The sequence below is a fragment of the Hemibagrus wyckioides genome, linkage group LG05 (assembly GCF_019097595.1).
Source record: "Hemibagrus wyckioides isolate EC202008001 linkage group LG05, SWU_Hwy_1.0, whole genome shotgun sequence".
Taxonomy (NCBI): domain Eukaryota; kingdom Metazoa; phylum Chordata; class Actinopteri; order Siluriformes; family Bagridae; genus Hemibagrus; species Hemibagrus wyckioides.
Genome location: NC_080714.1, coordinates 25,421,765 through 25,493,670, shown reverse-complemented (window position 1 = coordinate 25,493,670; position 71,906 = coordinate 25,421,765). Strand labels below are relative to the sequence as shown.

Here is a 71,906-nt window from a genome sequence, read left to right as displayed (position 1 = left end):
TTCAGAAGAAAATGTGGCAGTGATGATAATCAGCACAATCTGAATGTTAACAGCTGAATATCGGGTCAAATACATACAGTATATAGGTAGCTGTTGTTTAAATCTTTTTGTTTTAGCTTTGATTGGTCAGACGTCGTTATCTGTATTCTGATTGGTCAGACGTCGTTATCTGTATTGTGACTGGTCAGACGTCGTTATCTGTATTCTGATTGGTCAGACGTCGTTATCTGTATTGTGACTGGTCAGACGTCGTTATCTGTATTGTGACTGGTCAGACGTCGTTATCTGTATTGTGACTGGTCAGACGTCGTTATCTGTATTGTGACTGGTCAGACGTCGTTATCTGTATTGTGACTGGTCAGACGTCGTTATCTGTATTCTGATTGGTCAGACGTCATTATCTGTAACAGCAACTCTGAACGTCATTCAAGCTACAAGGCGGCAACACATTCATTCTAATACGTTCCTGTTTCCATAGTAACAGCCGGCACAGGGTTTTGTACGGTGGTCTCTCACCGTTTGCTTCAAGGAGACGTTCAATTTGCATTCATGAAGGTTTTCTTCATCGTCAGCTTTTACTAAGAGTCAGAGATAAAGATGTAACAAAGATTTCCGACACGCAAGTCGTCAGGAGAGTGGAAAAATGAGAGGCTGGGGGGTTTATACTTCCTGTAATGAGAGCGATAACAGGAACTAACTTGTTCAGCATTTAATTGTTAACTCTTTAACTGTGGTATAAGAGGAATTTACACACCTCAGGACATGCTGTTATAGGAAAATAATCAACTTCTGGGTGTAACAGTGACTCTGCTCACACAGAAGCGTTTAGTTCCTTACTTATTCAATAACAAGATTTCATGATGAGGAATTAATAATAATAATAATAATGTCATCCATGCATACATAGAAATACACCGATCCAGCATAACATTATGACCTTATAATGCCTTATACCTTTCGCTGCCCTGACCCGTCACGGCCTGGACAACACTAAATCCCTGAAGGTGTGCTGAAGATGTTAGCAGCAGATCCTTTAAGACTTACAGGACTTAAAGGATACTTTTGATAGATACTGACCACTGCAGACCGGGAACACCCCACAAGAGCTGTGGTCTAGCCATCACAATTCGGCCCTTCGTCAAGCTCGCTCAAATCCTTACTCTTGCCCATTTTTCCTGCTTCTAACACATCAACTTTGAGGACAAAATGTTGACTTGCTGCCTAATATATCCCACCCACTAACAGGTGCCATGATGAGGAAATCATCAGTCTTATTCACTTCATCTCTCAGTGCTCATAATGTTATGCATGTGGTGTTGATCTTATTCATCAATAAGTGTGTAGTTTTAAAAGTCTGTCGGCTAGATTATCGAAACAGGATAAAGTTTGTGTTTTCCAGTGCTTCTGGATCTAAAGGCCCAGCTGTGTCAGTGGTGTTCTCTGCAGCGCTGGCTTTAATGGTGATGTACGTGTGGTGTTTTGCAGGCGTTTGAGTTGGCCACCGGAGACTATCTGTTTGAGCCTCATTCAGGGGAAGACTACACTCGGGATGAAGGTCAGCGCTCCCTTTCCCTTTTTTTTTTTTCCCAGTATAGTGAACTGTTTTTGGATTGGTTCTGATGTATTGCGTGCCTTTTGTTTTCGTTTGTTCATAGATCACTTAGCTCATGTCATTGAGCTCTTGGGTGCCATCCCTACTCATTTCGCTCTCTCAGGCAGATATTCACGAGAATACTTCAACCACAGAGGTAAGATAACAATAAAGAAAACTCTCGAATTTTCTCTCGAACACAGCGTCTTTCGGTTCGTCATTGGCTTCGTGCATTTCATCACTTTGTTGCTTCTGAACTCGCTCGCGAACCGCATTACGGGGGAGGAAAAGAGAGACTTTGGGCTCCAGTGACTTGAAGTGTAATCTTTTGCCTGTCACATTTATCACAATTTATTCTGCAGTCGAAGTCGGAGTCGCGGTGTGGTACGATCCGGTCCTGGGAGCCGACCGGCTAAATTTCTCTGGAGCTCAGCGAACGAGCTTATCCAATAAATGCGGCCTGCTCCTGAGTGACCGCTCTATATCGCTCCAATTTCGGTCATATCACAAGCCGGTCATGTGCGCTCCCTGATCCAGGCAGTGTGCAGCCATCATAAATCTGTGATTCTTATACTTTTTAACAATAGTAACATGACAAACTGCATTACTTTAGGTATAGCTGCTCTAACTTAAGTGAAAACAGGAAATTATTTCACTAGAAACATATAAAAGTAAGGAAAATAAGGAATAAATCATGCACCACTATAGTAAAATAATCAACTTCCTGCTCCTGGGACGTGGCCTAACATGGTATTATTACTAACCATGCTATGGTATTATTTATTAAATATACAGGGAGGCTTTAGAAAGCAGGAGAAAACGCGACTAGATTTTATAAAATCATATTCCGCACGGCAAAAAATAAATAAATAAATAAAATAAGAGGCCGTGTAACCAGGTTACGGCTCCTCTGGATATTATTAGCTCCAATACGAGTGCGGGAAAGATCCCTGATTAGAGAAGCTCTGATTGCGTACAGTTACGAGAGCAGTAAAGGATGTGGATGTGAAGCTCTGGTTTCTAACTACAGCTTCTTCTCGGAGCAGCTTGCCGCTGTCTGAGGTTTAGTGTGTCTGTAACTGGAGCGCTCACCTGTCGCGTCGGCCATAAACCACACGCAAACTCGCCCGAGCTTGTATCATCTGAGCATCACCCATTCATCTGGATTAATCCTGTTAGAGAGGAAGGAACATGGCCACTTGCCTCCTGACTGGACGTGTGAATACCCGCATGCTGTTTCTCACACTTTTCGAGCATGATGTTCAGGATCACTATTATTGTTACACAGATTTACTTTAATTCCATTACTAGAACTGAGTGGAGTTCTCTAGAACTAAACCTGGAGCTTTTTCCATACAGTAAAATAACAGATGAGCGACTCGACACGTCAAGCTGAAATTATTTGTACTGGGCTTTAATTTCCTGGAAGCTCCGCCCCTTTCACACAATTTCACTGGCTCTTGACTCACACCGGTGTCCTCGATTTCTGTTATCATTAATTTTTCTTTCTGTCTGTCTGTTACTTTCCATCTTTCTTTCTTGCTTGCTTGCTTTCTGTTTCTTTGTCTAACTTTATCTTTCTTTCTGGCTCTTTTTCTGTCTTCCTTTGTTTTTGTCTGTCTTGCCTTTCTTTGTCGTTTTCTTTCTTCTTTCTTTTTCTGTGTCTCTTTCTTTGTTTCTGTCTGTCTTACCTTTCTTTGTCTTTTTCTCTCTGTTACTTTGTCTTTCTTGCTTGCTTGCTTTCTTTTTTCTTTCTGTTTTTCTGTCTTTCTTTGCTTCTGTCTGTCTTCTTGCCTTTCTTTCTTTCTGTCTGTCTGGCTTATGGTTCTGCAGGATCAGTATTTTTACACAACCCCAGCCATCGAGTATAAATAACACGTCTAGAGCTGGAGTGTCGAACTAATTTGATGTAATTACGCTTAATGTGAAATAAATGTAGGCTTTAATGTTTAGTAGACCAATAAAATATCACAAAAACTATTTTTTGTTATAAATCATTTAAGGTACATTCAGAATGCAGAAATGGATTAAAATTCAGATGACGGCAATCCACCTCTCTCTCTCTCTCTCTCTCTCTCTCACAAATTTCTACCCAGTACAAGTATTTACCCCCTGAGCGTTTGTCCAGGATAAAGCGCTTAGTGAAGATAATCTTTTATGACCGTGAGTTTATCGCTCTATTTGCCCACATGTGCAATAACCGATACGAGCACGGGTTGTTGTATTCTGTTATGGATCGCAAATAAGATCCATCGATTAATTTGCAGGCCACGTTTAGATGGATAAGAAGCACTGGATTGCTGTATATCCCTGCTCTCTCTCTTTTCTGTCTCATGGTGTTGGTGTAGTAGGTGTGAGCTGCACTCCATGCTTGTCCCTTTTTGTCGCCCGTGTGTGTGTGCAGGTGAGCTGCGGCACATCAGTAACCTGAAGCCGTGGGGTTTGTTCGAGGTGCTGCTGGAGAAGTACGAGTGGCCGCTGGAGCAGGCGGCGCAGTTCAGCGACTTCCTCCTCACCATGCTGGAATTTATACCAGAGAAACGAGCTACAGCAGCAGAATGCCTGCAGCACCCCTGGTTAAGCTCTTAACACACACACACACACACTCTCTCTCACACACAAAGTCCGTGCAGTTTGGTAAGCGGTGCACGGATATAAACAAGTACGTTCTGTCGGTATTAGAGGCTAGAAACCAGAAGGAACAGTATCATGAGCACACAGTTTTCTTAGCTAGAACCTCAAACCCTATCATTTTTATAAATATTTAAAGGAGCTTTGATCTTTCTACATGGTGCAGATGAAGTCCGATGTGCGTGCTGTCCACGATTTTCATCATCCGGTCATCTCGATGTGTAGGACGGTCATACGGTTTATATGTTACAATAGTGCCTTGACGCTCTAAGCTTCAAACAAAAAAAAAAAAATGTTTAAAAATAAATAAATAAATAAATATACAAACAAATACGACTTCACCTTTTTATATCCGTTCGCCGCGTGAGGAATGCTTGTGGTTTTGTGAACATGCAGCGCTATAGGTGAAGACTAAATAAAAGACATGAACTCTCGAACTCGTGTTCTGCTGATAAATAAAGCTTTACACTTTAGGAGTGACGCGGTTGGAACGAGGACATCAGAGGGACAGCTCACGCTGGACAGAGTTAGGGAGGACAGATTAAGATGGTTTGGACACGTTCAGAGGAGGGAGAGGTAGGAGAATGTTGGACATGGAGCTGCCAGGCAGGAGGCAAAGAGGAGGTGTATGGGTGTAATAAATGAGGATATGAAGCTAGAGGGTGCAAGTGTTGAGGATGGAGAAGATAGGGATAGGTGGAGAGATGATTCGCTGTGGAGACAAAGCTGAAAGATGATGATTGTGTACAGTTTAGTAAAAAATAAGCACGAGAAAAATTGTAAGCTGACCACAGCCTTGAGCAGACAGTTACTAAAGGATGAATGAATAAGTGCACTGTTCATGTAATGTTCATGTTTATCTAAGTATTTGGCCACAAGGGGAAGTGAAACTGCAATTTATTGCAAAAACATCAAAGGTTTATCAGTTCATTTTAAAATAACATAAGCCCACCTTGCTGTTTTTTTAATCCTTCAAACAGCTTCTGAATTCTACACATGACCGTCGTAAAATCTTCCTACTCAGACAGAGAAGTCTAAACCAGATGATGTGATCATTTCCTGTAAAGCAAAACAAACGAATAGTGTATTTTTGTATAATGGTGTATTTTATGCCTACAACCTTAGACAAAAAAATGGTGTAGGGATGATGCAGTACAGTGGAACTATTCCTGTTACTCTCTCTCTCACACACAGGTGCATTATATAGAATACAATACATCCTGCAATAAGAACATCTGAAAGGCCAAAAAAGCTAGAAGCAATTCCCCCCCCCCGTGTGAAAAAATGTAAATATTTGGATTTAATATCCTTTTAGTACATCCTGAAAGCTGAGTGTTATACTGTTCATTATTTATACTGTATCCTCGGTATACAGTACACAACAGATATAAATCACTATTATAAACATTTTAAAGGATGAAGTGATGCGAGACTCCCTGAAGAGCGTGTCTCTCTACCTGTCTCACACACACTCACACACAGTCCTGCAGTGCCCAGTGTGTCCACACGAGGGCATGACAAGATGTAATGAAAGCACCAACACATGAACTGTGAAATGATGGGAGTTTACGCAACCTTACACAGGGCTCTGGGAAATCAGTGAAGCATCCAGGAAAACTGGAGCGTCTTATATTAAAAGAAAACAGTTTTGGTAAACATCTGCACCAACAGTTCTGATGATTTTTACCACCAGGTAGCACAGCAGTATATAAAGTCTCATCTTCACCACTCCCTCAAGCTTGGGTTTTGCAAGTTCGTTCTGACGGCATTTCTGGTACTCCAAAGGTCACTTTTTCTTGCGCACCACCGTCCAGCCATCATCATCATCATCCTCCTCCTCCTCTTTAGGTGCAGATGAAGACACCTGCTGCTGCTTCACTGCAGCTCCCACTCCTGCCTCGTCACACTCCATAGACTACACAGAGAACACATTTATTTACATATATATTTATTCTCTTTTATGTTAAAATTTCAACTCAAGAGAGCAGCTTTACAAAAAATCAATCAATTCAGGATGGAAATGATGCATTTATCCCCATCAAGCAAGCCAGAGCTGATTTTCCTATAACAATATCTCAAAGATTTTTAATCCTCTTCTACTAAAGCAATTTGCCAACTTTAATGTTTTATTTATTAGTTACTTCCTGCTATAAGAGCCATAAACTATAACCCAGGCTCTTGTTTCCTTCTCAAACAATACAACACACAGTTTACATCGTCCCGGTCACGAGAAACTAGAAATCCTGAACGCTCTCACGTCTGAAAATCACACTGGAGACTCCTTCCATAAATATTCAAATAAAGTCTCCTTAAAGAAAACTTCCAGCTACCATATTAACAATTATACGTTTTTCCTGTATTAAATATCGTTTTAATCCATTAGTCTTAGATTATCCAGAGGGTCCGTCGTTCAAGTTGCTGGAAATGAGGTGTTACTATAGAAACGAACCTGGACTTGGTGCTATTATGCAAGCCAAAGTTTCAGAATATTAGAACTGAGGGCATGAAGCCTTTATCATCAACACACATACAGTGGAATTCTTTTCTTCGCATATCCCAGCTGAAGAAGTTGGGGTCAGGGCACAGGGGCAGCTATGATACAGCGCCCCTGGAGCAGAGAGGGTTAAGGGCCTTGCTCAATTAGCCCAACAGGGGCAGCTTGGTGGTGCTGGGGCTTGAACCCCGATCCTTCAATCAACAACCCAGAGCCTTAACCACTTGAGCCACTGCCTTAATCTGTGGATGTTGTAGCTTAGAGTTTAAGGTGTTGGACTACTGATCAGAAGGTTGTGAGTTTGAATCCCAGGTCCACCAAGCTGCCACTGCTGGGCCCCTGAGCAAGGCCCTTAACCCTCAATTGCTCAGTTGTATAAAATGAGATAAATTGTAAGTCGCTCTGGATAAGGACGTCTGCCTAATGCCAGAAATGTAAACGTAATCAAAACCTTCTGACCAATCAGAATCGAGAATTTAATGATGCTGACTTAATAGGAAGGAATTAATAGCTTACGATCATGTGTCTTGTGCCTTATAAAGAGCACATGAGAATTTTTCTTAACCCTTTCTCAGGTCTGTAGGTACAAAAGATTTACTGGAGAAATCCGTAAGATTTGTCACTGTACAGCACCGTAAATAACTGCAATAAGATCGAATAAATATTCAGCACTTTTCAAGGCTCACCTCTTCACCATCGTCTTCGTCGCTACCCCCTGCATCCTCTGTAGGGGATTTAACAGGTGTGACCTTCGCTCTCCCGCTGGCCTTTTTCTGTGCCAAATGGCTGATCTGCTGTTTGACCTCAGACAGTTTCCCCTGCTTACACTGCTGGAACATCACACACACCTTCTGTGCCACCTGAACACAAAACAAAGAGAAACCACCTGATTTTAAACACACACTGAACACACTGTTGAATATGTTAATGATACTATATTGCCAAAAGTTTTGGGACACTCCTCCAAATCATTGAATTCAGATATCTTTTTTCAGGGGTTGGGTTCGGCCCCTTAGTTCCAGTGAAAGGAACTCTTAATGCTTCACCTTACCAAGACATTTTGGACGACATTGTGATTCCTGTTCCAACATGACTGCACACCAGTCCTGACCTCAAACTGATATATAGTGTATTACAGTCACTGTGCAAAAGTATAAAGAAAGTTTCACGTTATTCATTATGAAAATGAATGAGAGTCATACCTGTGGCAGGCTTCCATCATCCACCATGGTGTCAAACTCGTTGTTCATCAGCTCAGACAGGAAGTCCTCCACTTCATCCTGCTCGAGATCGCCTGCGCGTGAACACGTCCGGTTGTTTTTAATCACAGAGCACGTGGTTATTCAGCCTTTAAGGTTATAATGAACTTTAAAAAATAAGCTCAGAACACTTACTGTTGTCGTGAAAATATTGCTGGACCGCATCCACCATCCAGTCGGCCTTTTGCTGGCTGTAAACCCCACCAAAGCCATTATCGACCGCTATCTAACAAAATAAAACACAGTCCATTTTCATTCCCAGTTAGTGCTGAGTGATGTGATAATAGCCATATTGTGATCAAATACAACAAGCCTTCATCCATCCATCCATTTATTCCTAATACGGGGGTCAGCTGGAGCCTATCCCAGCACACATTGGGAGAAAGGCAGGGGTACACCCTGGACAGGTCACCAGTCCATCACAGGACTACACACATCACACAACCACACTCACTCCTATGGGCAATTTAGAATTACCAAATCAACCTAATGTACATGTTTTTGGACTGTGGGAGGAAACTGGAGTACCCGGAGTAAACCCACATAGGAACGGGGAGAACATGCAAACTCCACACAGAAAGGCCCCTGCCTGTTCGAACCCAGGACAACAGTGCTAACCACTAAGCCACCCTTCTGCCCACAAGCCTTCAGTAATAGTAGAAGTTATGCTAAGCAGACTGAACTGCCTTGCTGCAGCAGTTGCTATGGAGATGAGTATCGATACGCCATCAACAAAGGTTAACATTAAACTTTAACACACCGTGTAATCATCGTCAACACCGAGGATTCGGTAAATGACCATTACATCACTACTAAAACATCTGAGTAATGAACTTAACGTCCACATGTCAGTCTGCAGCTAGCCGGTTAGCATTCAGTTGTGCACGCGCACATTCGCTGTATCCATATTTATCGCGACTCTTTAAATATCGTATCGATACGATGAAATATACGTTTTTTAAAAGACAGCAGTAATCGACGGTACCTGTAAAACCGGCCACGTTTCTAAGACCGCTCTCACTGCTTCCGAAAACACTTCACGTGGAGAGGACACGAGCGCCGCCATTTTAAACACCGACAGACCAAAACAATCAATCACAGAGTAGAAGCTGTGTAGCGGGCCAGGCCAAAGAGTCGATACTAGACTGATTGTGAGATAACAATTAGAGAGAGAGAGAAAAAGAGAGTGAGACAGACAGACAGATAGAGAGAGAGAGAGAGAGAGAGAGAGAGAGAGAGGTGAGGTGGGGGAAGAGAGAGAGACAGAAAAACATAGAGTGAGACAGATAGAGATAGATAGATAGATAGATAGATAGATAGATAGATAGATAGATAGATAGATAGATAGATAGATAGATAGATAGATAGATAGATAGATGACATCTGACCATCACACCCATAACATAACCTTGCCACAAAGGTGGAGAACCAAAATTGTATAGAATGTACGCTGTAGCATTACAATTTCCCTTCACTGGAACCAGGAGGCCCAAACCTGTTCCTGCATGACGAAAAGATGACATGATGGTGTCCGTGAAGACTTACAGGTGAAGAACTCGAGTGTCCGGCTCAGAGCCCTGACTCTCACTCAACCCCACCTTTGGGTTAAACTGGAAACCAATGCTCTTGTAGCTGAATAAACATCTAGTGGAAAGCCTTCACAGAAGAGTGGAGTTTATTATAAGAGTAATAATGAGGGAATAAATCTGGAATGGAATGTTCAATAAGCACATGGTGAGGTGTATAGTATAGTATAGTGTATATAGATAGATAGATGGATAGATAGATAGATAGATAGATAGATAGATAGATAGATAGATAGATAGATAGATAGATAGATAGATAGATAGATAGATAGATAGATAGATAGAGGATGTTTTGTCGGTCTATTAAAACACAGACAGAGTGAATACTTAGAATATATAACACACAATTTTAAATGTGAGTTGTGTATGTTAACACTGCCCCTGAATTACACACACATTTGTATAGGTGCACAGGGGTCAGCATGGGCACCCTGACTGGTCTGAGGCTATGCAGCCCCATACACAAACACTGTGTATTCTGACACCTTTCTATCAGAACCAGCATTAACTTCTTCAGCAATTTGAGCAACAGTAGCTCGTCTGTTGGATCGGCTCACACGGGCCAGCCTTCGCTCCCCATGTGCATCAATGAGCCTTGGCCACCCATGACCCTGTCGCCGGTTCACCACTGTTCCTTCCTTGGACCACTTTTGATAAATACTGACCACTGCAGACCGGGAACACCCCACAAGAGCTGCAGTTTTGGAGATGCTCTGATCCAGTGGTCTAGCCATCAATTTGGCTCTTCATCAGACTCGCTCAAATCCTTACACTTGCCCATTTTTCCTGCTTCTAACATCAACTTTGAGGACAAAATGTTCACTTGCTGCCTAATGTATCTCACCCACTAACAGGTGCCATGATGAGATCATCAGTGTTATTCACTTCACCTGACACTGTTCATAATGTTATGCCTGATTGGTGTGTATATGTACATATACATATATATATTAATTGCACTTGACTTCTTCATTAAAATGGTGAGTTTTACGAGTTAAAAACCAGACTACAATGCTATTATGGAAAGGTTACTGCTAGAACATCACCTTATACTAATTTGCATATCAGTCATGATTGGTTTAAAGTCATTGAGCCCATTTTGTGACCTCACAGCACTCACTACGCTCCATTATCAGAGAATAAATGTCACATTTGACACGAGTCGATTGGAAACTTTATGGAAATTATGGAACTACTATCAATAAAAGGTTCATGACTCCGAATGAATTGGTGCAGATGGTGCTGTAAGTGTAAGGAACCTTATAATCCTCAGAAAAGAATGTACTTTTATTTAACTATATATATTTATATATTTCTATATTTTTGATACAGTGAATAAACATAAAATGTACAACATTGATCAAAGATATCTCTTCAATATATCTGCGGCTTCGTGGTTTCACCGGAACAGCAAACAGTGTTGTCGTAGAGAAACCAGAGTAACAAAATAGAAACACAAACAATCAGCAGTTTGGTTATCTTGGAAGATTTCAAAAACCAACCCATGCAAGGTCTCATATCACTTTGGTATTGACCGAGAGGATAAGCAAAAGGCAGTGGACAAACCAAGCAGCTGCACGAAAAACACACCAAGGCGCAAAGAGTTATAACTCATTATCTGAGCAATGACTTATAATCTTATAGCAATAAACACAGAGCAGGTTATTACACCCTCCTGAACAGAGAGGCAGACTTACTTTTAGATGCGGGATGAATGACGATGAGGTGGAATTAAAGACGGGATGTGTGGAAGGCGATGTGTGTGTGTGTGTGTGTGTTGCCTCTGGAGATTTAGAAAATAGAAATATTAGAAAAATCTTTAAAAAGTCATGCTTGGAAGAATTTCCGTTGTGAGTTGAGGAATAATGGAGAGTTTGTTCAGAAATGTGAAGCATAAATAGTTTCCAATTAGAGAGAGAGAGAGAGAGAGAGAGAGAGAGAGAGATGTGAAGCATAAAGAAAAAGAGAGAGAACAAGATAGATAGATAGATAGATAGATAGATAGATAGATAGATAGATAGATAGATAGATAGATAATGTGAAGCATAAAGAGAAAAAGAGAGATAGATAGATAGAAAAAGAAAAAGAGAGAGAAAAAGACAGATAGATGTTTTTTCGGTCTATTAAGACACACAATAAATACAGACAGAGAGTGACAGAAATGTGAAGCATAAAGAAAAAGATAGATAGATAGATAGATAGATAGATAGATAGATAGATAGATAGATAGATAGATAGATAGATAATGTGAAGCATAAAGAGAGAGAAAAAGATAGATAGATAGATAGATAGATAGATAGATAGATAGATAGATAGATAGATAGATAGATAGATAGATAGATAGATAGATAATGTGAAGCATAGAGAGAAAAAGATAGATAGATAGATAGATAGATAGATAGATAGATAGATAGATAGATAGATAGATAGATAGATAATGTGAAGCATAGAGAGAAAAAGATAGATAGATAGATAGATAGATAGATAGATAGATAGATAGATAGATAGATAGATAGATAGATAGATAGATAGATAGATAGATAGATAGATAGATAATGTGAAGCATAAAGAGAGAGAGAAAAAGATAGATAGATAGATAGATAGATAGATAGATAGATAGATAGATAGATAGATAGATAGATAGATAGATAGATAGATAGATAGATAGATAATGTGAAGCATAAAGAGAGAGAAAAAGATAGATAGATATGTGAAGCATAAAGAGAGAGATAGATAGATAGATAGATAGATAGATAGATAGATAGATAGATAGATAGATAGATAGATAGATAATGTGAAGCATAGAGAGAGAAAAAGATAGATAGATAGATAGATAGATAGATAGATAGATAGATAGATAGATAGATAGATAGATAATGTGAAGCATAAAGAGAGAGAGAAAAAGATAGATATGTGAAGCATAAAGATAGATAGATAGATAGATAGATAGATAGATAGATAGATAGATAGAGATAGATACGTGAAGCATAACTAGTTTCCTATAATCATATCTCTAAGAACTAATGGATTCAAATTGTTGATTGTTGATCACTTAATTGAGTGCAAAAGTTTGTACCCCCTACAAAACAGACGTGTGGATTTCCAGCAGTGTTAAAAGTTTCACATGGCCAAATATTAGTTAAGATATCGACGATAAAAAGTTAATAATTCAGTTAAATTTAGTCTTTTAAAACGTTAACAAACTCCATTTGGAGTCTGGTTCCTCTTCAGGTTTCTTCCTCATACCATCTAAGGGGTTTTTCCTCACCAGTCGCCTCAGGCTCGCTCACTAGGGATGATTTTGTCCAACATCTAGGACTTTTTGCACCGCGTTTCCCGTTTCTTACGTTCTGTGAAGCTGCTTCGAGACGCTGTTCATGGTTAAAAGCGCTATACAGATAAAACTGAATTGAATTCTATTGTATAACTGCCACTAACCTCTTCTTTTTAATACCCGTGTTTTCTTCTTTCACCTTTTTGCACTTTTTCTACATGCAGGTCATTTAGATATAAAATACGCTCCATTCCTAAAAGACAAAATGATTTAAAAAAAAGATTAGATTGTAATAAAGTGCAGAATTTTGGGATCTTCTCAATATTAAGAGTCACTAGAGATCAGGAATGGAGCAGCCAGAGGATGTGCTTCTGCCGCCGTGTCGATCGATCGCAGTGACTTTAGTCAGTATTGGGGGCGTCAGGTATGTGGAAGAGGGCAGACTTCCTCCGAGCGTTACCCTGTATGATCTAGGACACAGTCGACTCGGAGAAAGCCTTCACAGATCTAGCTTTACATAGCTGTTATGTGATGGTGGTGGTGATGATGATGGCAAGTGGGCGGAGCTTGGCAGATGACATTTTGACGTGAGGTGGAAGAATTTTTTCTGGGCACTGATTTTCAGCTTCAGGCATAAATTCATCAAGTTTTTGTGTGTGACATCGTGAAACAGGATTAAACGATGGGTTGGAGATACAAACCGAACGTCCTAGTCTGAGGGAAATGAAAATGGATGTGGTGATGTGAACGTCGGCGAGGAAACACTGACCATACAGCAGCGTTCTGTACAAATCAAAGCGTGTAGAAGTGACCAGACATTTACATTCACATCCGGAAATCCTAAACCTGCAGTGAGGAAGTCATACAGAAGTTAATAAATAAATACATAAAAAAAAAGGAACAAGCATCGAGTTTGGGCTAATGATTGTATTGCCTGAAAAACAGAATTCACATTTTATTTTCCCGTCCTCCTGCACGAAAACGCGTTCCAGTCTGTGTGTCCTGCGTCCGAGTCTTTGAACTTCCCGCTTCGGCATGGGCGGCAGGGTTCGGAGAAAATGTCCCGGAAGTGTGCGTGGTCTCCCACACCGAAGGGAGAGAGGAGGGTCGGTCCAAGTTTGCAGAGATTTTGGTGAAAACATGCAAACTATTGCAAGAGCGAGAACACAGAGTCTGTGTGTCAGAACATCTTCAGGTGTGTGTGTGTGTGTGTGTTCATGATGTTTGTCCATGATGTTTACACATCCATGGCATCAGATTTGTGAAATTACTGAGTGCATAAATCTTTCTCGGAGCTGAATGAGAGACGTAGAGCGGGTATTGCTTTCTCATCAGCGGGGTGTGTAACAGGTCCCCACCTTCACCCCCGAACACACACACACACACACACACACACACACACACACACACACACACACACACGAAGAAACACATACAGAGAGACTTTTCTAAAACAGCTCCATGTTAAACGGGAGCAGAACCTGGGCTCTTTAATCCATACTGAATAGTAAATAAAAACAAAAACAAAGAGAGTAATACTGATCACGTTTCAGCGTGAAAACACGACCCCGAAAACGGTCCACGTGTAAAAAAGAAAAAAAAGGAACATTAAAAGAACGTCACACTGAGTGTGTTGTTGGCTCAGATCACACCGGTGTGTACGGCGGGGACGTTATAAACACACTCAGAACCAGAGAGAGAGAGAGAGAGAGAGAGAGGGAGAGAGAGGGAGAGAGAGAGAGAGAGAGAGAGAGAGAGAGAGAGAGAGAGAGAGAGAGGGAGGGAGAGAGAGGGAGGGAGGGAGAGAGAGGGAGGGAGAGGGAGAGAGAGGGAGGGAGGGAAAGAGGGAGGGGGAGGGAAGGAGGGAGAGAGAGGGAGGGAGGGAGAGAGGGAGGGAGAGAGGGGGAGGGAAGAAGAGGGAGGGGGAAGAAGAGGGAGGGAGAGGGAGGGAGGGAGAGGGAGAGAGAGAGGGAGAGAGAGAGAGAGGGAGAGAGAGAGACAGAGCAGTGAAGGGGGACACACAATAGACAGCAAGCAGGGAGAGTTAAAAGAATGAGACGAGACCGAGAGGAACCAAATATCGGACATCACACACACACACACACACACACACACACAGTACTTAGTGCACTAATTCAGGAGTCTTGCAACTATTTCCTCTCCTGCAATCTTACAGCATGTGTAATATCCTCCCTATCCCCTACACACTACAGCATGCATCACAGCTGTGTTTAATCCCTAGATTTAGGTATTTAGACACCAGGGTACTGCAATGCATTGTGGGATTAACACCTCCATATAGGAGGAAACTTAAAAAATAATTTTATATCCAGCTTCATGGATATCTGAACACAACAGAACTCTGACTAGCGCACTATCGAGTGAAGACACACACACACACACACACACACACACACATTGCTCTGCAGTGGGTTCTTATCCCAGCAATGAACCCTAGTACTTATAGAATACAATAAAAGCACTTGGTGTTGGTAGGGAACAGGGAGCGGGGGCTCTGTTTAGAGTCACAGCCAGAGGAGACGGAGCGAGCATGAGCATGATAAACGTGCACTTCTGTTTTATCAGACATGTTTAACAAAAAAAAAAGAAAAAAAAAGGTGAATTTGGAGAGAAAACGAATGGGTTATTGCGCTCTGGATCACTTATTGCAACGTGCGAGGAGGTTCCACCCGCTCCAGCTCTTCCCCACCACGCTGAAATGGAAGAGAGGCATTCATTTTGTTCCACGTTAGGGAAAAGTAGCCAAACTATAACAAGATACGCCAGCTAGAACTACTGCACTTACCATATATTCTTTGTTTAAAAAAATATATGAACACATAGTAATAATAATTATTAGAATAATAATAATAATAATAATAGATAACTATAACCATGTTGCTCTAAAAATCCACTTCTCATTGCACTGTCCTCTGCTCTTATCTTATTTACACTGTACCACAGACTTCCACCACGTCTCACACACCGGTCATCTAAACCACACACACAAAGATACACAAAATAATCTTCACAGGTGAAAGGGAATGACGAACTAAAGCTCTGAGAACACTTAACATTAATAATAATAATAATAATAATAATAACATTAATAATAATAAACAACTCAACCATCACCTTCAGACCCATCGGTGTTGTGTGTTCTGTTCACAAACACACACCTTTCTATACTATTGAATAAAAAGGTTCAGGTCCTGAGCTCCGCACCACAGTACACACTCGCTGTAACACACTGATGCTTCAGCGGCAGAGCTGGACTCCACACACACACACACACACACACACACACACACACACACACACACACACACCCCTTTCCAGTAGGGAGGCACTGGCTTTCTGTTCATTTTCACCTACAATGGTTTTGTCCTACAATTTCGAGTGTCTTGTAAATCATCATCATCTTCTACACGACATGGACTGAAGTTTAAAGCAGCAGTTTGTCATATTTAGAGCCTCTCATTAGTGTAGAGTGGATGTCAGGCTCCACCCTCTCTGAGGAAACTACACTCATAGGAAAAGGGTTCCTCCTTTAATCCTGTGTAATAGGAAACACTGTATTATTAGGTTCTACACAGTTCATTGGTATTCTAGATTACAGACTAAGAAATTAAGTAAGGCTCATAAAAGGGGCATGGCTAAACAGCTCTATTCCAGCAGAGGGGGCGGGGCAAATCTCCACACTGGGAAAATGTAAACAGAGTGATTTCTGAATCCACTGGAAACCTTGCAGAGGAGTTTTCTTGGTTAGTGGATTGAACTCAAACATAACAAACTGCACCTTTAACAAGGAATAATTCTGTATATAATGGCCAATTTTCTTTAAAAGAAGCTGTGTCCCTACTGTGAAGGCTGCGAGCTGAAATGTCAGGACTGAGATGTTTCAGAAAGCCACATCTGAGGCTCCACGAGAAACCTGTAAACTGCTCAGGATTGGATTCTGCCTCGCCGATAAACGTGAACAAACGTTTCGGTTCTCATTTCAGGGGAAAAACAACAAGTAAGACAAAGTAGCAGAGGGCAAAACTACAGAGAGGCTTGGGGGGGCATCTGGGGAAAGTGGAAGCTCAAATGATTTCAAGGAGGGAGAAATCTTTGGTAAAATCATGCCATGGTTTTGTAGTCAGTGTGTGTGTGTGTGTGTGTGTGTGTGTGTGTGTGTGTGTGATGCGTGAGTGTGTGTGAGGGGCAGATTGAGAACGCTGAGGAGGAAGACTAAAACAAAGGCTTGAATGCATAACAGTATTCAATACTGTTCAACAGTCAGTTCTGAAGCCAAGGATATTATTATTATTAACCGTTCGCTTCATCATTAGTGGTTCTGGTAACGGATTCAAAATAAACTACAAAAAAAAAACCAATAAATCACTTACAGTGAAGTCCAATTCGACCTGACGTGCAGTCGCTCCGTGTTTTTTGTTTTGTCATACGATTGAAAGTGAGCGGGAAGGGAACATGGCTTATAGGTACATGCAAACAGAGTGCATTATCAGGACACAAACGCTATAAATACAAAAAAACACAAACAAACATGATTCTCATCTTCCCATGTAAACATCTAGTAACCCCAACCCCCCTTTTTTTTGTCCTCCTAAAAACAAATGACACATGACAGCAATGATTCAGAGAAGTGAGGAAAAGAAAACAGACAAACAGGGATCCCTTCATCGTAATCGCACACTGAAACATCTCTCCGTTCCTCATCCTTTCTTCTTTCTTTTGGCATAGTCGCGCCTCCAGCCGATCAGAAGAGCAGACTCTGCCGCTGAGATATGCTGTTCACTGAGAGAGAGAGAGAGAGAGAGAGATATTAGACAGGCAGGATGATGATGATGATGATGATGATACGCGACACAGTCTGCACATCAAACCATCAGTAAAGGAGCACGAGAGGAGCAACATGGAGAAAAGTTCACACTGTGAACTAAAAGTTTGCACAGACACATGCAGTCCTACACGCAGATCCTCACCTGCGGTACATAAACTTCATTCAGAGCAACGTTGTGTAACGCTGCCTCGCAATATTGACTTGTTCAAAAGCTAAATAAATAGAGAAATAAATCCCAAATCTACTTTTAGCTGTGTAACTTTTTGGATTCCTGACCTTCAAGTTAAAAGCAGAGCTCAGATGGTGATTAGAGAATACTATACAATGGAACCTAATTTAATTAGTTCTGGAGGCAAAAGTTTGTATTGTGAAACGAATTTTTCCCATAAGAATCCGTTCCAGCCTCCCAAAAAATATTCCCAATATGAAGCGTATGTAAACTGTATGGCTGCTTACAAAGAACTGACCCAAGCCAAGCATTCCATGTCCATGCTCCTCACAGGAAGTCGTGCCACCAAGCTTGGGCTAAAAATATATCAGAGCACCCACACCACCAATCTGTCAACAAAAAAAAAAATCACCTAGCTTTTGAATGCACGGTGAAGGCAACGTCGGTATCGTGGGTTAAGACCTTTCACTGACTGAAAAAAATAAGTTTTGAACGGGTTCGGTTCGGTCTTATGCCGAAAATGCTTTGTATGCTGTTGCAAATTTCTTGCAGAATTTCTATTCTTAAGGTGAAAAATTCATAAGGAAGGTCGCTCGTATGCCGAGGTTCCACTGTAACTAGAAAACTGAACATATAAAGTAAAATATAATCGTGAGTAATGTTCCATCACAAAGTCACCGGTCCTTCTCTTAATCACGTATTCATTCATCTACTAATGTTCCAATTTTTTAACCTTCTGTATCTCTGGGGTTTGCATCATCAAATACACAGATGTTTTTTATTAGTATATAATGCACTAGCTAAAGCTCTATCATTATCTACACATCTGGAATAAGACAAACTAACACACCAAAAATGGTGAACATGCCATAGTTAAAGAAAAATAAATGAATAAATAAATACGTTTCAACAGCCGGGAAGTAACTAATCTTTCCAGCAACCAATAAATAAATAAATAAATAAATAAATTAACTAGTTTATTAGTTTTGTGAAGGTAGGTACGTTTTTTTAAAGCATGTAGAACATTTCTGCACAAAAATGATTCTTTTCCAGATTTTTCCGATCCGCACAAAACCCTTATAATGTGAAGTGGCTCCAGCGGTGTTCTACGGTTCATATAGTGCTCACGGTTATCCCCAGGGTCAGATTAAAACTTCTCCCAAGAGCACTTCTCATTTTATCATAACAAAATCATAGAGTCTGAGGAAAATGTCACGCACCAGCCTCATTGCTGATTACTCGACATAAACCCTGCTGTCATTTTCTGCATTTAGCCCTGAATTATTTAAACACATGAAGTTCAGTAATAAAGGGAAATCAGGTATCAATGTTTTTCTTCTCTGTTACATGGGTAATAAAGCAGTTTCACTATTAGGATGTTTGTTTAAAAAATAAATGTCTATGGGAATGACTTGCTATAGGAACTATCACCAAGTGTGTTTAAGGAAAGAGACATTCTGGCTGTATCTTTACTCTCAAACACACAGTGATGGAAGTGGGCTTTAAACAGGAAGTGGAGTCCCTCCTTCCTTTTTCCTCCATTTCACAAAAAGAGCTGTGCATCTTCAGCTGGAAAGAGCACATTAGTAAAAGCCCTCTGCCCTCCTGAGCCTGTGCGGCTGTCACTCACACTAACGAGCCAATGAACCGCACAAGCGCCCGCACAAGTGTGTGTGTGTGTGTGTTTGAGGGGCTGGGGGGTGCACATGTGCACGCTCACACACACACCCTCTCACTCCCAGACAGCATTCTGGAAGCATCTGGAGATATGTGACAGCAGGATCAGGGCTCCGAGAGCTCAGCAGCAGCCACAATGGCATTTAACACGTGTGTGTGTGTGCTGAATTACAATAACACACCACAGTGAACTGTTGCCTTTTCTGCTGGCTCTGATGACATTAAAGGGAAATTGAGGCTCTCGAGTTAGCAGCTATAGACTGAAGAGCCTGTTTAATAGCTTGACCACTTAAAGTGAGCTGCACTCAACAACTCACACACACACTTACACACCCGATTATAAAACGCATTTACATGTGTAATACCAACATGGCTCGAAAGTGCAGCTCACAAGCCAACGTCCAGGGCTTGGGCTAATCCTAGCGTCGTGTATATACTGTACATGGCATAATGTAGGTGACTAATTTACAAGCTAGGGTTTACAAGACTTCCAAAGATTCATCACACCCTCTGATCTCATCCTAAAACAGCAGCTTTATACACATCTCTCTAATGACTGTACATGTAGGTGGGAGTGGAGAGAGGGAGGAGAAAAGGAGAAGTGTGCAGGAACAGACAGCGGTGAAGGAGTCCTGGAAAGGGGGGGGGTGACAAAGAGAGAGAGGCATAAAATGACTGACAGAGGGAGAGAGAGGGAGAGAGAGAATGAAACAGAGAGAGAACATCTATAGAGATGAATAAAGAGAGAAAAAAAAGGGATAGATAGGCACAGACACAGAATGAAAGAGGGACAGAGTGAGAGAGAGAGAGAGAGAGAGAGAATGTTAGAAAAATGAGAGATGGAGAGAGACCATATACAGAAAGGAATAGAGAGAGAACACAGAAAAGAGAGAGAGAGAGGGAGGGAGAGAGAGATGGACAGAATGGCTAGAAAAATGAGAGACGGAGAGAGAACATATGCATATACATATATATATATATATATAGTGAGAGAGAGAGAGAGAGAGAGAGACAGAACATAAAAAAAGTGGGGACACAGTGAGAGAGAACCAGAGAGAGAGAGAGGGAGAGAACCAGAGAGAAAGAGAGAGAGAGAGAGGGAGGGAGAGAACCAGAGAGAGAGAGAGAGAGAGAGTGAAAATGCAGGGTGCGAGAAAGAGCTATAAAGGAGGCTGCTAAACAAAGGAAAAGCTACAGAAAGTGACAAACAGAACTAAAAACAGAGAATGTGTGTGTGTGTGAGAGTTAGTGAGCGAGAGCGAGAGAGTAGTTAACCCTGAAGAAATGAACGCATAGATGGACAGAATAAAAAGATTCACAGCGGGCGTCTGATGATGCAACTCCATCAGCAGCGTGTTGTTTTAAAGCAAAACTAGAATCATAAGAGGTTAGAGTTAGAGCACCATCACTGATAACACCGTGTGAGAGAGAGAGAAATAAGAAAGAAAGAAAATAAGTTTGAGGAGAAAGAGTGAGTGAGAGTAGGATGGAGACGGGTGATGGATTAAGTAAGATAATGAGTCTGAGTGACAGCGTGTGGAATGAGCAGCTGCTACGCTGGACCTCACTACATCGTGATTATACGCATTATTCATCATTATGGAAATCAGACTGCAGAGGCTCTCGGGTCAGGAATTTCACTCCAGCTCATCGCTCAGACATGAGGAGGTCCGCAGTGCTGAACAGAAAATCGTGATTTACACACAAATTATTCAAAGCACATGTCGTCTAAACAACTGTACTTCATCATCATCATGTTAAAGTGATGAAAAGTAATAGAGTTTCTGTACCGGAGTCGGACATCGAGCTTGTCCTCATGGTCGTCTCCTTCTCCAGCTGAATGTCTTGAAGTGCAAATATCGATGTAGCTGAAAGTGAGAAAAGAGAGAGAAAGAGAGAGAGAGAGGGAGAGAGAGAGAGAGAGAGAGAGAGAGACAGTGAACTTCACTGGTCTTACAACAAATAACAAGCATCATAATTTCTGTGGCAGTGTGTCAGTCCAACTAAAGGAAGTGTGGCCTTTTTGCTGCCACTCAGTGAAGGAGGTGTGGCCTTTGTGATGTTACTCTCAGTGTAGGAGGTGTGGCCTTGGTGATGTCAATCAGTGCAGGAGGCATGGCTTCTGTGTAGTCATTATCAGTGGGTCTGGATTTTGTGATGTCACCCAGTGAAGGAAGTGTGATGTCATTCTCAGTGAAGGAGGTCTGGTCTTTGTCTCATAGTAAAGGAGGTGTAGCCTCTGTTGGCAGACTCAGTGAAGGTGGTGTGGCCTTTGTGATGTCACAGTAAAGTAGGTGTGGCCCATCTCGGCAGACTCAGTGAAGGAGGTGTGGCCTTTGTGATGTCACAGTAAAGGAGGTGTGGCCTCTTGGCAGACTCCGTGATGGTGGTGTGGACAGTGAACTTATACACTTATGCATTTACACACTGACATCTTCACTGGTCTTACAACAAATCACAAGCATCATCCTTTCTGTGGCAGTGTGCGTTTCTGTAATTCTCTTTTTCTTTGTGCTGAAGGTGGTGTGGCCTTTTTGTGTCGGTTCAACTAAAGGACGCATTTATGGCTTTATGCCACTGAAAGAGATGTGTGCTTTGTACACATCAGTCAGAGTTGGAAGTGGGACATACCCCTATGTTTCACCCTAGTAATAGTAATAAGTGTGTGTGTGTGTGTCCATAGACAAATACAGATAAATATAAAAAATGTACAGTAAAAGAATGAGAACTTTCATGGACAATTTATGAACACATGGTAATATATATATATTGTGTGTGTGTGTGTGTGTGTGTGCGTGCACTTACTGTCAGGCAGTGTGAGAACTCTCTCTCCCAGACAGTGGAAGTACGAGTGTCTCATCGCTTCCTCTGCAGATATGCGCTTCTTTCCTTCAAACTGGAACGCCATTGCAGTAACAAAAAAAACACAAACATGCAAATATAACTGCACTGACTGCCATACAGAATATAAATAATGTAAAACTATCAGTGTACACCAGGGGTGTCCAATCTTATCCGCAAAGGGATGGTGTGGGTGCAGGTTTTCATTCCAACTGAGCAGAAGCCACACCTGAGTCTACTGAAAGCCAAGATCAGTCGATTAGCCAGTTGGAATCAGGTGTAGCTTGTGCTTGGTTGGAATGAAAACCTGCACCCACACCGGCCCTTTCTGGATAAGACTGGACACCCCTGGTGTACACAGTAGACTATAAAAACATGGTGACTAACTTATGGGATATCATTAAATACACACACTGGGCTGTAAATCAAAGAGAAAGTTATCATAAAAGAAACACACAGATAAGCCTGGTGTTTCATGCTGGTCTTTATCAAACAGCATTGTATTGCTTTAGCAGCCAAACACACACCATATCAAAAGTTTACTCACAAACAGGAGCCTGAATAACTAGATTTTTTTTTTGAGTTCATGATGTTAACTAGCCTTTAGAAAACATCTTTCATTTTTAGAGACGTCACTATTTTCACTTTGCAAGGTGCTGTACCTGCAGCAGTTTGGACAGCAGGTCCACGCCATCATTGTCCAGCCTGGAAAATAGAGAGAAAGAGCAACAGATACAGAGATCAGAACAGGCATGGTTGTGTGGTTTGACATTTAATGGAACAGTCAGGAGGTAAATCAAATTTAAAGCTTAAAACTAACCCTAAGCACAGTCCAACAGGCCAAGACACGTTCACTGTCTGACGTTTGCTTCGGAGCTATAAATAGCTAAAAACTAATGAGAGTCTAACTCGCTTAACATCCTTTCCATAAACCCATCCTGAACCACATCCAGTTCTTCACCCATGTGGTTAATGATATGATGAGGACTTATGGTCATCTATAAACATGAACAAATTTGACCATGTAGCTGAATGTTATGTGTAACTACATGAAGGACCTCAGCATAATTTAGCACCACCACAGACTCCGCCTCCCAAAGTCTGAAGACAAACCAGAAATGTGGAAATGATTCAAAATGATGCATCATGCTGTTTAAAATGGGTTTTTTTTTCAGTGTAGCATTGGAACGTAAATGTTTCCCGGTATATATACACGAGGTGGGAATACACCCTCAGGAGGAAGGGACAACAATCCGGCACAAGGCACCTACTGCCATGATTTTGGGGATAAAAGGGAACTAATGCCGAGTTCACACTGCACAATTTTCAATGTCATCGGATCATGGTTGTTTTCACACTGCACGACTATCTAGGGTAGCATTCAGTCTCTGCTGTGTTCACACTGTACGATGGATCGGCAACAGGAGGTTTCTCATTGCACTTCACAACCGGAAGAATCGCAGACAACTCTGTCTGGTCCGCAAACTGCGTTTCACAACCGAACATACGTGAGAAATAATAAGGAAATAAAGTTCTAGTGCGAGACTGGAAATGGTACCATGCAAAAAGTTATTTATTACTTATTTATTCTGATATAACTATATTTAAGACATTTTTTTCTGATAAAAACCTATATACTCTTATTAAACTGTAATATTTTGCTCCAACCGAAGTCGTGCTTGCTCATATTGTGGTCTATAACTCCTCCGCGAACTGCCCTCTGCCCTGTATCTCGCGCTCTCATTGGCTGTAGGTCATCCCTGAGGTACGTTTCAGTCAGAGCTCCTTTCACGCTGCACCACTTTGAGTCTCATCGGCGACTCGCTCAGATCGAGTTTTTACTCATTCACACTGTGCGACTGTCACTTGCGTGCATGAGCTCCGATTTGCCTCGATTTTGCAAAACTAGTCAGTCGTGCAGTGTGAACTCGGCATACGGAAACCAGAAGTACCTAAACAGGAACTGGAGCTGAGGATCCAGCCTTGGAGCTTTTTGAAATGCCACTCGCTGTGCGTCAAATTTTGTCCTGACTCCTAATGACTGAAAGCAGAAGTGTAAGGCAGAAAAACTAATCACATCGTTTCTCAGTCAGAACCAAATTGGGCAAGAGGGCTTTTAGATACTGTTCCCCAGCATCACTGCAAGACTTGCAGAAACATCTAACTCGATCAGATTTGAAGCCAATTATAAGAGATTTCTTTCCGTATGAAAGCTCCTGCTTTTGACTGTATCGAAGTGACATTTTAACTTATAATTGTTCCTGTGTTGGAATGATGATAGCCATAACTTGCCTTGTCTTCCTAGCCAGAGTTTGCTTGAGAAAGATATTCAATCATCAAGAGACTAGACTCAAATAAATGTTAAAGTAATTAATTTATGTAAAAACTGCACTATGTAGGTGCGGGTTTGTCAGACTTCGATTATGATCCATAGTCCTGTAGCGACAGTACAAAATGAGAAGAGGAAAAATCAAACATCGTCTAGCTAAGGTGAAAATCTCTGGCTGACTTTTTGGTGAACTGTTAAAACTGCTTAGCTCAGTGCTTAGACTGGATTTTTGGAAATTATTACCCCCGAAAAAAACCCCTCAATATTAAGGCTATTGAAGGGCAAGCTACAGAATCTCTTTTATACCGAGGGGTGTGGTTGTGGAGGCAGTCGGCACGGTAACGGGGGTAGTTGTAAGAGATGAATTCTTCATTGGAGGTTATTCCAGGCCAGGTTTCTTCTGTAGGTGTCCCTGAGAGAAGCAGCAGGAAGAGTTATAAATACTGCAAACAGACACTCGAGAGGTAGAAGATTGAGTAGAAGCTGTCTGATTTATTGCCAAAAATGATGCAGAGTGAGAGGTGGAGAAGCACAGTACCTAGCAGTTTGAAGATAAAGTGCAGCTCCTCCTCCACCGTGGATCCTGGGAACAGCGGCCGACCCGTAGCCATCTCGTAGAAGATACAGCCGACGCCCCTGCAACAAAAAAAATAAAGAGCCACCGAAAATGTTGCTGCTTATTTCTCCAGCGCACGGATAAGAAAAATGAATAAACAGACTGGGACTGACCACATGTCGATCTGGGTGGAGTAATCCGTGCTGCCCAATAGGATGTCCGGTGGGCGATACCACAGAGTCACCACTTCATTCGAGTACGTTTTGGTGGGAATCGACTTGGCTCGAGCCAGACCTTCGAACAGATCCCAATTTTACAGTTTTGGTTATTCCGTCAAGTTAAATGAATGACACCGATCAGGCATAACATTATGACCACTGACAGGTGCCGTGAATAAGACTGACGATCTCCTCATCATGTTAGTGGGTGGGATATATTAGGCAGCAAGTGAACATTTTGTCCTCAAAGTTGATGTTAGAAGCAGGAAAAATGGACAAGCGTAAGGATTTGAGCGAGTTTGACAAAGGGCCAGATTGTGATGGCTGGATCAGAGCATCTCCAAAACCGCAGCTCTTGTGGGGTGTTCCCGGGCTGCAGTGGTCAGTATTGATCAAAGGTATCCTGCAATTTACAGGACTTAAAGGATCTGCTGCTAACATCTTGGTGCCAGATACCATAGCACACCTTCAGGGATCTAGTGGAGTCCATGCCTCGGGTCAGGGCTGTTTTAGGTTATAATGTTATGCCTGATCGGTGTATATTTGCATTTGGTCTGACCAGTGCTTTATCTATTAACAAATATAGTAGCGTCCCTTGTAAGTGTATACCTTAAATGTACAAACGTATACACATATGTACTGTAAAAATGTATACACGTCACCATTTGTTTAAAATCTGCTTAATATTATTTTGTAAGTAAAACCCTTGAATTTTTATCCTTTAACTTTTGGTTTGAATTCACTGAAGCCATTTGGATGTGTTGCTTTGCCAAGTCATACTTAATTTACATAGAATTGAGCAAACGTCTCTGAAATCCTGGCTTCAGAAAATGAACGGTCGCTGTGTTTCTCAATAGTGAGAACACTAAAGCAAAGAACCTGCAGACGTGGAGGCCCTCAGTGGTCTGAGTGGACATCTGAGTGGACCTGATTTAATGCACTGCAGTTCAATAGCCCATGTTAAAAACACTGTTAATTTGTTTGAGTGTGGATGATGTCATTCTCTGACTGTGTGTGGGTGTGTGTGTAGGTGTGTGTACATACCGAAGTCAGCCAGTTTGAGCTCCCCACGGTCATTGATGAGGAGATTCTGGGGTTTGAGGTCTCGATGGAGGACTTTGCGTCTGTGACAGTAGCTCAGTCCTCGCAAAAGCTGGAACAAGAAGAGCTACACAAAAACAAAAACAGCATTTACACAGCGCATCAGAGGTTACATGAGTGAAATGTAGAATCAGCTCTAGAGGCAAAAGTTTGACGTTACTCTCAGACGTGAGGGCCTGTTTACACACTTGCACGGGATGTGTGTGATGAGTGAAAAGCAGAGCTGCTGTAAAATGGAGCACTGCAGTAGCTCTCACCTTCACGTTGTGCATGTGGATGCAGTTCCCGCAGTCATCCAGATACTGTTTCAGATCTTTATCCTGAACGGCACAAATTAACACAGTTAGAATGGAAAGGAGAAGGAGACTCAGGAAACACCAGGCAGTCAGACATAACAATGAGCACAGCAGTGGAGCTTAGTCAGTTTCTGGAGTTTCTGCCCTACTAACCAAAGGACAGGAATTTAAACCCCATACAATCATGCTGCTCTTCTCTCCCACTGCTATAAACATAGCCTGTATTGTCAAAAGTTTTGGGACATCTGCCTTTACATGCACAAGTGTGATATGGAGTTGGCCCACTCTTTGCAGCTATAACAGCCTCAACCCCTTCTGGGAAGGCTTTCCACAAGGTTTAGGAGTGTGTTTATGGGAATTTCTGACCATTCCTCTAGAAGCGCACTTGTGAGGTCAGGCACTGATGTTGGACAAGAAAGCCTGGCTCACAGTCTCCACTCTATGGGGTTGAGGTTAGGACCAGGTCAGTCAAGTTCCTCCACACCAAACTCACTCATCCATGTCTTTATGGACCTTGCTTTGTGCACTGGTGTGCAGTCATGTTGGAACAGGAAGGGGTCATCCCCAAACTGTTCCCACAAAGCTGGGAGCATGAAATTGTCCAAAATGTCTTGGCATTAGAAGTTCCTTTCACTGGAGCTAAGGGGTCGAGCCCAACCCCTGAAAAACAACACCTGAATTCAATCATTTGGAGGGGTGTCCCAAAACTTTTGGCAATATAGTGTAAGCGTTGGATGCTCTGAGCTACTGATTGGAAGGTTGATCAAATCAAAGAAGCCATGAGTATACACGGCCTGCTGTGTAAAATATTAACTTGGCAGAGTGTCACGCTCAACAAAATAGTATCTGGTTTTATGCAATGAGATGACGCCCATCGTCAACGAGAGCCAATCATCGTTGGTTTCGATGTTACCATAAAAAGTCTGGCTTATCTTGCACAGAGCTATAGAAAATCTTTCATTTATGCCCCTTTTGTCAAAATTTACTAGCGTTAATATAGTAAACAGCCAGATTTTGATTTCAAATCGATCAGTTTCTGGTTTATGGGTCACTTCACTGTCAAATAGACAGCAACCTGCTTGTATGACTGAAAACAACTGAAACAGGAGCTTCATCAAGTTGGCCACCGACTGGACTGCACTGGAAGGACTGTGGGTCAAATCCCAGCACCAACTGTGTCCTGTCTTTTTGAATTAAAGGAAAGGAAAAATGGGCCGATGAAAGGGAAAGAAAGCTAACTTGAATATTGGAAAATGGTGGCATAAGGAAAGACCTGTTTTACTGCCTGTAATAATGAAATAGCTCAGCTAAAGCTTCCAACTCTTCCTTTTAAAAGGCAAGAAAAACATTTATTTGTCATTTTGCATGATCACAATGCCAGGATTTGTACAATGGATTCTAAAAGCCAGACAGACTCTCGTAATTCCTCCTCTTTCTACACCATGCACATGCATTCGTCAAGGTCCTGCTCCGACCCCAGAACCGGGTCACTGGGGAAGACGTATCGGGTTCCAGAAACCCGCTCACATCACTGACTGGAAAGGATTAACCTTTACTTCTGTCGTCTTGGAAAAAATCATTGCTTAAATTAATGAACAGATCTGCCAGATATGTGTCAATGTCCATTTGTGTGTGTTTGTGGACAATAGTAGTGGATGTCTTCAGTTCTGTATTTTGCATGCGTGACTCACAAGGTATTCAAACACCAGCGTCAGAGACTTCTGGGTGTGGATGATGTCATGCAGAGTCACAATGTTGGCGTGTTTGAGATCCTTTAACAGGGAAACTAGTGTGTGTGAGAGAGAGAGAGAGAGAGAGAGAGAAAATTACCCATTAAGAAATGAATTAAGCTAATAGTCTGGGATGTACACAACACTTTGTATTAATGTATATATACACAATTATTACAGAAGTATATCTTCTATATATCTATCTATCTATCTATCTATCTATCTATCTATCTATCTATCTATATCTATCTATATATATCTATATATATATATATCTATATATATATATCTATATATATATATATATATATATATATCTATATATATCTATATATCTATATATCTATATCTATATCTATATATATATATATATATATATATATATATATATATATATATATCTATAAGTTCCTATGCTAAACACACACCCTCCCACAGTAACTTTCACCACATCAGTGATTACCCACGGTTATAAATCCATTCAAGTGGAACGCCTGAGAGGCAAGTGGTGCTGTAAGTAGTCTATGTCCTGGTTCTGATGCTAGGTACTGACTCACCCTCTCTGATGGCAGTGCAGGGAGCTCCTTCCTCATGTTCCAGACGGATCTCCTTGAGAGCCACGAGGTTATCGGTTAGTTTACTGCGACCTTTATACACCGTAGCATATGTGCCCTGAAAAAAGCAGTTAATGGCCATTTAACATATAACACTGGATGTAAATACTTTAAACGCAATTAATAATAATAATAATAATAATAATAATAATAATAATAATAATAAAGAGTTCTAACAGGATATTCAGACACACTTATGTAATATAACAACTGTATTTTCTGGATAATAAAATAAAAAAAATAATTATTTAAAAAAAAAATAATAATAACATGAAACTAGATGTCTATAAGTATGTGGACACCTGACCATCACACGTACAGTATGTGGTTCTTCCCTAAACTGCTGTCCCAATGCTGAAAGCACACAGAATGTACAGAATTGTGGCTTAGTGGTTAGCATTTTCACCATGATTCCTTAAAAGGATTAAAAGTTTCCACCAGGTAATCTGGTTTCCTCCCTCGCTTCAAAGACATGTATGGTAGGCTGATACGGAAGTGTGTGTGAATGGGTGTGTGAGGCGTTCCCAGAAAGAGTCTTGTGGGAAACGTTTTAGGTTTCTGTGTAAGAATCTGTGTGAGATTCAGAAAATGTATGGATGAATGGATAGAATGTCTTTGTAGCCTGAAGCATTACAATGCCCCTGTGCACAAACATGGCGTAAGTTTGGAGAGGACAACCATGAGTCCAGACTCAGACTCAAGACCTTTGAGATAAACTGAAACTTTGAACTATAAATGTTATAATGTTCTATGCATGTAAGGTGCTAGGTAGATGAGTACAGCATAATTAACCCTGAAAAGCAAAAAGAAACTGCATCAGTGTCACCGCTGCTTAAGGTTTTTGTGCAGATACAGTCTCCGGTCAGTGGTCCAGCGACAGAATCCCGCACTCTCATTGCCGTGGCCCGGGCAGGGTTCTAACCCAGCCACTGAAGAGTTAACTCTCAGTGCTGCTCCCAAGCCAGGATTAAATGGGAAGTTTGTGTCAGGAAACGCATCCTGTGTTAAACCTGTGCTATATTGAAACGTGGACCAAATGATCCTCTGTGGCGACTCCGAACAGGGAGCAACCGAAAGAACAACAGTCTCCGGTCAAAAGTCCACTCCACGGTGACGCCATTTGACCAATCATTAGTCTGCCACGTTTTAGTTTGCATGGCACCTTGGCAAGAATTTCAAGCAAATTCCCCGTTCCCTTGGGCGCAGCATGCGTGGTTTAAAATACGGCGGCACTTCAGTCATTTCAGCGTTATAAGAGCTGGCTCTAGTCGTCTGTGGTCAGTCAGATAATGAAGAGACTCCATGCTCACAGTCTATTTTCATTACTACAAAATAAATTCATAATAAAAAGAACACTGAAATCCAGAAAATACAGCATTTACTCAAGTTTAAAAAAAGAAAATACCCACCTCTCCTAGTTTATCCAGTTTCACATAGGTTTCCAGCTTCCCGAAACCAATTTCTGACTGAAAACAAAAACATTGGCAGTACATCAGAACTCCTCTTTCCACGGCGTTACATCAGCACAATTAGTCAACAGATGAATGTATTAAGTAACAAGCTTCTGTACACTGATAATAGCCTGTACAAATCAGTCTGATGTGGCACTCCGGATAAACATTTTACATAATTAACATAAATCAGCACACGTTATAAAATTCCCAAGCTAAAACATTTTGCGATGCAGTACTCGTACTGAGGGAATCATTTAATAGAAGACTTCCACTAATCCAATTATGTATACTAGGACAACCGTGTGCATTCCTGGACCTTTAATCCGTCTGCACCGTTTGAGTACACATGCTAAAACCTATGCTTTCGAGCTACGCTCCTCTCAGAAGGCCATTTAGTGTCACGCTGTATTAGAGCAGGGAAAACAACCAGCCCACAAGAGCTCGAGGACCAGAATTCTGAATAGATTTTTTTTTTCTAATTGAATTCAGGCATTTGCATTAGAACACGGACAGAACGCTTTCTTCTGTCAGCGGAATGTCTTTTTGCTCTGCGTTTAAAAGGAGACTCTCCGTTTATCAGTGCAAGTGCCCTAGCAGCTTAGAACGGTTACAAGTGCTGATAACGTGGAGCTGTGTGTTCTCTGCTGTGACCCTGAATACATAAGACACGGAGACGGATCTAGAGTGGGGCAGATGAATAAGGGGGGAGAGAGAGGGAGAAAAATGGAGAGGGAGATGCTGAGGGAGAGGAAGTGAGAGAGAGAGAGAAAGAGAGAGAGAGAAAGAGAGAGAGAGAGAGAGAGAGAGAGAGAGAGAGATGGAGAGAGAGAGAGAGAGAGAGAGAGATGGGGGGAGAGAGAGAGAGAGAGACAGAGCGAGAGAGTGCGCTTCAGAGAGCTAGCGAATTGGAAACTGAAAGAGATATATATATATATATATATATATATATATATATATATATATATATATATATATAGAGAGAGAGAGAGAGAGAGAGAGAGATGGACGGCACAGAGGAGAAGACAGTGCAGTATGATTTGTGAGCACATGGAAAAATTAGTAAAGCAGAACAAATATAATCAGGACAGAATGAGATCAGAGTGTATCAGAGATGAGCAAGTAATCAGGAAGACAGAGAGAGATGCGCAAGTGAACAATTGGAAAGACAGAGATGAGCAATTGACCTGGAAGAAAGGCAGACAGATGAGTGACTGGGAAAAGACAGAGGTAAGGGAGGGATGAGGGAGAAAGACAGAGCGAGTGATGATGGGGAAAGACAAAGAGATGAGTGAGTGATCAGGTGGAGGACAAGTAGAAAGATCAGTGTATGATCATGATGGATGGATGGATGGATGGATGAATGAATGAATGAGAGAAAGAGAGAGAGAAAGAGAGAGAGAGAGAGAGAGAGAGAGAGAGAGAGAGAGAAAGAAAGAAAGAAAGAAAGAAAGAAAGAAAGAAAGAAAGAAAGAAAGAGATCATGGCATCCAAATGAGATCAGCAAGTGAACAAATACACAGATAGAGAGATCCCAGAGCGACCAATAGGACAGAGGATGATCACTGAGTGATTGGTGGTGATCATTAGGATGAAGATCAGGGAATGATTAAGGAGGACAGAATTAGATCAGGGATCGATCATTAGAATAAAGAGAGCAGGGGGTAATTAAGGCGGACTGGATGAAATGTGAAAATAAAAAGCAATGAGATCAGCAAATGGACCAGCAAATGACCGGTAAGACAAAACAATCAGTGGGGACAGACCAAGAGATCAGATAGGGATCAATTAGACAAACGAATCATGACGGAGTGATCATGATGGGGGACGAGAAGCAAGGGAGGAAAAACTGTAATGGTTACAAATGGTGATAATGTGGAGCTGTGTGTGTGTGTGTGTGTGTGTGTGTGTGTGTGTGCGCGTACGTGTGTGTGAGAGAGAGAGAGAGAGAGAGAGAAATGTGAATAGTGAGGACAGAAAGAGAGATCAGAAAGCTTTGTTACCAGAGAGACTCTACGCAGTCGTCTGCTCAGTGGTTTATCAAACATCGGGCTGTTTAGACTGAACTTCTCCAGGTAGCCGTCTGGAAGTCGGATATCAGCCGGCAGAGACAGCCTTTTATTAATGTCCTTAGGGAAATACACACACACATACACACACTTAACTAATACAGTCCTGAACGTTTAATTGCAATGCATGTCTGTAAGCAACAGTCTGACCCTGATGATCGTAATTAGCATTAAAAAGAGCTAAATTACTATCAACAAATCTCTGTTAACCTACAAAATATCCACTGATGCAGGTTTGAAAAGCCAAACAAGTCAGCATCAGATGGAGAGAACACAAAGTCCACAGTGAATAATTTAAAATGATATTATATCCATCTGTCAGCGTGAATTAACGGCGTTTTATTGCAGGTCCTGCCGTGCAGCTGTTCGTGTGCAGCTCTGAGGAAAACAATAATGTCTCTTTATTTGCCCATCACCACCACATCCATCATTCTGAGAGCCATAAACAAGTCCAGCAGAAGCAGGTGGAAGAGGAGGAGGTGGTGGTGATGGTGGTGATGGTTTGGGGGCGGTGCTCAAGTACCTCAGTGGAAATTTTGCGCCCTGCGTTGTTGCGCATCCTCACGCGCACCGGGCTGTGCACCTCGTCGGAGGAGGTGGCAGACGCCTGGTCGCTTTCTCCGTCCGAGCCCATCTTCACGTCCTCGTGGACGATCTCTGAGCGCATGGAACAAAAATACACACACAGGTTACCCTGTTAGGTAATTGTCCAGATCTCATCAAGAAAACATCTCTGAAGCATCACTAAACACAAAACGAACAAAATGGCGGGTAAAGGGCTCATTTGCATGTTTCGGCTTTCTGCAGTATCAGCATCGTAAAAAGGTCAATGTTGTAAGAAGGATTAACAAACACAAGGGTGGACAAACGAGAAAGGCATTTGCTATCCCAGTGGGACAGTAAAAGCTCAAGTGTGTTGTTTAGGCTGATGTCTTGGTTGCCTGGAACCCGGACAAGGCTAAAAAGTGATATCTAACGTAACGTAGTGAGCTAGTTAGATAGTTTAGTATGATAAAACAAACCAGGACATGATATGATGAAGACACCAAGTCATAAGCTCCTCCTCCTCATAATACAGAAATATAATATTATTCATGGCAGCTTTATTTTCTTTGGATTTAACTGTGAAGTAGCTGTGTGCACAAAGCAGGAGAGATACCAATATTGTGTGTCCATTATTGCTCGGTTACATCGAAGTTTCCATATACCTCCTGATTCTGGAACGATCTCCATAATTACCATGCACACTAGCAACTATTTATTCTATTATTAGATTGCGCCTTGTCGAGGTGTGTAGTGTAGCCGGAGGATGGATTCGGATAGTTACAGGATTGTAGTGCGTCATAGATTATAAAGCTTACTACATTTAAAAACACATACCATATTTTGTTTACAAGGATTGTTTAGAAGAAATTCATCAGCCTAGACATGGAAATATGCTTGTCACAAATCTAATCACCCTCTCACTATAAAACACCCCTGTGTCTGCATGTGCTATACAAATAGTGAAAACAGCCCTGGTGTGTTGAGGACTGCTTCTGCAGCAGCACTTATGTTAAAAAAAAAAAAAAAAAAAAAAGCATTATTAATAAATTAACATGCTTAAAAATAATCACCCTGAGTGCTTTCCCTAATCCTAAAACTTTATAAAAGGATAAAAAAAAAAAAAAAAAGAGAGAGAGAGAGAGAGAGACCTTGGCAACCTTCTCATCATCATCTTAATTTCAGTAGAATAAAGCTTTCTGGCAGAGCGAAGCTGAGGACGTGCCGCAATTTAAGTGCTGCTGTTATTTAACACATCCAGGATCCGCAGTGTTGCTCAGCTCCATTCCTGTCCTCATCATCTCTCACCTCACCCTTCTCTCTCTTTGTGTGTGTGTGTGTGTGTGTGTGTGTGTGTCTCGTACACCCACACACTCATGAAGAAGGAGTTGAGGCTGAGGCACTGCCCTCTAATGCAATCAAGTGTATGCATCTGTACTGCGTAGGAGTGCAGGCGTGTCTGAGTGGATGCGCATGGACCTGTATGAGAAGTGTGCTCCAGGCTGTGTGTGTGTGTGTGTACCGAGGCGTGTGGTGTGGTTGAGATAGGAGCTGAGGCTGCGGCCCAGGCTGCGCGGCCGGTGCAGGGCGCTGCTGTAGGACTGCAGGAGCGAGTGCATGCTGAATGAGCCGCCCGCTCCTCTCACTGAACCACGCAGAGTGGCACTACCCCCGCCTGGCATGGCCTCTGGGAGAGAGGGAGAGGAGAGAGGAGCACACACAGGGGAGGACAGGAAGGGAGGAGAGGGCATGAGATGAAACACGGGGGAGAGGAACATAAACAGACGGGGCATAATTTGAGAAGATATAGGGCAGAGAGAGAGAGAGAGAGAGAGAGACAGCGAGAGATAAGAAAGAATGAGGAAAGATGACAAGACAAGGTGAGGAAGACAGATGATGATGATGATGATGATTATGCAACAAAAGGGAACAGGAAGAAACATCAGGAGAGGAGGAAGGAGGGAAAAAAAAAGAAAGAAAGAGGGGAAACAGCAAATTAAAATCAAACCAAAATCAACAGGGAAAAACCAGACATTCCTAAAGCATGCAGCAAAACCTCTTTTACACAGAGACGCTCCATCGTTAGTAAAATAAACAGATAAATAAACAAATCTGTAAATAAAAATCAATCGAACAGCAATGCCAAAAACGGGGTGTACAACCGAGCTCCAATCCGCTTTCTTTCGTTTCTTTTAAAGCTCAGATTTGTCATGCTGTCACAAATTGGTGTTTCAGGTCATGCTGTTGAAATAAAGAGCAGCAATCCATCATGATGTGAAATGGGCTCGGCCCGGGCTGAGCGAGATTTGGACCGAAGCCAAAAACAAAATGGCTTTATTAAAAAAAAAAAAAAAGAAACAGGGCAATTGAGCCACAATCTTTCAGGGCCAAGCAATAAAACGACAACCTGAGGCTAGTCATCATGTGTAGTCTAAATATAATATAACCCAAACGTCTCATTGCGCTCGAACGTATGATTTATCGTTCCGAACACACAATACGCCGAGTTAATACTGCGCTCGTAATCTCTTTCACGTGGGGACTAATACAGTTACAGTCAGAATTATATTAGCGTACATTATTGCCGTGTCTTTTAGGTCAGGTTTAGTCCAGTGTGCTGCCAAAATGAGCTAATGTGGCGGTTTCATATCGCTAGCACTAATTCAGTGACTGCTTCAGCATCCAGGACATATTATCATATTTCTGTGCGAGGTCACACATCAACCGCACATCGATTATGTTCTACAGAAAAAGCTCCGATTTCTAAAAACAGCCCATAAATCTGCCTGCTCAACAAAAACAGAGATGAATGAATGATTTATCTCTAAGCAGAGCATGTGATTGGTCAGAGCAGAGGAGCCATGCTGGAATAAAACATGCTGATTGGTCAGAAAGCGAACAGCAGAACCGAAGTTCGGTGAAACCCTTTGGGCGTAGCGCAACCGTTCGGACCGTATCACTGGGGATTTACAGCTGTCTCGGTGCATGCGTGGGCATCATGAAGTGAAGCAAAACGCCAGGCATTGTGGGTAGCATTTCACAGAAGTTGAAAATGAAACAAATTATGAATGATCTTGCTTTGAATATCTCAGTTATGCAGTGCTAACTTTTTTGGCTTGTTTTTTTAAGCATACACCGATCAGGAATAACTTTATGACCACCTGTCTAATATTGTGTTGGTCCCCCTTTTGCTGCCAAAACAGCCCTGACCCGTCCTGCACTGTGTATTCTGACACCTTTCTATCAGAACCAGCATTAACTTCTTCAGCAGTTTGAGCAACAGTAGCTCGTCTGTTGGATCGGATCACACGGGCCAGCCTTCACTCCCCACGTGCATCAACAAGCCTTGGCCGTCCATGACCCTGTCACCGGTTCACCACTGTTCCTTCTTTCAACCACTTTTGATAGATATTGACCACTGCAGACCGAGAACACCCCACAAGAGCTGCAGTTTTGGAGATGCTGATCCAGTCATCTAGCCATCACAATTTGGCCCTTCGTCAAACTCGCTCAAATCCTTACACTTGTCCATTTGTCCTGCTTATCAGGAATAACATTCGGAGCACTGAGAGGTGAAGTGGATGACAGTGATGATCTCCTCATCATGGCACCTGTTAGTGGGTGGGATATATTAGACATCTATATTAGGATATATCAGAGCATCTCCAAAACTGCAGCTCTTGTGGGGTGTTCCTGGTCTGCAGTGATCAGTATCTATCAAGTGTTCCAAGGAAGGAACAGTGGTGAACCAGCGACAGGGTCATGGGCGGCCAAGACTCATTGATGCACATGGTCAAAAGTATCCTTTAAGTCCCATGGAGGACCCACCTTGCAACTTAAAGGATCTGCTGCGAACATCTTGGTGCCAGATACCACAGCACACCTTCAGGGATCTAGCGGAGCCCATGCCTTGACGGGTCAGGGCTGTTTTGGCATAAAGCAAAAGGGGGACCAAAATGATGTTAGGCAGGTGGTCATAATGTTATGCCTGATTAGTATATGATCAATAAATGCTTATGAGCAAAAGAACACATCTGAATAAAACCTTGTAAAACCCCATTTAAGAAAATTCTGACACATTCTACTTAATATAGTTAAAAAAACACACACTAGAGACTTTGACAGTTTCTCCAGTGCATGTATCTCAACCACAAATAAAGTTAAGCTTATAAAGATTTCCCGCAAACACGTCGCAGACATTTTGACAGCCAGCATCTGATTACGAACTGAATTGATTTAGTTTATATCCGTTTCACTAGCTATGCGCTAGGCTGGATATGGATCAGAATAGCAAGATTATACTGTCATACTGGCCAACCCTAGTACTAATGAACAAAATCTCTCAAACAAAACTTGTTAAATAGTGTTTTGGAGCTTTTCAAGCAATAAGCTCGCTCAATACCGAAAAATTCTCAGATCAAGAGGAAATGGTGGTTTAGTTTCACTAGCTAACTCATCCTGAGCTGTTGCTGTGAATACCTAGCCTGTTTACAGCATTATTGACGGCATGACCCGATGTTACCTAAACCTTAAAGATGGACACTGATCAAACCCTGACAATCACACTAAGCTAGGAGCTCTTTTTTCCCCAAATCAGATTGTTTTCACCAGCGTATTTATAAAACTGGTTCCAGGATCTTTGTGGGGCTGTGGCCAAGGTGGGACTCAAACATAAATAAAACATTTGGTGAAATATATTTATAGTTTAGAAGGTATAAAACCCCAGAATTTAGACAGTGACATGCAACATTGATCCCTCAAACCACACGATATACAAGCTTGTCGGAAATAAGAACAGTTTCCTTGTGTTGATACGAAAGCAGAACCGTATTCGACTTTCGAATAAAGAATTCCTGTACAGGTAAAGGGATGCGGGTCGTATCTTCTGTGATGAGTGATGCGATCTGAACTGAATATCAGCACATGCGTCGTACTAGGCTGTGAGAGAGTGTCGAGCCGGAATGAGCGTAATGATGACTTGCGGAACGTGAATTAGTGAGATGAGGGTGTGGCGCTGTACCGGAGTCGCTGTGTGCTCCTGTGTCCTGAGAGCTGATGCTCTCGGTCATGTTCTTGTCCCCGCTGTTGCCCCCCCGCAGCGTCATGGACAGCTGCCGCTTGATCTTCCTCACTCGCTCCATCAGAGGGGGCAGGGGGGGCCGATTCGATGAGGAAGGAGGGGCAGCCACTGTTCAGTCCGCCCTGTCATACACACACACACACACACACACCTGTAAGATTACATATTCTTTAAACAGTTCATAAACAAGTATCCTTCAGGATGCTAGTCAACATTTTGGTAATTTCTCTACTTTTTCCAATACTGCATTACACCAAGTGTCAATCCAAAATGCTAGTGTTTGATCCTGTGCGCTATTGCTAATAATGCTTACAGTGAACACGATCATGAGCTAGTGTTTGGGATATGACCGAAATAAATGAAAGAAAGACGACAAACAACAACAAAAAAGAACAAAATGCTTACAGACAAGTGACGCTTTAGCATCTTGTGGAAATTTCTGTATGGCCACACACATTTACATCAAATATGACTTTTCTAGAAGTTTCCTTAGAACATGATATCTCAAAAAAATGTACTGTGGGAACATTTATCACAATATCAAGATTATATCGTCATATCGCTCGGCTCTAGTACTAAATAATACAGGTTATATTCAGAAACAAAGCTTTCAAGCAAAATGCTCAGAACGCTTAATGCTTAACGTAGCTAGCTAACTCCTCATTAGCTGTTCATGCAAGACAAAGTAAACGTAAATGAAAGCGGAGATTAGGCTGTTAAAGATTGTCAGGTTTTAGCTCAGATGTGATGGTAAATCACTAAGAAAAGGCTAAATCAAGAGCAAAAGTGAGATTTTATGGGTTTTTCCCCACTTGGTTAGCTTGTAGTTTACAAAGACGATATGAAAGGATAGTCACAGAGGAGACAAAACAAAACTGAAAAAATATAAACATATCCAAGAAAAGTATCACCGTATCACCACAGGTTTCGAGCACACTGAGAAATAAGAACATCTTGGATCTTTCTGAAAATTTTATGAATAGCATCTGTTCATCTCCTGCTAACTCGACCCTGTCTGAACGTAGCTCATCTTTATTGCGCTATTGACATTAGATCATTACGTATCCCGGCCCTTGAAGATGGACTTTCTCTCTTGGGGAGAAAACATCGTCACAACCCTGTCAAAAAAACACTCTTGTTAGCACGGCTGGGATGACAGATGACTGCGTGGGCGGACATGTTTGTTAGCTCTGGACGTTATTGAAAGCGACGGCGCTCCTCTGCGAAGACGTCAAGCTGAGACTCAGTGCCGGACTCGACTTCCAGCTCAGAACCAAGCATATAAACATCAACACCAACTGCTCACTTCAGAAACAATCAGCGCCGGCTGCCATCGCCATGTCCTTTCAAGAACGAGTGGGTTCCCCCCTCAATGAAGAGAAAGCTAGCCGCTTTGTTCAAAATATGTTTTAAAAGATGAGAAGGAGAGGTTAAAGGTGACATTTGAAGACTTGCGACGTAGAAAGATGGACACAAACAAAACACATGCAAACGGTGACACGTGAGACGCGGCTAAAGCCTTCCACTCCCGAAGACCGTCTAGACCTTAAACATTCAGTAGCACTTCCATAGTTTGGCCTGCAATCTGTGAAGCAAATGAAAGTCATGAATAAAATACACATATTGCTCCTTTAGACATGTGACACAAACACTATATGTCATGTGCCACAGGCAAGGACTAACCAGGCGGGAAGGTTTATCATGAACACGCTCCAAGGTTTTCCCTGTAAATAACATCCACCGTAAATAACACTGCAGCCAAGAGAGACATTTTATGTTCTTTACGCCTATACACCAAACAACCGTAAAGCCAAGCAAAAGTAAAGAAACCCATCGCCCGCTGATAGCATAGCTTGCTATCTAGATTCCATTTATCATCATCAAGCTAAATAAATATTGATATAACTCTTGTGATTAGGACGCTGTTTGTCTTTGCGCTAACTTCAAGACATTTTGACTGTATTCAGCCACAGTTAAAGTGGGTTGCCAAATCTCATCCTGGTGAACACACCAAAAATAGACATGCTGTTTAATTACACTGTTTTAATTACACTGTTATCTTGATAATGAAAGATATTCAGATGTTGTAAATCTCTTCATTTTCACTCACTAACGAAAGAAATTTTCCTATTAGGGCTAAGTGATGGGAAGTTTGGATCACTTTACAGACTCGGATCTTTGAATCTCGTTCAGCAAAATGAACTAATCCTTTTTTTCCCCAAGTCATTTCGTTCATTTCAGCAGAATACTATTACAGTGTTACGTGTTAATAGCCGATTACCTCGACACATCTACTTACGCAAACGTTGATCACATTTAGACAAAACTAGAAATCAACCAAGGCTAAAATAAGACAGGAACAAGAACAGAACTTTTTTATTTTTCAGAAAATATTCATTGCAGATGTCTTTTGATAATTTTATGATGATTCCTAAATATTATACATTACATTAGTATTATTGACTGAAGGTACTGATCCAGGAAGTGATCACGTGATTAACGAGCGAACGACTCGCGTCAGAAGACTCAGGAGATGAGCTAATAATTTGTTTCCGCCACAGACTGCATAGCCACGTTACATTAACGGACTACATTTATCTCATTTTTATACAACTGAGCAATTGAGCAGTAGCGGCTTGGTTGACCTGGGATCCAAAAACCTTCCGACCAGTAGCCCAACACCTTAACCACTAAGCTACCACATCCCCCACATAGGCAAAGCCTATGAGGCTGTCACATGATGAAGGAACAACTCCAGAGATGAACTAATCATGTTTCCCATACAGAACCTCTAGGATGTTGTGCATGCGTAGTCAATACAAAATGAACGAATCGCTCGCTGAGACGCCTCATTGTCCTGGAGTCAAATTAAGAATTCATTTGAAACGAACGAAACTTTCACTAATTAGGACGCTCTCTCTTGTGGAACTCGCTCGTCTCCCAGCTTGCGACTTGACTGTTTAAGACTAAAAAACGCTTCACATCAGAGATTTATAAATATTAAATTGATCAAAACATGATAGTGCTTTTGAAACGCGCAGTCGTTTCATTCACCATGCAGTCACTTCCCAAAAATTTCTTGCTAAAAGTGATTCTAGCTATGAAGCTAATGTAGCTAGCAAGTGAAACACTATCTTGCTGGGGCCCTTTGCAAGAAATCTTGAGTCAAAACTCTTTTTTTCTCAGCACAAACATCCAAATTTGGGGATGTAATTCTACATTGGAAGAGATTCACATGATAAAACTAACTATATTGAGGGGAAAAAAATCAAATACAAGCCTAAATCTGTTCATGTACAAAAGCTAAAGTGAGTGTATGACGTCTTAGCCATACAGTTTCCTCAACACTACAGTAACCTTCCTTTTTCTTACTAGCTGTACATCATAGCTCCAGTTTAGACTCCATGTAGCTTTAGGCAGCACTATTACTATTAATAAAGGTCTGATGCAAGGACACGTGTTGCAGAAGTTGAGTTTTCACCAACTGATCAGAAACGAGCGCAGCTATATTAAGAACAGAAACGACACACATGTGGGTCGGAGAATGCGCTAGGACTCGGGGTGCTATAAAACCTGGTCACAGTGTACATTGTAAAGTATAATGAGCCATTCCCAAAAAAAATCCTCAGATCTAACGGTGTGCGATACAGCTGGAAGGACGGAAAAAAGTTCTGAACGACTGAGTGACTGAATGGAAGGAAGTTTTCGGTGTTCCACCGCTTTTTCAAGTCACCGGCTGAGCGGAAACACTCGCAAGGGCGCCGCTAAAGATATTTCAGATAGTTGAAATGGTGAAAGTGGATTTCAGAGGCCTGTCGCTGAGGAATGCACGGCAGCGGAAAGCCTGCGCTGAAACCCAAGACGCAAAACACGCCGGAGCTTTCCGAACAGCAGAGCAGTTTGGAGCTCGGAGCACTTTGACTGAGAGCCAGTGATAATCAGTGCAATACGAGGGCTGACGGTTCAAAGATGTAACCTCAAGCAAAAAAAGAAAAAGAAAAAAAAAAAAAAAAAAGAGAGAGACAACCTCTCTGATCTTCAGCAACCTAAAACAGATGGCCACTTTTACCAACACCTCTACACGGCTGCACCGAAGTTATGTGGTACTTTATTTTACATTAAAAACCCTCTTAAACTCATTGGCAAGAAATCATACACCAGCGCTTTCTCCAGTGTGACACACGATGCTTGAGTCTTAGCAACACCGAACCGAAGAAACTGGAATACAGTGATAAAATTGACGTCTATATCTTTGATGCGATTTCTCATAGCGGTTAATGACCCTGCATAACCCTTTTTATTTATCAGTACACTTGCATTCAAAGGAATCGAATGGAAATTGACTTAACAGGCTTCTTTTTTTTTCCTGTTCGGATAACCTTTCACTGAATTTTACATGAACAAGCGCTCGAGGCGCCTCAGAGAGTGGAAATGAGTTTAATAACACCATTTCATTAAGATAGAAACTTTTCTAAGGGGGAAAAAACCCTTTCTTGGAACTTTTCTATGAATATTTTGCCCATATTATGCAACATGAAAACAGAAATACTTACGAAAAACTACAAATTCTCAAAACCCTGAGTGTCTACTTTTATATGAGCTTCATATTACACATGACAAAGACATTCAATGACAACAAAACAGGAGCAAACTCCATTTTATGGCCTCTGGTAGCAAGATTTAAGGCACTTAAGTAAAGGTAAAAGTAGTTTTTAATTGGATTTTTATTTATTTATTGGCTATAGCTTCTACTGAATTGACTACAAAGTAGAAAAACAAGCCTTGATTTAAGTCCCCCCCCCAACCATTTTCTTCTTCTGCTTGACTGGAGCCTGATTCTCTCTGTAGCAGGAAGTGATGTCACCCATCACAATTGGACCATCAACAGACAGCACAACATTCAGGATTCGTGTGCGTAAAACAAAAGCCACTCACATTGTCACTTCGACCAGCAATCTGACGCACCCTCACGGAAAAGAGACGTGTTCAGGTTTTATATTGCGATATATTTCTTGAATGTACCTCTGGGAAATGTTTAAGCGACAGAATGTTAGTATGTCTGAACATGTGAAACCATCTTGATGGAGATAATCTCACCACGACCTTTGTGTTTGGGAGTTTCAGCAGCTCAAGGCCACTTGAGTGGGATATCAGTGCATATCCACTATAAACTGTTGGGGTTTAAAGATAAAGCCCGGAGAGATGGAGCTTTACTGGTGATATCCTGCAGTGTGACAGGAGGTCAAGTTGCCCCAGATTTCCAGATGCACCAGACAAAGTTTGGGAGAAAACAGCGAGGAAAACAAGACAGATAAGCTGGACCTGCATGCACTGCTTGCACCCTGTCTCGAAGCCAAACTGTGATTAATGATCTGATTATTTGTATAGTCTTGTGCTTTTCCTGAGTGATAGCGCTGCAAAACAAGTGCCCAGAGAGACAAGCGAGAGAGACGAGGGTGGAAAAGCAGCGACGAAAACAGGAACATGTGCCAAGCCATCGGTGACCTTCTCCGCTCGCTCCAACAGCAGCTGGACAGACAGTCACCCCACTAATCTGTCAATCAGTTACAAATATAATATGATATTTAACAGCATTGTTAGTGAGGACAGCAGGATGTCCTGTATTGCCAGAAATCACTCTCATAACTGACATCACTGAGCTTGTGTATAGAATTTTAGGTTGTGTAACTAGCCGTACTTGTCACTCTTTATTATTGAACATGCGGTAATTAAATTAAAACATGTTCAGCAGTGGAACAATTGCTAGCTTGGATGCTAGGGATAGCATTTAACTTGTTTCTTATTCCTAACTGCTGAACAGACGCATAGTTTCGGCAGTCAAAAAGAGACAAAAGTAAGCATCTTCTCGATCTACAAACCAGTGAGAGAGGTTAGCTAGCTATGTTTAAAACTCCTAGCGGACGCTGTAGCTCGTGAATCCCGCCACCTGCTGTACGACTAGCTCCTGATCACGTACGATGTCCACCAACCTGAGAGAACAAAGTCCAGCTCAAAGCAGACACTTAACACAACACAAACATATCCAGACTAAATAAGCATGCGAGCCAAACCCAAATAAACATTTTCCGTGTAACACAAAGACAAAACAACACAGTTGAAATGCTGGCAAACGTGATACGAAAAATCATCACATACTTCATAAATCTCCGTGTTAATGCGCTTAAATAGCGAACAATTTGCATAATATTACAACGTTATGTTACATTAGTCCATTCAGTTAGGTTTCCAGGAAACCAAAGCAGGCACTGAGCCGTAACTTGGCTGGAGGTTTTGCTAATAAATATATGATCCGTCCACTGCATATACAGCGTGGTTTAATTAGCATGAGTATGCAAATAAGAAAAATAACTCGTTACTGGAAGGCTTGAGGAAGTTGGTTGATCGCAAAATGAATTCCATGTAAACGTAATATTAGAAATAAAGTATGACTGCCATTTTTTTAAAGTACGAGTGTCATTTTGTGTTCAAGGCATAATCATAGTGTGCTGCAGGACTAGTATAGCTGCAATAAAATCAATGTATTTCTGCTCACACAATATGAATTTTCTGAAAACACAAGCTATGTCCCAAATGATATACAACACCCTAAGCCCGTAGCGTCCAATCTTATCTGGAAAGGGCTGATGTGGGTGCAGGTTTTCATACCAATCAAGTAGGAGCCACACCTGATTCCACCTGCTTAATCAGTTAATCCTGGCTTTCAATAGACGTCTGGTGTGGCCTCTGCTTGGTTGGAATAAAAACCTGCACCCAAACTGGCCCTTTCCGGAAAAGATCGGACACCCCTGCACTAGGCACTTACACTGTGCACTATGTACACTAGAGCCTAGTGGATTGTATTGTCTCAAAACTACAGTAGTATAAGCTGTTTCTCAATCGCCGGCAAACGATGTCAAACGCATGTAACGCGACACCGCTACAGTAGCTGATGCAAAATAGGGTGAATTTTTTTACAATGTTAAATAAAATCACCCAATGTGGGCTTATTTAAAAGACGTTTGTAAGACGTCTCCTTCACCGGAGTGTCTTCGGCCATCTTGAAAACATTTTCTCATCCAGCGTCAGCGCCTCGCAGCCCCGCCCCTCTTCTACTAGCTATGTGAGCAAAGATGCGATTGTTCAATGCATAACATTTAACACACTGTTTTTGAAGGGCTTGAAGTGCATTTCTTCTCATTGTTGGAGTTTCAAAATGTGAACACACTCTACAAAATAAAATATGGAGGAAAAATGGAGGAGAATAGTGTACAAGTATGCGATTTGGGACACAACTTCTATAATAAAATCAGCTAGTACTTCCAGGTCTGATTCTGGCCGAAAAATTAATCATCTTTGCAGTTTTTGTAGAGTAAATCTTGATTAGATCTTTGTTTTGAAGAGAATTTTCTTTTCTGTGGTTTGTTACAGCACTTCAGTTGATTGTGTGTTCTTTAATTAGTGACCAGTTTAACTTTAATTAGTTGACCGGTTGTTGCTATTCTCAGAAATGATGCTGTTATAATATTATATATAATAAAAGCCAGGCTGTAAGGCTAGGCACTAGCACTAATGATAGGGAAAGTCCATATTTACAAGCCTAGTCACAATGTAAATGAAGTAGGAGTGAATCCTGGACTTGAACACAGACCTGCGGGTGTCCGTAATGAAACTTTCAGGACGTCATAAATCTGACTGTTAGCTTTCCGATGCTCCATTATATCCCCCCACATTGTCAAATATGCATGAGGCACGAAAAGCAAAACAACGAAAAACTGACCTCTAGACCGGCGCACTCGCTCCGAGGTGCTTTACACATAGGGCCTTGGGTATTAAATCACTAATCATGGCAGTAAAAGCAGCGTGGTGTGTGTTCGCTATGTATTTGAATGAGTCTCTTGCTCATGTGGCCAGTTTAAGAACAATAACCATGCGCTCACTGTCTCTCAGATTACTGACGCAAGCCTGGGGCTTTCAGTGTGGCAATAAAAAACAATGAGGATGTGTACATACAAGACTGGGAAAGGTTCATCATCCAGCCGCCGCCTTCTTTCTCGCACACATTCACTCTCACACACTCACATACACACTCACCCTCATACACAATCACTCTCTCTCAAATACACACTCACCCTCATACACAATCATTCTCCCTCTCAAATACACACTCACCCTCATACACAATCATTCTCCCTCTCAAATACACACTCACCCTCATACACAATCATTCTCCCTCTCAAATACACACTCACCCTCATACACAATCATTCTCCCTCTCAAATACACACTCACCCTCATACACAATCATTCTCCCTCTCAAATACACACTCACCCTCATACACAATCATTCTCCCTCTCAAATACACACTCACCCTCATACACAATCATTCTCCCTCTCAAATACACACTCACCCTCATACACAATCATTCTCCCTCTCAAATACACACTCACCCTCATACACAATCATTCTCCCTCTCAAATACACACTCACCCTCATACACAATCATTCTCCCTCTCAAATACACACTCACCCTCATACACAATCATTCTCCCTCTCAAATACACACTCACTCACTCTCTCATGCACACTCACTCACACTCCCTCATACACACTCACTTCTCTCATACACACTCACTCACACTCATTCATTCACTCTCATACACACTCACTCTCTCATATACACACACACACACTCTCATATACACACACACACACTCTCATACACACACACTCTCTCATACACACACACTCACTCTCTCATGCACACACACACACACTCTCTCATGCACACACACACACACACTCACTCTCTCATGCACACACACACTCACACGCACACTCTCTCATGCACACACACACTCTCACACGCACACTCTCTCATGCACACACACACACTCACTCTCTCATATACACACACACACTCACTCTCTCATATACACACACACACTCACTCTCTCATATACACACACACACTCACTCACTCTCTCATATACACACACACACAGACTCTCATATACACACACACACTCACTCTCTCATATACACACACACACTCACTCTCTCATATACACACACACACTCACTCTCTCATATACACACACACACTCACTCTCTCATATACACACACACACTCACTCTCTCATATACACACACACACTCACTCTCTCATACACACACACACTCACTCTCTCATATACACACACACACTCACTCTCTCATATACACACACACACTCACTCTCTCATATACACACACACACTCACTCTCTCATATACACACACACACTCACTCTCTCATATACACACACACACACACTCACTCTCATACACACACACACACACACACACTCTCTCATATACACACACACACACTCACTCTCTCATATACACACACACACTCACTCTCATATACACACACACACTCACTCTCATATACACACACACACTCACTCTCATATACACACACACACACTCACTCTCTCATATACACACACACACACTCACATATACACACACACACTCACTCTCTCATATACACACACACACACTCACTCTCTCATATACACACACACACACTCACTCTCATACACACACACACTCACTCACTCTCTCATATACACACACACACACACACTCACTCTCTCATATACACACACACACACTCACTCTCTCATATACACACACACACTCACTCTCTCATACACACACACACATACTCACTCTCTCACACACACACACACTCTCTCATATACACACACACACACTCACTCTCATATACACACACACACTCACTCTCTCATACACACACACACTCACTCACTCTCTCATATACACACACACACACACTCACTCTCTCATATACACACACACACACTCACTCTCATACACACACACACTCACTCTCTCATATACACACACACACTCACTCACTCTCTCATACACACACACACACTCTCTCATACACACACACACTCTCTCATATACACACACACACACTCACTCTCTCATATACACACACACACTCACTCACTCTCTCATATACACACACACACACTCACTCTCTCATATACACACACACTCTCATATACACACACACACTCACTCTCTCATATACACACACACTCTCATATACACACACACACTCACTCTCTCATATACACACACACACACTCTCTCATACACACACACACACTCACTCTCTCATACACACACACACTCACTCACTCTCATATACACACACACACACTCTCTCATATACACACATTCACTCTCTCATACACACACACACACACACTCACCCTCATACACACACACACTCACTCTCTCTCATACACACACACACTCACTCTCTCATACACACACACACACTCACTCTCTCATACACACACACACTCACTCTCTCATACACACACACACACACACACACTCACTCTCTCATATACACACACACACACTCTCTCATATACACACATTCACTCTCTCATACACACACACACTCACTCTCTCATATACACACACACACTCTCATATACACACACACACACTCATATACACACACACACACTCATATACACACACACACTCTCATATACACACACACACTCTCATATACACACACACACTCTCATATACACACACACACTCTCATATACACACACACACTCTCATATACACACACACACTCTCATATACACACACACACTCTCATATACACACACACACTCATATACACACACACACACTCTCATATACACACACACACTCTCTCATATACACACACACACTCACTCTCATACACACACACACACACTCTCTCATATACACACACACACTCACTCTCATATACACACACACACTCACTCTCTCATATACACACACACACACTCACTCTCTCATATACACACACACACACACTCACTCTCTCATATACACACACACACACACTCACTCTCTCATATACACACACACACACTCACTCTCTCATATACACACACACACACACACACTCACTCTCTCATATACACACACACACACACTCACTCTCATATACACACACACTCACTCTCTCATATACACACACACACACACACTCACTCACTCTCATATACACACACACACTCACTCTCTCATATACACACACACACACACTCACTCTCATATACACACACACACACACTCACTCTCTCATACACACACACACTCACTCTCATATACACACACACACACTCTCATATACACACACACACACACTCACTCTCTCATACACACACACACTCACTCTCATATACACACACACACACTCTCATATACACACACACACACACACAGGTCATTTAGAGTAGACACACCACCTTCTGCCATGTTGCTGTGCTTTATAAAACAGTTGCAGATAAAATATTGCTGTTCTAGATCTATAGACGGTGAAACCTTCAATCTCGTTCTCTTCATGTGTGTGTAGAGTGATGAATAAATCAGAACAGCGAGTGCTGTAACCTGTCAATAATCAGAGTCAGGGTGATACAGCCTGCACCAAAGTGCTTTGTTCCTCCTCGACAGTTACATTTGACAACAAATACAATTTTTATTCATTAAAAACAAAGGCCATGTCATACTTTTGATCAGTTTATGGTTACGATTGAAAACTTAGCTCCTGTCATCACTTCACACATTACAGCAGCTAGAAAGTAATGCTCCTATCATCATTCTCTATTACACACATCCCTGTGTATGTTGTGACTATAAATCAGATATTATAACAAGTGCTTTAATATAAATCTACAATTTTAATTACACTCAGAACTGCTGTCATGACTGCTGGAATAGAATCAATACCTCCTGACCAATCAGACTTGAGAATGCGGTGTTTAAGACACCTTAGCAAAATGTGTTCATGTTTTTCTTCATTAAAAACATCCTAAAACATTTAGGTGCTTATGCTTTTTCAATCCTGTGAGTATAAATGTCCGTCTCAGCTCGAGCATCATGGTTGTTAAAGTAAAAAGATCGCTATTGAGGTGTAACGGCTGTACGCTTGGACCGGTCCTCGGTCTGTTTCCAGCCAAGTGCGCGATCGTTTCCAGCTCATTTTCATCACATTGACTGAATCAGCACTCGAGAGCATTAATATTCATGCAGGATTCGTTTAACTGCGGTGACATGTTTAGAGAAAGGTGACAAAACCCTGACCTCGAGCCCGGAATAGCCTCGTTACGGATCGTCAACCAATTATCAGCTCTTTGCCTAAATGAATCAGGTGTGTTAAAGGACAGAATGAACTCGACGCTGTGAAAATGGTGAGACAATAGAAACGGAGCTGGTCGGTGTGGGAGAGTCGGACTCCATAATCATCCTAATCTTTCTCCAGCGCGGGGAACACATGGTGACGCTCTGTTTCGGCTCGGGCTCTGACGCGTGCTGCTCAGACTGCTTCATGCAGATGTGTTTGCAATCTCTTTAGGGATTTTGACAGCTGCAGGGAAATCTACAGCGACCTGAACAAAAACAGTGCTATGAATTTTGATGGAAATCAGACCCTCCAGGATTTCAGGCGCTTTGCAAATGCTTGGTTTTGTTGTGAATATAAAATTTTGATATTTTTTTGCATTAAACCACCTGAATTGGTGAAATCACAAGCACAGGTTTCTTCTTTTACACCTACCAGTGAAGACGCACATGTAAAGAATTTCTATGAGAGCTGCACTCATGTTGGACTTGTGCAGAAAAGACATCTCTGTGTGTAGTTAGCTATAACCCTAAAGATGATTGTTTCCCAAAAGGAACTGCTTCCAGATCATGGTGATACTAAGATCTGAGCTTTTTTTTTATATCTCATTTTATACATCTGAGCAATTGAGGGTTAAAGGTCTTGCTCATGAGTTCAGCTTGGTGGACCTGGGATTCAAACTCACAACCAGCCCATCATTAGTCCAACACCTTAACCACTAAGCTACCACGTCCCTATGTTGTTCCCTATCACCACAACGATGACGACTTGAAGATGCGTCACCAAGGCCTACGTTTATGCCGTTCAAATCCGTGGGGGAAATAATATGTCAAGTCTGATCTGACACCAATCTCTACCATTTACCCCGAATCCAAAACTCATCGTAAGTTAAATGATGCGAAGCTAAATGAAATAAGAAGGCTGAACTCTGCGGTCCTCGAGGAAAGGTCCTCAGTCATTCCTGCTATCTAACATTCATTTGTTCAAATACAAATCAGACCAAATCGAGGCCTCTGAATCCGCACAAGCACTTTAGAGCAAAAGCAAAACAGAAAAGTGAGCGTCCTCGGGGATTCCGCAAGTCAACAGCAGTTTCAGATTCTGCTTCAAAAGCGCTCGAATTTGAGCAACTGTACGAGAATCAGGTCAAATCGGCGCACGTCTGCTTCGGATTTAAGACGGATCCTATCCGCAGGCATGCTGCATGAGAAAAGGGCCTTCTGGGAGGTTTATTTCAAAGCAGACATGAGACAACAGCTTAAAGAGATGTACTACAAACACAGAGCGTGTTACTTGGCGTGTCGTTTTTTTCTGTTCTCCCACAATTCAAAGGCGCGTCGTGAGACGTTCCACTTACGCAGCAGAATCCTCATCAGTCATTTGCGCATTAATCAACAGAGTGATGATGGATTCTTCTAATAAATTATCATCGTGAAGGCCCGGACTAGCGTGGGCTTATTTTTTTTGGCAGTGACGTACGATTTTCTCCGATGATTCAGGGTGATCTACCTAGTGTGTAGCATCGTGCCGAGCTCCTACTCCCTTCACCGATCACGGAGGACACGTCAGATGCCATGTTGAGTCAGAGGCGGCCTTGGAGACATGTGTGCGACTGTCTCTTCCAAGATCCACTGACTTCAACACAACAGCATGCACGAATGATTAACGTGCCACAGAGGCGCAGCGTTTTCGACGTTTAAGCTGGCCTGCACTTCTGTGCCTGGTTTTGTCATGGAATCTGTGCTTTTGCAAAACAGGAATCGTGCTCTGATGAGCATATCTTCATAAACACCCGAGAGAACGAGTAGACTGAGACATCTATGGTGTTCGTTTTGCTTGTTTAACGTCGTCGTTTCGCAGTTTGTGCTAGGGCAAGGGAGATACTGAGCTTGACACTTTAACAACATTCATATAAGCAACAGCAGTGTCGATGGACAGAATATAAATTGCATTTTATTTTTTGAGTAAAGTTTGCCGTGGACATGGGAACCAAGTATCCAAAAGCTACCTGGATGGTCTATAAATTCCTGGTAAATTTTCAAAATGTATCATTCATCAATCTATCTATTATTACCCACAATGTGACGTTAGGACACATTTTAGAGAGGTGCAAATGAAATGTGGACAAATAACACAAGGAATATGTTATGTTATATAAGGAGTAAAGAATGAAGAACAGCTGAAATGCAGCGAGGAGCCGTGTTTACGATGACGATGTACGTAACTAGGCAACAAAATTACATCATTCTTCCGTTACATGACGTGATCGCACGTCCGAGCTCTTGCTTTCTCTTTTGCTTGACTCTCTAAAGTATGTACCATTTCTTCAAATGAATACTTTTAGTAGGCAAACACAGACAGCATTTCTGTTCCACAAAGTAAGTAAGTGAAGCAAGTTTTATTGACTTTGTTGCATCGGAATCATCGATAGTGGCAGATTGTTAGGAATAAGCCAGCTTTTTCTGCAATATCCTGATACACCTCGTGTTTCGTAGGAAGAAGCTGTCATACCTCCTCTGCAGCCTGCTTTGCTTTGACTATCAATCATGAAAAGCGTCTAGATGATCCAAAATACAAAATCATTATGTTACATAAGCCTAGTGTATGTTGGTATCAAAGCATTCCCCCTACATATCCCCCTAAATCTGTTCATCTGCCAATTCACACCTACCTGCCTGCCGGCTCTCACATCTCATACTCCAGCTACTGAGCAGGAGGTTGAATGCAAACACACTTTTCCTGCAAGACACCTGGAGCTGTGCAATCAACCTTCTTCTGCATACAAGTGCTTAAAGATGCCCGTGATTGGCTACTGTCACTGTAATTGACAAGCAAAAGAGAGAGAGTAATGCCATCGATCCCAGCCTGAGATCACGGCCAATTCCCGCTCTCAAGATTTCCGAGCATGGAAACGAGCTGCGTTTAGAATTCACTATATCCCAATGATGGAGTGACTGCATTACTGTTACAGCACCTGTAAGCGGTCACCATCACCATCACTGCATCCCAAATCATCCTTCTGATATCTCCACAAAGACTTGCAATAAAATGTTACTTATTTATTTACAATAGATTATCTTAAAATGGTCTTCTTTAGTTTGGTGGCTAAGTTCTGACCAGAGGGAAACCAGATTTCCTCCTCTTTGCTATTTTACTGCCACCTTAATACGTCATCAGGAGGGGGTTTACCCGGGACTCAAACGGCTCGTGATCCAAATGTTTGACAGTTGTAAAACGCGGAAAATGTCCGTGTCTGAAGTGTCAAAGAATACATATCTAGTCACATGTAACCATGCCCAAAGTGTCCCCTTTAGATTTGGATTTAATCGCAGTGAGCGTCAACGCGGCGCGCGCTCCCGCCATCCCGAATTAATTAACTACAACATGCACTGGAATGCACGCGCTAATTAGCCTGCTATCGGTCGGAATCCGGCGTGTCCGTATCTGGCAAGTCGGCTAACTATTTAAGGTGGATATAAAATAACTCGATAATCTTTTTTGGCCATCTAAAATTAGATGATGAAGTGGTAAAGATGGAGCTTGCTTGCTTGCTAGCTAGGCTAGCTATAATCTTTGACATCAACAACAACCGACATGCTAGCCTCGGTATTAAATCACCATGGTGATTTCGCGTGCACGCAGGTAGAGAAGAAAATGTTCGTTAACGGATTTGTTCTTGTTGGTTTGTCGTAATACACAAACACACAGCAAAAGCATGTAACTATTACAACAAGCTTATTTTTGCCTTTACCCAGGGGAGGACGTGAGATTCCCGTGTGTCCTTGTAAATCTTAATATCCCAAAGCCGCCGCCGACGCCGTGCACTCCCAATAGTCTTCGGCCATGATTTTCTATTCGCTGCGGCCGTGCACCGATCCTCTCCCGGCTGACGGCATCAGAAACTCCCCGTCCCCAAAAAACCGTGTTAAAAACGTTTGCAGCAGCTGTTCGTTTTCCCCTCTCGCTGGCCAAATCCGGAGTGGAAGGGAAGGGAGCAGTCAGGTTAGAGCTGCGAATAGATCCGGAGTCACACACGCGCGCGCGCGCACATACACACTACTCAAGCTCGCTGGCAAGGTACAATTAGCCTTGTTTGCACTTTAAAGACATAAAATCTCCCTGGAGGATTGTGCCATCTTGTTATAACTTTTTTACATATTTCCCCACGGGCTGCTAGAAATCTTATAAAGGCAGAAGAATTCAACGTGATCCCCTCCCCCCCTATAAAACTGGAAATGGCCCAGAATGGTCTGGTCCAAATTCCATTCAACCAAGTAAGACCGTACCATTCAGGATGATTCCTCAGGGGAGACCTCGGTAGATGCCGTAAAAAAATTCCTATCCCTTGTATCCTATAACTAGTAATAAGTCTGACCTGTATCAATTCCTTCATTAACACGCATTAATCAACAGCTAAAATCAAAGGCATTAAATGAAACTATACACTGATATTTACAGTTAAAGTTAATTGGAAATCTCTCATCTGCTTTTCTTATCAGAGATGAGTTTTGGGGTGTAATTTAGGGTGGCAGGGTTTCTTTCAACACTGGCAGCTGCCACCCTGTACCATCCATGTGGGGACACACCTGACTTTACACTAGAATTCACAAAAAGATGACGTTTGTAGGAAATAACCGAAGTCTATGTTTCTTGTTTACTGGAAATGCCTTGATCACTCTTGTTGAGAAATATTTGCAAAGGCATTGTTGCCTTACTGAAATAACATTAATAATCCATTTTGATAACATACGGTTTATAAGTAATTCAAAGGTGCATCTTAATTTTCCATTCCTTTCTATTATTAAGAGCCCTAGTGTGTGTGTGTGTGTGTGTGTAACATACATTGACAAATAGTGTTTGCAGCAGTATGTAGATTGTTGTAGTGTGCATGCATGTGTAGTTATGTTTGTGTGTGTGTGTGTGTGTGTAACATACAGTGAAATAGAGTGTTTGCAACAGTATGTAGACTCTTGTAGTGTGCATGCATGTGTGGTTATGTTTGTGTGTATGTGTGTGTGTGTGTGTGTGCATGCATGTGTGGTTATGTTTGTGTGTGTGTGTGTGTGTGTGTGCATGCATGTGTGGTTATGTTTGTGTATGTGTGTGTGTGTATGTGTGTGTGTGTGTGCATGCATGTGTGGTTATGTTTGTGTGTATGTGTGTGTGTGTGTGCATGCATGTGTGGTTATGTTTGTGTATGTGTGTGTGTGTGTGCATGCATGTGTGGTTATGTTTGTGTGTATGTGTGTGTGTGTGCATGCATGTGTGGTTATGTTTGTGTATGTGTGTGTGTGTGTGCATGCATGTGTGGTTATGTATGTGTGTGTGTGTGTGCATGCATGTGTGGTTATGTTTGTGTATGTATGTGTGTGTGTGTGTGTTTTAAGCAGGTCAGTGGAGCCTCTGAGTGAGTCACAGCTCTGGCATGCGCTACAACCCCCAGCAGCTCATGCTCGCCCGGATACACACTCATTGAGCCTGGAGCACAATCCTTTGTGCACTTTATTGAGCTTTTTACCATCCTTCCTTGTGAGATGGAGAGGCAAGAAATTGTGCATGAGCTGACAGCGGTGTTGATTGAGAACCAAATTACATGCGTTATTTGGTTTGCTGGAAATATTACAGAAACATATGCATGCCCTGAATACTCACTAGTGTTACCAACTGTGTGTCATTTCCTCGATATCTCCTAATATTCCTTTATATATATATATATATATATATATATATATATATATATATATATATATATATATATATATATATATCCTAATGCTAATGAAGCTATTTGTGTAGCATTAATGTAGGAAAGTATCCATGCATGTGAGAAACACAATCCGTTTCTGCTGCCACATAGAAGTGAAATGGCACTTAGTGCGGAGGGACAATGCACAAGTGGCCTTAATTAAATGAAACACTAGCCGGTGGCTTAGCCGGTCTCACGCACATGACCTTGGCTCAATTAATAATAATTATAATGTTAAAGCCTCAGTTCAGTTCAAACATTTAAAATATTTCAGCATGAGCCTGTTCACATTCACCGACTGCATTTAAATCACTACATTGACTAGGACTCAAGCTTATATTCATTCATACATGTTTAGCACTTTATCCTGATCAGAGTTATGCTGGATCCAGAAGCCTATCCCAGGAATGCTGGGCATGAGGCAGGAACACACCCTGAATGGGATGCCAGTCTAAGACGGAGAACATCGAAGTATGTTAAGTTCAAAAGAAAGTATTGAATATTTTTGCCTTATTGCAGAGCGTTGTTGAATTCTTGATTCTGATAGGCCAGATGGAGGCAGTTCTGACCATAGCTCCATCTGCATTGTTCTAATACGTTATTGTTTCTGTAATAACAGCCTACACAGTACAGTGCGTTGTGTATTCATAAATGGATAAAAAGTATACAGTATGATGACGTGAGTGTGCTGTCATTGAGAAAATATCACCTTAGCAGCGGGAAAAGTTAATCACCAAGTGCATCACACCACCCCGAAGTGATTTGATTATTTTCCTATAACAGCATGCCCTGGAGTGGTTTATTGCTGCACTATGGTTCACCCCACTGACCAGAGTAAACAACATCTTGCTGTGATGCACATTTGTGTGTATGTGTGTGTCTGGATGCATTAAATGAAGCGTCTTCTGTTTAATCTGAATTTGTTTTATGTTTTAATCGAATGTGTCGGCTTTTACGAGGTTTTCACAATTGTACATTGTCTCTCATCGATTTGTTAATATTTAAAATTAATGGTGCAAACTCATTTGCTCTGTGTGGGTGTTAAGGCGTGTCTTTGTGCCATGTGGTCCTGCTGTGCCACATGATTCTCAGGGAAACTGTGTTCCTGGGAAGTTGAAATGACATGAAGATCTGTCTGTTGTGAGCAAATCTTGTGACTGGTCAAGACTTGCCATAAGAGTTCTGGGCCATTGGCTGTTTATTAGCTGTTTTTCCACTGAAGAACTGAAGCCAAGAAACATCGCATTGAGAATTACTTCCAGTATGTTTAGTACAGGAATCGAAGCCCTGAACCTTTAGCTTAGGGCTTTTAGTTTAAGAAATTTAGCACAGTAACTTTAACCCAGGAATTTAAATCCAGGAACCTTAGGCCAGAAAATTTAGCCAAGATATTTATGTCCAGGAACTAAATCTTAATCCCTGAGTCTTTAGACCAGTAATCTAAGATCAGGACAATTTGTGAAGAATCCTAAGTTCAGAACCTTTATTCCAGTAATCTAAGTGAAAGGCCTTTAAGTCCAGGAACCTAAACCCAGAATCTTAAGCTCAGGGCCTTTGCTCCAAGAACCTAAATCCATAAAATTAACTCGTCCAGGAACTTAAGTTCAGAACCTTTATTCTAGGTCTTAAAGTCCAGGAATTCCAGAAATATTAGATCCAAGACTTATTAACAAGCAAACCACCATAAGGATATCTAACACTGGAACTTCACTGTTGTGTGAATGTTCTTCCTGAGTAATTATTAACACAGGAATTTCTCCCAGCAACATTTAGCCCAGGAGCTTTTGCATAAGAACCACAGACCCAATTCAGAAAGCCACAACATTCACAATGGAGCTGGTTTGTACAGTGAAGCCCTGCTGTTTGTTAGACTGCTACAAGGGGGATTTTATGGAAAAGAAAAGTGGGCAAACAATGATCCTTAAAATTCTTTTGTTCGAACCTGAATAATGAGCAACATTGAAAACGCAACTGGTTGTATGTTCACATCAAACACAAAGGCTGTATTTAATCCTTTCTGATTTCAATAATGATGCAATGCATCTGTAATGCTGGAATTTTGAACTGAAACAAGGCTTGTGTATAGAAACAGTCAAGAAATCCTGTAGATTTGAGGAGAAGTGCAAAGCCTGAGCTCCTGAGGCTTGCTGCACTGCTTTCACGTATGTAAGGGGGGTTGAGGGGTGGGAAGAGTATGAAAGAGAGGCAAACACAGAGAGCAGCTCAGAGTGAGAGAGAGCAAAAGAGAGAGAGAGAGAGAGAAAGAGAGAGAGGGGTGGATTATGGTGTGATTGGCTAAAGGGGGATTAAACGCTCGGTCCGGTTGGACGAGGCTTATCCCTTTCTTCTATACCATTCCTCTGTGTGGGGAATGAGTGTAGTGAGTGGGAGGGAGTACATATGTGTGTGTGTACATACGTACATATGTGTGTGTGTGTCTGTGTGCGTGCATAGTCTCTGTATATGGTATATAGGGTGTATTCAGAGTGCCTCATGCTTCAGTTTGACCTATAGCTTGGTTCAGAAGAAAGGCACTAAAGAAAAGCAGGAACGTCTGATCAGGGATCCGTGCACGTGGACATCTCCAGGAGGACGTAAGGCTTTCTACTTCTCCACGATATTGCACTGTGGATTTCAAGGAAATGAATCTTTTTGGTTTTGTTTTTCGTATGCATGCGTGAGCATGTTCGAGCGTGTGTGAGCATGGGTGTGTGTGTGTGTTGAAGTCATGTTTCTACTTGAGTGTATGAGCATAAGGGATACACATATCTTCCCAGCTCCTTCCTCATCACCTCACTGCTGATCTGTTTTACAGCTTTGACGCATGCCTTGCAGAGTCGTTTGCTTTTTCCCACAGCTCTGTGTCTGTGTGTGTGTGTGTGTAAATGTGCAGGTGTGAGTGTTAATAACAGATTGCTGTGGCCCTGCTGGAGAAGAACAGGGACGTGATCTGTGCACGTGGACGTCTGCAGGAGGAAGTAAGTCTTTTGACTAGAAATTTTACTCGGAATGAATTTGTCCTGCCTTTCCTGTGAATTTCAAGGAAATGTAGCTGTGTTTTTTTATTTTCCATATACGTGTGTGAGCATGTGTGTGTGTGTGTGTGTGTGTGAGAGAGAGAGAGAGAGAGAGAGTGTGTAAGCCATGTCTGTATGTGAGTGTATGAGCATGTGGCTTCACATTTCTCCCCACCTCCCTCCTCAACACCACACTGCTGATCTGTTTTACAGCTTTTATGCATGCCTCGCAAAGTCGTCTGCTTTTTCCTACAGCTCCATCTGTGTGTAAATGCGCAGGCGTGAGTGTGAATAGAGTGTTACCGCGGCCCTGCCGAGGCCCACAAGCTGAACAGCAGCATGGAGTGAAATATTTATGTGACCCGGTGCTCAGAATGCAGATCGGCTCACGCGTCGCTCCTTGGCAGGTCCGCTGATCGACGGGACCTGCTTCATTAGTGAGTGCGAGGGAGGATGCTTAAAAGAGATCTCTGCCTGCCAGAGCCTTCTGCCGGGCCTCGAGACTAATTAGAATATCTCTAAGTAAACCTGTGATAGCTCTGAACTTCTGCCTGCTCTCATCACAACACGAGTCTCCGCTGCTGCCATTTTGCATAAACCATAAGCTGTTAATCCTCTCAGGCTGTTTAAACAAGTGGGCCAGAGATATGGCTGATTAATTTTCTATAATTATAACTGAAAAATGAGAGGTTTATGTTACTGCCCTTGTTCTAACGGTTTACTGTTCCTATGGTAACTGTTGTTGCTATAGTTGCAACAATCTTCATAATACAAACCTAATAGTAAATAGATTAAAAAAAATGCATTGGTGTATATATATATATATATATATATATATATATATATATATATATATATATATATATATATATAAAAGGAAAACATAAACTTGTTTATTTGGTCAAGTTTTCTTTTGTTTTTAGTCTGTTTACTGAAGGAGTCTCAAGTGTCAGTGCTTTGTAACAGACAGTATGGTTTTTAGTCACTAGAAAGTGCTCAGGAAGAGTTCCATTTTCTCTTTAACAAAATATGTTGCATTTATTTATTTATTTATTTATTTATTTATTGTTTATTCATTTATCTATTTATCTATTAATCTATTTATTCATTTGTTGGCTTGTTTATTTATTTATTTATTAATAAATAGGCTGGTGCGAGAACGACTGTTTATCAGTTCTATAATGTTCTATAAACTTCTATAATAAAGTGAAAACAGGGAAAACTTGAAAGACATTTTAGACAACATCAACAAACAACAAACAGATAAAAAATCCCAACATTCATTCATTCATTCATTCATTCATTCATTCATTCATTTATTCATAAAATAAATATCACAATCTTTGGCAAATCATTTAGCTTTATTTTTGGTTTTATTGTTTTGTAAAATATAGAATAGCATTAATTTCCATTCAATTCTATTTATTTTTTAGTACTTTAGTTCATTAATTCTTTGTAATTCCATCCAATCCTGTTCCATTTCATCCCATTCCATTATATTATTTCATTGCGTTCTGGTAGCATTCCATTCCATTCCATTCCATTCCTTTCAATTCCATTCCATTCCATTCCATTCTATTCCATTCCACCCTATCCCATCCCATCCCATCCCATCCTGTCCAAACCTATTTCAATCCATCAAATCCAAATTCTTCTGTCCCATCCCATCCCAATGAGAGGCTGGCGAGAGAATGACTGTCACTGTAGTACAAGAGCAATAAATCACTCCGGGACACACTGTTATAAGAAAACAATCCCCTTCTCACCTTGAGTTGAGTCACATCACTCTGTTTTTCTATGTCTCTGTTTTATTCCTTGAGAAACTTAAGGAGATCAGGCGTCCTCTCTCGCACTAAAACACACCGTCATGCCTAAATAGAAAATTTTTCGAAACCCCCAAGTAAACAATAAACTCTTTGTAAAGTGAGTCTAAAACCCTGAGCTTAATCTGTAAAATGTGTTGTTTTTGTTGTTGAAAGAAATAGGCCAGAAATATTAATGCCAAATGCCAGAAATATGGATAATTAGAAGGTAATAAAATATTGTCTTTTGGTCAGTCTGCCAGAACTGTAATTACAATCACTGTGAGGCCTTGAACACAAAACACGCTTCAGATATTGGTTATTTAAAAAATATCGATTTATTAAATATAGAAGGGAAGGAGATGTGACACTGTCGCTGTTTGCAAATCTGATTAGCTTCTGCCGATGTCAGTGTGCAAAAACTTTCCAGCAGTCAGCAGTATTGAAAAGAGTGGTATTGAAAAGAGCCAACCGTTTCCTTATCACTCCCCAATTAAAGCAGTGTTATCGCTTGCGTAAGAAAGAGACAGTGTTGTTTGCCAGTCCTTTCCAAATTCTCTATCCTCCTTTCTTGCTGACACAGGATTCAGTTTACGTGCACAGGCTTTGCTTATTGCTCAGCTACATCACTTTATCGCAAATATTTACATATGTGGGCTTGCCAGGTTGAGTAATATCTCATGAGCAAAGGTCGACCCTAGACCACAGATTCGTTTTAGTCAACAAGCAAATCAATACAGTCTAGGTTCGACACTAATGCTGCCGCTAACAAATAAATAAACCGTATAGCATCCAGTTTAGCACTGGTAAGTAATCTTGAATTGATTCGTTGGTCATTTTTATGTTATTTTATGACACGTTTTTATCTATAAAAAGCTGGAATTACTTTCACAGTCTGAAGATAAAGCTGTATATCAACGATTCAGATCCTTAATATCTACTATTTTAAGATTTCCTTGCTGGTTAGAGAGATTAGCGTTATAGCTCTGGAGCAAAATTAAAGATCGAAATGTCAGATATTAGACAAGTCTTTGCATATGGAAAAAAAACAAGTGTCATTTTTCATCTATTGTGTGTTTGCAGCCCCACGTCTGGTTTGATGAAAAGGTGCAGGCTCTTTATCAGTATCTAGATCAGGGGAAATTATTTGGAAGACAGCAGACCCGAGGCAGAATTTTAGTATTTTTAGCAGACCGGATCTGTTATAAAACTGGCTGCAAGTCTGGTGACATGAATCAGCTTGGTTTTTGTAGCAGAGCCTGTGTTGTTTATCATATTTATGCAAATTATTTCGATTAGAGGAAGGCAGCTCATCAGACCAGAGACTCGCTACAGGGCGAGAGACACCAGGTGAGTCATTTTATTTCCCCGACTCTGGTCTAGATGAGCAGACAGATGACTGATGGCTTGTTGAAAGAAAAGTCAACGATGAAAACAGGATAGGCAAAGAAGTAAACTCTAAAAAGGAATGGTTCTATAGAGAACATAAGATGGTTCTATCACTTGCTTTGTATGTGGAACTACAAAATGGTTCCAATCCAGGTTTTATTATTTTATTTATTTCTTCTTGTGCATTCTTTGAGCCATGAAACTGATTCAATATTACTTTAAGGTTTATTGCTTTCCAATTTTGGGGGAAAAAGTTCTATTGGTCAAATACAGAACCCCAGAACCTAGAGGAACCTCTTTTTTAAGAGTCTATGTTTTTATGCTCTAGTCAGAAGTGGTAACATGAAGCACCACAAGAAGACACCAATTGTTAAATGGCCATATTTACGACCAATAAACTAATTATTAATAGTTAAGCATCAAAGTAGCTTTTATATACTGTATATGGAACAGCCTTCATGACTCAGACACACATTCAGTCTTAAAGTTTAAGTTGGAAACCTATTTGTTCAGTCAGATATTTTGTTAAATAGCTTAAATAGTAGGTAAAGAGAGATTCTGGATTGTTGATGCTGAAAGTTGAGTATAAATCTGTCAAATCTACTGACTACTGATGTTTATTTCTTACTTCGTCTTTCTCGCTGTCTTTCTTTTTCTGTGTTTCTGTCTCTTATTCCATCAGCCTCTTCCTCTATCCTAGTCTCTGTCTCTTTCTCTCTCTCTCTCTCTCTCTCACTCTACCAGAATGGTCTGCTGCCTGATGTCGGGGTTTGCAGTTTCTGCAGCTATCCTGTTTGTCGTCTTCTATTGGTCCGTGCAGCGTAATGGTATGTGGGCATTGATGTGGCATGACTTCATCACCGAGCGACTAAACGACATGCTCACTCGCTCCACACGGCCTCAGGTGATTTGCTTCTTTTGCATCTTTGACCTTCAGGCAGACGTGACATTTAAGGGACTCTGTTTCACTCTGGGTTTTTTTTTTTTGTTTCTAGTTTATTTATTTAAAAATACTTTTTGTAAATAATTCAATAAAAATTTTAGATTCATTAAATGTAGAAATCTGAAGAATTCTGTATAAAGCTCCATAGTGCATTGTGTTTTAGCTGAAGTCTCTAAATAAAGTATTTTTTGTTTTACATTTGTTGAAGGATCTCATATAGCTCTCATATACACCAAGAATCACCATTTAGCTTAATTTTAATTTAATTTTTGTGTAATATAGAATAGCATTTATTTCCACTTAATTCCATTTATTTTTTATTTACTTTAGTTCATCCATTCTTTGTAATTCTATCCTATCCTGTTCTATTCCATTCCATTCCATTATATTATTTCATTGCATTGTGGTAGCATTCCATTCCATACCATTCCATTCCATTACACCACATTCCATTCCATTCCATTCCATTCCATTCCATTCCACCACATTCTATTCCATTCTATTCCGTCCTATACAAACCTATTTCAATCCATCAGATCCAAATTCTTCTGTCCGTTCCCATCCTAGGCCATTCCATTCCATCCCATTCCATCCCATCCTGTCCTTCTGTCCCATCCCACCCCATTCCATCTCATTTCATTCTTCCAACTTCATTCCAACCCATTTGTTTTATTCCATTACATTCTGTCCAATAAGTTCAATTCAATTCTTTTGTTCCTTCCAATCCAATTTCATTCAGTATAATTCCACAAATGTAATCACTGCTCATTGCGTTTGGTTCAACATAATTCACTTCCATTTTCTTTTTCCATCATATGCCATCACATTCAGTACAATTCCACACATCTAATGATCTCATCCCAAAACGAATTCCTTCGATTCTTCCACTTCTTTCATACCATCCCACCCATTCTTTTCCATTTTGTATCATTCCAATCTCCATTCCTTTTCATTTCCCTTCCATTTCCTATCATCTCATCTCATCTCATCTCATCTCATCTCATCTCATCTCATCTCATCTCATCTCATCTCATCTCATCTCATCTCATCTCATCTCATCTCATCTCATCTCATCTCATCTCATCTCATCTCATCTCATCTCATCTCATCCAGTTTTATTGCACAACCCCATTAGCTTTAGCCCTGCATGAGTCTGCAGGAGTCTGGCCTCATAACTTTCTGAATTCTTTATTGTGTAATCACAGCGCATGCTGAAGGCAGTGCAGAAGAACGCCACTAAAGGAAATCCCAAGAGCGTCATCTCTGCTATCGACTACTTCTGCAAGCACTCGGAATGGGCCATGAATGTAGGCGATGAGAAAGGTGAACACATCTCCCCATCTCCCTATTGTACCTACCTATTCCTCTCTCTCTTTCTCTCTCTCTCTCTCTCTCTCTCTCGCTCTCACTCTCTCATCATTAATTCAGCTACTCTTTCCCTCCTGTTGGTTTCACATCTCTCCTCTCCATCCGTCCATCACTCAAAAAAAGTGCTCAGGGCTGTTCATGCAGTTTGCTCACGAACTTGATGTGATGGCATTGACCTGTGTGCTGGGTCAGTGAGTTCTCCATGTGGCAGAGAGAGAGCGAGAGAGAGAGATGTAAATGGTGCTTTTATTGTTTGTTTGATGCAATAAATGAATATGAGCACATGACAATAAGGCAGCAGTCATTTCTTTTTCTTTCTTTCTTTCTTTCTTTCTTTCTTTCTTTCTTTCTTTCTCTCTTTCTCTCTCTCTCTCTCTCTGTCATTATCAGTGATATAAGGTGAGTGAATTATTTTATATTGGCACAAACCAGGCTAAAATGCATTGGCTTCATTCTCTCTTTGATTCTCTCCCTCTCTCTCCCCCCCCTTTCTTTCACTATTCTGTACACTTAGTACCCAGCAGGAATGAGCTATGAGCTCATACACTCGATAAGGAGCCATTTAGGATTCAGCTGATTAATAATCAATGGCGCAGATCTGACTGGCTGTTAAATGATGCAGAAAGACCATTAATGATGTTTCGATTGTAGCATTCACCACTCAATTACATCTGTTAATGATCCTTCAGTGTAACTGCCACTGTGTGTGTGTGTGTGTGTTTAGGCTCTATTTTGGACTCAGTAGTGACTGAGGTGAACCCCAGCACGGTTCTGGAGCTGGGGACGTACTGCGGCTATTCCACAGTGAGGATCGCACGCCTGCTCTCCCCCGGCACCAAACTCATCACACTGGAGTTTAACCCGGCTAACGCCGCCGTCGCCAAGCAGATCATTGCCTATGCTGGCCTACAAGATAAGGTGTGTATGAGAGAGAGAGAGAGACAGAGAGAGAGAAAGAGAGAGAGTCACTGCTAGTCGTTAGTCTGTAATTATTATTATTGTTAATTATACCACGAGATTTCTGAATGCTCAATTCACAAAAGACATTCATTTCCTGTATCAGCAGCTCTGACATTAAATCCAACTGCAAGGCAAATCACAGATTTATGTTAATCCGCTCTTTCCAATGTTATTGTTACTATAGGAACAGCTCATTAACAGTAACTTGTATAGCAGGCATACTGAATAAGCAGATGGAGAATCAGGAGTGATTACACATACAGTAAAGTTTTCTGTACAGAGATTTATTTCATTTTTATTTAGCATTTTTGGAAGGAGTCTCCAGGGTCAGTGTTTTGTAACAGGTAGAAGTAAAGCTGTTTCTGGACAGTGGCTGGATGGAGGGATTTTGTGGTTTCTTTTTGTTCAACTTTTGTCCAGAAAAAAAGGGTTTAAGGAGTTGATTTTTTTTATTATTATAGTACATAAGGTAACTGTATTGTGGAGGTTAATAATGAACTGAAGGAAAGTATGTCATGTTCAATATTCAGTGTCATGTTTAATGTGTAAAATGTATGTAGTTTTTAAAAAAACTCCTTAATACAATGTAGTTATAGGAAAATAATCGACTTCAGGTGTTAGGGATAAATGAAAAATAATAAACAAACAAAAAACTATAATAATAATAATAATAATAATAATAATAATAATAATAATAATAATAATAATAATAATTGTTGTTGTTGTTGTTGTTGTTGTTGTTATTGTTGTTGTTATTATTATTATTATTATTATTATTATTATTATTATTATTAAAGCTCTCCCTCATGTGTTTTATTCCTTTTATTCCACAAAAATTATATTCTGGATTAGAAATTAGGTCACAGTCTGCCATGTTTTATTGTCACCTGTAAGCCTCTTCTTTTCACAGGTGACTAAATTTGAGTTTCTTGTTTAGCGGTTAAACCCGTCACATGGTCCTAGCTTAGCGTTAATAAGCTGGTCTGAACGTTAATAATAAAGATGGTATTTTGTTGGATTTCTATTCCCGCTTGCTTTTTCCAGGTGATTCTCGTGGAGGGCTCGTCGGGTGATTTGATCCCCCAAATGAAGGAGCGTTTTGGTATCACGACGTTTGACTTCATCTTTCTTGACCACTGGAAGGATCGCTATCTCCCTGACATTAAGCTGTTTGAGGTAGGAGACATATTCATGTATACACCAGGGTCAGCGAGGAGCTCTAGACATTCTACTTTTTACTCTGAACGGGAGTCTGATTGCAATCAGACGTGATAATCAGCACTGATTTGGGCCATGTTTAATGGAATTGGGATTTACAGGTCAGTCCTGAGGAGCTGGATCAGTTCAGTAGGAACTGAAAATGTATTGAAGTATTAATAAAGAGGATTTAATAAAAATGTAATATTCTTGTATTTAATAAAAAAGAAGATTTTTATACCCATTAACACTAGATACTGGTTAAATTCAGTACTTTTAACGAATATAAACTGTAATAAGTAAGGAATAGCATGCTACGTGAGTGTGTTGTTAATAGGAAAATAATCAGTTTTCCTATTAACAACATTATAGCGTTATAGCAATATTTCCCTTTAGTCTTTCCCTTACCCTCCTCTTTTTTTCCTGTCTCCTGATGTTAATAAGACAAAAAACACGGCTATTAAGAAATCCCCAAATCCTCTGTCCTGAAGACATTTCACTATCTGAAATTCATACAGCTTTATATCCGAGTGTTACAAAGTGCTGACAGTCGAGACTCCTTTCCAAAAAAAAGGCCAAATGAGCCGTTCCTGTGTTAGCAGTTAATATAGAAAGAGACCATTTTTAATATAAACCTGTGATTTGTCTTGCAGTCTGAGCTACTGTCAGACCATTGATTTATTGGTGTTACACAGCAGTGCTGAAAAGGTATTTTTCGCATCCTTACAGGAGTGTGGTTTGCTCAGGAAGGGCTCTGTGCTGCTGGCAGACAATGTGATTTGTCCCGGAACGCCGGAATACCTGGAGTATGTGAGGAAAAGTCCTCGCTATGAGAGTAAATACTTTCCCGCCCACCTGGAGTACACCAAAGTGGAGGACGGACTGGAAAAGTCGGTCTTCTTGGGGTAAACTATAGGTGGATTCCAACAGCAATAACAGCATCAACAATAAAAAATATCATCAGCATAAACAACAATAAAAACAACAGCAGCAACAACGGCAAAAATAAAAACAATAGTAGTAGTAGTAGTAAACAACAACAACCTCAAAAACAACAATAGCAACAACAAAAACAGCAACAACAGCTGCAACACCACCATCAACAGTAAAAAACATCATCAGCATAAACGACAGCAGCAACAACAATAAAAACAACAGCAGCAGCAGCAACAACAACAACAACAACAGAAACAACAACAGCATCAACAGCAAAAACAACAGGAGCAACAACAGTAACAGTAAAAACATCAGCAACAACAACAGTAATTTCAACAGTAGCAACAGCAGCAACAATAACGGCAGCTGCAACAATAACAACAACAAAAACAACAGCAGCAGCAACAGCAACAAAAAAATCAACAGTAACAACAACAACTATCTGTAACCAGTTACCATCAATAAACCACCTAAATATTTACTAATAAATACAACTGCACTGATTCATAGGTGTGTGTGTGGGGAAAAAATCTGTAAATGAATTCATTCGAGTGTCTCATTTCATTATCATACACCCACCTTGTTATTAGTATTTAGAAATGTTCTTAAGAGACACTGTGTGAAGTTAACACCAGATTACTCCTACACTCAGCTCCAGAAATATTGGCACCCTTATTAAAGAAGGATAAAATATTAGTGAGAAATCTGTCCTGATTCCTGAGAAGGTCTCAGCGGGACACACGACTGCTGGAGTCCTAAACACTGTCATGTGCTTATTCTGGGATACAGGAGACTCACTGAACATTTCATGACTGACTTTATAATAATACATACAGTAGCTGTAGCTTTATATTCACGCTATCCGTGAAGAGAACGGGTTCCTCTGTGTTAGTCTGCTTCCTCTCCAGGTTTCTTCCTCATGTCGCCTCAGGGAGTTTTTTTCCGTTCTTCTGAAGCCTCGTTAAGGATCTAAATCTACATCTGCATTTCTGTGTAGCATTGTCTAAAAAAAAAATATGTCCTTTGAATAAATTGACTTCAATTAAAAAGTAGATTTCTCTCATATTTTCTGTTATTATTATTATTAGTAGTAGTAATAATAGTAGAATTAATTAATTGTATTTTAAATTGTATTATTCTTTTATTATTTATTTTTTTAATAATTATTTTTTCATTATTTATGATTATTATAGCGGTATTTATTTATTTTATTTAAATTATTTATTTTATATTATTTTAAAATATATTTATATTATTTAAATGATATATTTTATAACTTTTTTTTTTGTAAAGCTTGCAATGCTGAAATAATTTGATAGTCATGAAAACAAAACAAAATAAACCACCACACACACACACAAACAGCAAATACGTTTCACATCCAAATTTAACAATTTTTTTGGATGTGTCATTTCATTAAAATGTACGAAACAGATTTAAGAAAAAAGATCTTATGTATAGTTTATATTCTATGTACTTAACGTCATTTAAACAAGTTTCTCATGACCACACCTAATGGTGCAGAGCGAGCGCGATCAGTTCATAGTACTAAAGTAAATCACTTACAGTGTGAAATCTCAGGAGGATGTTGGTGCTGATGTGATCTACTGTATAACTATGGTGTTATATTTAGGTGATTAAAGCATGCATGTAAAACAGAGCAGTGGTAACCAGTCTGTTAGAAAACACCAGTGCTGTGGGTTTGATTTTATTCAGTAAACACCTGATCAAATCATGATAGATGTACAGAAACTAACCGTGTTAAAGTTACTCGATTCAGTCACATGGACCACATTCGAATGATTTAAATTCATCAAGCTTTTTATTTCTCCAATTTACTAACCACAGAAATGCATTTACACATAAACATGAAATATATATATACACACAGTGTAATCTGGTAAAACTGCATTTCCTTGAGAACAAATGGAGAATGATTGTGAAGTGAAATGGCAAAAATGTTCGTACATCAGCTATAAGCGTATGTAGAAAAGATGCTGCTTTTTGTTAAAAATATAACCTTAAATATTAGAAAAACATGTTATGTAATCTGATGGGGAAACAGAACAATCATAAAACTGCCAGAAACAGTGTCCTGAATCGTTGTATGGCGTCGAAAACGTTTAGGAGTTTCATAGCCATCACGCACATGTCCACTCTGTCCGTCTGTGAAGACATGCCTCAGTTGTGTGACGCTCCTCTGTTGAAGATCTTAGCCAGCAGGGACACGTTGGACTGCGCTTTCTCTTGGATGGCTCTGCTCTTCTCCTGAGCTTTCTGGAGGTTCTTCTTGGACAGGGCGCTCTTCTTCACGCGCTCCAGCCTCATCTCCTCCTCGGTGCGGCGCTGTGTGAAGTCCCAGCCCTTCTCCTCCACCACCTCACCCTTCTTCGCCCTCTTCTTCCTCAGCCTGTCCAGGGTCTGGCTCTTCTCCACGCTGGCCAGGTAGAAGTTGGTCTCTCTCTTGGCCTGCGAGATCTCCGTCCTCATGCGCTGCTGGTAGACCGTCTGCTCGTATGCCAGACGCTCGCTCAGGTGACACCACTGGAACCGGTGCAGGTACTGCGGGGCGAGACGGACAGACGGGGTGCTATAAATAACTGGAGTTAATGAAGGGGTTGGATGAGGTGAAGGTGGTGATGATTTCTGTCTGTGTGTGTTTATGCACAGACTATTTTAAGCTACACTTTTACAGTGGTTCTGCAACACAAGGACACGTCACCTTCAAAACAGACCATCACCAGACGTAGAGTGTAAAAATAAATAAAGAAAGAAAATTTATTTTTGATGTAAATGACTTTCATTGATGTTATTCCTCTTTGTACTTAAGCTGCTGTGTCACCTTGAATTTTCCCTACGGGGGATTAAAAAATGGTAAATCTCATCTCTCTCACTCTTCCCATCTCCTCTGCATCTCTTTCACCTTTCTCTTACATCCTCTCTCTCCCTCTCATCTCCTCTAACTCTTTCACCACGATTCGTCACGTTACCGAGAAACCACAGGGTCCACTGTCCTGCAGATGAAGATGTCTGATAACAAGCTGCCTCTCTTGAGCACCATTCCATATACACTACTGTGTAAAAATGATGCCTCAAAGAAAACCTCACCGTATGAACAACAACCCATGTTCTTTAACATTAGACTCAGATCATGTGGAGCATCTGCCTTACAAGGCCTTGTGATATAACTGTTTAATTATCGGCTCATTTTTAAACGATTAATACAAACGTGATTTTCCTGATCTGATCTACTTTTTAGATACACCAATCAGGCATAACATTATGACCACCTGCCTAACAATGTGTTGGTCCCCCTTTTGCTGCCAGCAACAACCCGTCGAGGCATGGACTCCACTAGATCCCTGAAGGTGTGCTGTGGTATCTGGCACCAAGATGTTAGCAGCAGATCCTTTACGTGGGCCCACAAAGGCTCCACCTCACAACCTACCTGACTTAAAGGACACTTTTCATAGATACTGACCACTGCAGACCGGGAACACCCCACAAGAGCTGCAGTTTTGGAGATGCTCTGATCCAGTGGTCTAGCCATCACAGTTTGGCCCTTTTGGTCAAACTCGCTCAAATCCTTACACTTGCCCATGTTTCCTGCTTCTAACACATCAACTTTGAGGACAAAATGTTCACTTGCTGCCTAATATATCCCACCCACTAACAGGTGCCATGATGAGGAGACCATCAGTCTTATTCACTTCACCTCTCACTGGTCATAATGTTATGCCAGATTAGTGTAAATTTCATCAACACCTCCAGACCAATCAGATTAGAGAATTCAACAGCAATTAAACAAAAAGCTTTCTACGCAATCTCACTTCACATTGCCATGGTAAGAGTTTTACTACATTTAAATGTTGTTCATACCGCACAGCTCTTCATGTTTTAGATTAAACGCGTAAGCGAAGAGATAAAGAGCTGTGACGTACTTTGATGCACCACAGGTCACTGCTGAAGTGG

The 71,906-nt window shown here is 41.1% G+C and overlaps 5 protein-coding genes across 9 annotated transcripts in view; 2 read left to right on the top strand and 3 right to left on the bottom strand.

The window, feature by feature from the left end:
• The window catches only part of srpk3 (SRSF protein kinase 3), a 26,233-nt gene extending 21,402 nt beyond the window's left edge, over positions 1-4,831 (top strand). Inside the window, exons 14-16 of one of the 2 annotated variants that reach the window (XM_058390073.1) lie at positions 1,486-1,555; positions 1,656-1,748; positions 3,996-4,831. In XM_058390073.1, the coding sequence (XP_058246056.1) occupies positions 1,486-1,555; positions 1,656-1,748; positions 3,996-4,180 (348 nt within the window). In that variant the 3' untranslated portion in view covers positions 4,181-4,831. The remainder of the gene's footprint in view (positions 1-1,485; positions 1,556-1,655; positions 1,749-3,995) is intronic. The other variant, XM_058390074.1, reaches the window with a different exon arrangement.
• Positions 4,832-5,103: 272 nt separating this feature from the next.
• tsr2 (TSR2 ribosome maturation factor) lies at positions 5,104-9,121 on the bottom strand. The gene is made up of 5 exons (XM_058390076.1): positions 8,961-9,121; positions 8,111-8,201; positions 7,919-8,010; positions 7,403-7,576; positions 5,104-6,137 (listed from the first exon to the last, which is right to left on the bottom strand). Exons 1-5 carry the CDS (start codon positions 9,039-9,041, stop codon positions 6,009-6,011), a joined length of 567 nt encoding a protein of 188 aa, XP_058246059.1. The 5' UTR covers positions 9,042-9,121; the 3' UTR covers positions 5,104-6,008.
• A 7,858-nt stretch (positions 9,122-16,979) lies between these two features.
• cdk16 (cyclin dependent kinase 16) lies at positions 16,980-54,787 on the bottom strand. Of its 2 annotated transcripts, XM_058390131.1 has the most exons (17): positions 54,328-54,785; positions 38,296-38,477; positions 34,798-34,962; positions 33,256-33,389; positions 32,667-32,792; positions 30,622-30,678; positions 29,156-29,270; positions 28,560-28,654; positions 26,830-26,892; positions 26,516-26,639; positions 25,427-25,547; positions 25,236-25,333; positions 25,004-25,109; positions 23,031-23,073; positions 22,333-22,423; positions 21,318-21,395; positions 16,980-17,635 (listed from the first exon to the last, which is right to left on the bottom strand). In XM_058390131.1, exons 2-17 carry the CDS (start codon positions 38,414-38,416, stop codon positions 17,598-17,600), a joined length of 1,575 nt encoding a protein of 524 aa, XP_058246114.1. In that variant the 5' UTR covers positions 38,417-38,477; positions 54,328-54,785; the 3' UTR covers positions 16,980-17,597. The 2 variants fall into 2 exon arrangements, with proteins under 2 accessions (XP_058246114.1, XP_058246116.1); XM_058390133.1 differs by lacking the exon at positions 34,798-34,962 and having other exon boundaries at positions 54,328-54,787.
• Positions 54,788-58,667: 3,880 nt separating this feature from the next.
• On the top strand, positions 58,668-68,956 carry comta (catechol-O-methyltransferase a). Of its 2 annotated transcripts, XM_058390694.1 has the most exons (7): positions 58,668-58,916; positions 59,216-59,300; positions 63,213-63,434; positions 64,679-64,796; positions 65,566-65,759; positions 66,846-66,977; positions 67,728-68,956. In XM_058390694.1, exons 3-7 carry the CDS (start codon positions 63,276-63,278, stop codon positions 67,905-67,907), a joined length of 783 nt encoding a protein of 260 aa, XP_058246677.1. In that variant the 5' UTR covers positions 58,668-58,916; positions 59,216-59,300; positions 63,213-63,275; the 3' UTR covers positions 67,908-68,956. The 2 variants fall into 2 exon arrangements, with proteins under 2 accessions (XP_058246677.1, XP_058246679.1); XM_058390696.1 differs by lacking the exons at positions 58,668-58,916; positions 59,216-59,300 and adding an exon at positions 60,782-61,947.
• Positions 68,957-69,737: 781 nt separating this feature from the next.
• abt1 (activator of basal transcription 1) overlaps positions 69,738-71,906 on the bottom strand; it is a 5,088-nt gene continuing 2,919 nt past the window's right edge. For both annotated transcript variants that reach the window (XM_058388749.1, XM_058388750.1), the window contains exons 3-4: positions 71,876-71,906; positions 69,738-70,496 (exon numbers count right to left, since the gene is read on the bottom strand). The exon at positions 71,876-71,906 is cut by the window's right edge and continues 145 nt beyond it. In XM_058388749.1, coding sequence (XP_058244732.1) covers positions 70,116-70,496; positions 71,876-71,906 — 412 coding nt within the window. In that variant the 3' untranslated portion in view covers positions 69,738-70,115. The remainder of the gene's footprint in view (positions 70,497-71,875) is intronic.

What these genes read in the sequence shown, in the direction of transcription:
- comta (XM_058390694.1), top strand. Translation starts at nt 63,276, where the DNA reads ATGGTCTGCTGCCTGATGTCGGGGTTTGCAGTTTCTGCAGCTATCCTG. An exon ending in CTCGCTCCACACGGCCTCAG is followed by an intron (nt 63,435 to 64,678) that starts GTGATTTGCTTC and finishes GTGTAATCACAG; the next exon opens with CGCATGCTGAAGGCAGTGCA. An exon ending in ATGCTGGCCTACAAGATAAG is followed by an intron (nt 65,760 to 66,845) that starts GTGTGTATGAGA and finishes TGCTTTTTCCAG; the next exon opens with GTGATTCTCGTGGAGGGCTC.
- cdk16 (XM_058390131.1), bottom strand. Translation starts at nt 38,416, where the DNA reads ATGGAGCGAGTGAGGAAGATCAAGCGGCAGCTGTCCATGACGCTGCGG. An exon ending in CTCCACAACCACACCCCTCG is followed by an intron (nt 23,074 to 25,003) that starts GTATAAAAGAGA and finishes TCTATTTTCCAG; the next exon opens with GCTGGACAATGATGGCGTGG. An exon ending in TGCTGTCCAAACTGCTGCAG is followed by an intron (nt 22,424 to 23,030) that starts GTACAGCACCTT and finishes ATGGCGTTCCAG; the next exon opens with TTTGAAGGAAAGAAGCGCAT.
- tsr2 (XM_058390076.1), bottom strand. Translation starts at nt 9,041, where the DNA reads ATGGCGGCGCTCGTGTCCTCTCCACGTGAAGTGTTTTCGGAAGCAGTG. An exon ending in GCAATATTTTCACGACAACA is followed by an intron (nt 8,011 to 8,110) that starts GTAAGTGTTCTG and finishes GTTCACGCGCAG; the next exon opens with GCGATCTCGAGCAGGATGAA. An exon ending in ACGAAGACGATGGTGAAGAG is followed by an intron (nt 6,138 to 7,402) that starts GTGAGCCTTGAA and finishes TTCTCTGTGTAG; the next exon opens with TCTATGGAGTGTGACGAGGC.